The sequence below is a fragment of the Clinocottus analis genome, unplaced genomic scaffold (genome assembly GCF_023055335.1).
Source record: "Clinocottus analis isolate CAN_PGR_092001 unplaced genomic scaffold, fCliAna1.0.p SCAF_4, whole genome shotgun sequence".
Lineage (NCBI taxonomy): Eukaryota > Metazoa > Chordata > Actinopteri > Perciformes > Cottidae > Clinocottus > Clinocottus analis.
This window is the reverse complement of record NW_027176153.1, coordinates 14,773,461-14,845,138: the sequence shown is the minus strand read 5'-3', so window position 1 is coordinate 14,845,138 and position 71,678 is coordinate 14,773,461. Positions and strand designations below refer to the sequence as shown.

At 41.2% G+C, this 71,678-nt stretch overlaps 4 protein-coding genes across 7 annotated transcripts in view; all 4 read left to right on the top strand.

Annotated features, from left to right (window-relative positions):
• Positions 1-11,754, top strand: part of tmem201 (transmembrane protein 201) — a 13,095-nt gene extending 1,341 nt beyond the window's left edge. The window contains exons 3-11 of the mRNA XM_068598009.1: positions 1-159; positions 257-436; positions 1,491-1,855; positions 1,949-2,149; positions 5,859-6,079; positions 6,848-6,910; positions 7,011-7,301; positions 7,521-7,646; positions 8,713-11,754. The exon at positions 1-159 is cut by the window's left edge and continues 30 nt beyond it. Of these exons, the coding sequence (XP_068454110.1) occupies positions 1-159; positions 257-436; positions 1,491-1,855; positions 1,949-2,149; positions 5,859-6,079; positions 6,848-6,910; positions 7,011-7,301; positions 7,521-7,646; positions 8,713-8,810 (1,704 nt within the window). The 3' untranslated portion in view covers positions 8,811-11,754. The remainder of the gene's footprint in view (positions 160-256; positions 437-1,490; positions 1,856-1,948; positions 2,150-5,858; positions 6,080-6,847; positions 6,911-7,010; positions 7,302-7,520; positions 7,647-8,712) is intronic.
• A 3,201-nt stretch (positions 11,755-14,955) lies between these two features.
• Positions 14,956-31,549, top strand: pik3cd (phosphatidylinositol-4,5-bisphosphate 3-kinase, catalytic subunit delta). The gene is made up of 23 exons (XM_068597925.1): positions 14,956-15,225; positions 16,136-16,310; positions 17,063-17,291; positions 17,710-17,942; positions 18,149-18,325; positions 19,105-19,260; positions 19,747-19,836; positions 20,792-21,013; positions 22,550-22,646; positions 22,985-23,112; positions 23,201-23,254; positions 23,358-23,525; positions 24,284-24,405; positions 24,490-24,633; positions 24,715-24,814; positions 24,908-25,074; positions 25,510-25,616; positions 25,914-25,992; positions 26,083-26,250; positions 28,212-28,335; positions 28,642-28,787; positions 28,878-29,010; positions 29,102-31,549. Exons 2-23 carry the CDS (start codon positions 16,170-16,172, stop codon positions 29,237-29,239), a joined length of 3,123 nt encoding a protein of 1,040 aa, XP_068454026.1. The 5' UTR covers positions 14,956-15,225; positions 16,136-16,169; the 3' UTR covers positions 29,240-31,549.
• Positions 31,550-31,878: 329 nt separating this feature from the next.
• ctnnbip1 (catenin, beta interacting protein 1) lies at positions 31,879-51,590 on the top strand. Its single transcript, XM_068598444.1, has 4 exons — positions 31,879-32,006; positions 39,645-39,759; positions 41,291-41,381; positions 48,837-51,590. Exons 2-4 carry the CDS (start codon positions 39,664-39,666, stop codon positions 48,893-48,895), a joined length of 246 nt encoding a protein of 81 aa, XP_068454545.1. The 5' UTR covers positions 31,879-32,006; positions 39,645-39,663; the 3' UTR covers positions 48,896-51,590.
• A 17,098-nt stretch (positions 51,591-68,688) lies between these two features.
• clstn1 (calsyntenin 1) overlaps positions 68,689-71,678 on the top strand; it is a 57,220-nt gene continuing 54,230 nt past the window's right edge. For all 4 annotated transcript variants that reach the window (XM_068596871.1, XM_068596869.1, XM_068596870.1 and 1 more), the window contains exon 1: positions 68,689-68,962. In XM_068596871.1, coding sequence (XP_068452972.1) covers positions 68,878-68,962 — 85 coding nt within the window. In that variant the 5' untranslated portion in view covers positions 68,689-68,877. The remainder of the gene's footprint in view (positions 68,963-71,678) is intronic.

The following is a 71,678-nucleotide window of genomic DNA, read 5'->3' as shown; positions in this document are numbered from 1 at the left end:
CAGCACATGGAGCATCTTAACCACGGAGTATCTGGAAGCCCTCCCTCGACATCAAAGATACAGCAAGCGGTCAACAGTCAGATGCTCTTGTGCAGAAAGTGCAATAAGAACCAGACTGTCGTAGTAAAGCAGTTGGCCTCCTTTGTCCCACGGGATGATGTATGCACTTTGTTCTTTTCTATTTTTTGTCTTTGTTGTCACCGTAACTGACTGTAAACACTAGATTTATAAAAGAAAACTGTTTTCTTCTTTGTAGGAGAACTACGATGAGGAAATTGAGGCATACAAGCACCACCTGGATCAGACCTATAAGTTATGTAGACCCTGTCAGACTGTGGTAGAATACTACATAAAATATCAAAATCGCCAACTTCGAAACGTGCTCCTGAACCATCCGCTTCGACGCAGTGGTGAATCGGACAAGGGCTTTATAAAGGTCAGTGCACAAAACTGCAGACACCTAGCAAGTAAAGTGTGTATGAATTAAATTAATTTAGATGAAACGCAGTGAGGCTTGATCGACAACCATATGCCGTAGTGTACTGTGCAGTGTATTTTGTCAGATCATTAATTTAATGAATTCATCACTGTTGCTCAGTGGAACAAGTGAATGCAGAATCTTTACATTCTCACTTGGAAGATGATTAGAAGTAAAACAGCATGCCAACAGAGTATTCAATAAGAAAAGATGTCTTCACTTTGTTTAATTTTGTAGCGACAAATACCTAATACATTTCCAGCAAAAAGACCTAGTCAAGCGTTTACTTATTTTCCTTAAGCTTTGCATTTGCAAAGTTACCACTTAATCTTGAAATACAGACATTTTTCAATTGAAACCTTTTTATGATATTCAAAATATCAAGAGTTTAAATCAATTCTTGATTGTCATCGTTCATCTAAACAAATTATTTTGTTTCCGACTATTTTATTATATGGTCATTATAACGTTTCTCTTCTATTGTTCTTACTCAAGTTTAGTATTTATATTGTATATATTTTTATCTTTATCTTACTTCATGCTACCTCAAAGAGCATCTGCTTTGTTTGAAAGTTTCAAAGCTGAACTGATAAACCTGGAGGCGGCAGTTATAAACCTGCTTTGTAAATCCCCCAAAGAAGCTCTGAAGTCATGCTTGGTAAAGCTCCATATCATTAAGAAAGACTATTAAAGTCCATTTGGATGTTTGTTCATTTTGATATTGCAGATGTTTGTTGAAGAAAGTATACCACACATGAGTGCAAAGGGTTTTGGTTTTCCTCCAAATCACTAGTAGTAATTACACTCCTAATAACTGTTTTTGACACATTTTGACAATTGAAGCTCCCAGGGCTGGATCTGAGTTTTGGTGTACAAGTTTAATTTATTTGTCTTTCACACCCCCGGTGGAGTCTTTGTTCAAAGTGAAAACATGTCTGTTCTCATTATATTCTGTCAACATTAGTCTTCGCACAGCTTATTGATTAAAAAAAACATCTCCTTTGTCCCACAGAGCTCTTATTCTACGTCGTCTCCCACTGGGGTCATACTGTTACGGACCCTGGCTTTCCTGATATGTACTTTCCTAGTTGCTACATCTTTGTATGACTTTCCATACCAGCTTACATCACCTGGTGGGCCACAGACATTAAGTGGTGGGGTCATTCCTCCAAAGCCGAAACCTAACAATGAGTCCAGCCCCAACAACGAAACCAGTGGAGACGTACCTGTGTGGCAGGGTCTGCTGGAGCTGCTCCCAGACAAGGTCATAGAAAATGGGAAGTTGCTTTGGCAGTATGGAAAGGACAACCCGTTGGCTGTAGTCGCTGTTGGCCTGCTGAATTGTCTTACTGCTATCTTCATAGCTGGACCTGTTAGGTAAAGTAGCCACTGCCTCTTTATTTGCCTTTTGGGAAAGTCTTCCCAGGCCAATTAAATTCAAACAAAACATGTGTGTGGCTCTATTTTCAGGTTAAGGAGAATTGATGCTGTCGCCTCCGTCCTGTGGCTCCTCATCCTGTGCCTCCACCTGGCTGAGAGCTACATGACTGACATCTCGGACTGGATGGACACGGCCAAGCTTGGTACCGTCTCCCTATGTTGCCTAGTCAGCTTTGCCGCTGCTGTGGCAACCCGCAAAACGCTGGGTCCAAGAAGAGCCAGATATCGAAGGTCAGAATCTGAGCAGTAACGTGCAAGTTGTTTGAAATATGGGATTACGTAAAGCCTCATCTTTCCATGAGAGCTTTGTGTTAATTATATCCAGTTTAAAACACAATCTATCTGTTTGTGGTCCGTAACAGAACATGGAACAAACGATTTTACTCCTTGTTAATTTTTTATAATTGAACCCTCCTTTTTACTGCTGTGTGCGAGTGACTGTGAGGTCATGATGCAAATGGTAAATTTGGTTGTGTGTGAAACATGATGGAAACAAAACACTAAAACAGCTTGCTAAACACATCAAAGCCTCACATTCAAACACATATGCACATAATCTACAGTTGTGTAACATTGATTAAGTAAATGGTATTAAAACAAATGATACATATTAATTTATTAAATAAAAACTGCTAACAATTCCTAATCTTTCTGGCTTAATTCCATAACATATTCATATTTTGGGACTTTTTCAAAGGAATTAAGAATTATTCAGAAATCAAAACTAATATAATCATTTTACAGAATGTGTTTTGTGGAAATAGTGCCATATTTTCTCTCAAATCAAAAACTTTAATCTATGACTGATTACAGTGTTATATAGAATTATATATTCTATAACAAATGTGTGATTTCAATCTTAGTACCATACTAGTATTTTACTAAACAACGTAATTTATAATATTCTGAGTATACTCATTGATGTATTAACACTGGTTTAGCTGTGGGTTGAATATAATGTACTTAGTACAGCTCATTGCATGAAGTATTAATTTATGGAGACACTGCAGGCTATACTTAAGTTTTCATATACAATTTGTGAACAAAGAATTAACTATGATATTTCCATAGACTGTTCCGGCGTGAAACGTTTGAAGCCACCGTTTTTTTTGGTAACTGATGTCTGTGAGGAATCTCTTGGGAACACAACATGTGATGAAACGAGGTTCCAGCTCTCAGGGCAGAGCTGGAAGGTTTCTCCATGGTTTCTACATCTTTATAGTGAACCTTGATAGTTGTAACAGTAGGTTAATGTGCATACTGACATTTAAACATCTAACACGTTGCAACCTGGGAAAAGCAGTCCGTTGTTCATTAATGTTTTTCACCCAAAATCTGTCATTGGCTTGAAGGCCCTGCTCTGTGTCACACTCCTCCCGTCCCATTTATTGTCAACTTGGGCTGTGAATTCCATTTTTATTACATTTAAAAACATTTGAACTTTGATATACTTTTTTAAACTTAATATTCTTTTATTTAATGATGTTTTTTTTTACGCTCTGCTGTGCAAACAGCTGATGTTTGAGAACAGTGCCGTGTCAGGTTGTTGGCTCATTTTGGCATTTGCTTGAGGTGATCATGTCTAAGAGTTTCTGGTGACACTGTTGTGTGAGTCAGGGACTCAACTCTGCAACTGAATATGTCCATATTCAGAAGTAAATAGTTTGGTCAAAAACTGAAACCATCAAGCAAGTGAATCAAAGTTATGAGACGATGTAGTTTATGTGAAGTAACTTTATAAGATTTTAATAGTCTAGTTTAATAGTCTGCTTTTTCATGTTTGCCGGAAATATTGAATATCTTCAGTACTTACCTCTCGATCACTTCCAGTAATACTAAGCTTTCCTTTGCCAACATTCTGACATGTTGATGGATTAACACTGACGGACGTACTAGTTGCATGCGCTAACATTTCACCTCTTACCAATTTATTTCTGTCAACCCTGTTTAGTTGTATTTTATTGGTATGCATTGACAAAAGAGGGATATTTATTTGACAGCAATGTGAAAAGGCTTTAAAACTAATAGCTGTAAGATTTGTTTATAGGTTGTGTAGTGGAAAGAGTACTTTTAACGGCGTTTAAATTGCATGTTCTCTCCTGTATTTGGAGTTATGTTCTCAAACTAGTGCCTTTTGGTGTAGATGTCTCAAAGCTTTAAATTGTTTTTTAAAAATTGCAACAAAGGTGATACCAAATGTCAGACACTAAACATTTTCTCATAACCTACATTGGAATTTGCAAAAGCTGTGATTTACTTTCTTTGTGTTCTGACATATACTGCAATCGTATAGTGCTCTAGCATAGTGTTTTTTAGTTTTTAAATGTGTTGACTATTGATTTATAATACTATAGCATCGTGTGAGTGTAAGAAAAGCATAGTATTTCAGTAATTTTACCTTTTTGTTTTACATGTAAGGTAGATTGTATTATCGTTTTCTAGAAAGTTTGAGTTTGCTATAAACAGTTTATGATATATGCATAATATCCAGTGTGTGTGTGTGTATATATATATATATATATATATATATATATATATATATATATATATATATATATATATATATATATATATATATATACATATATATATATATGCGCGCATGTTTTTTTTTATTTTTTTTATTTATTTTTTTTAGAAAATGGTATCTACCTGATAAGTTGTATGGCTGTTAACCCTTCCATGTGTCTAAGTCTAGCATACACTACGTAACTACGTTAATAATAACTGGAAATGCAACTGTAGCATTATGCCATTGCCAAAAATATATTTTGTTTTATTTTAACAGTGATGGCTGTCGAACAACCTTTTTTACGAATGGAGTTGTGAATGTACATTTTTTTACTGCACTGTTTCACTATGCATATGTGGCTAAGGGGTTTGTGTCATACCTGAATGTAGTTTATGTACATTGGATGTTTAGTTGGGTGTGTGTTTTGCAGAAACACTGAAATAACTTATAATTAATAAATGAAAGGTTTTAATGCGAACTCTTGATACTTATTAACAAGTAAAGCAAAGATTATAGCCTAAATAAGCTAATGATCCAGATTTCAATTGGATTACTATGTTTTAATTTATTGTGTATTAGCCTCAGAAATGGCGCTCCGTCCGTTCTGAAAGATTTCCTGCAACATACAAACTACCCAACGAAACGTACTACGTTTTGGGTGCTCTCATGCTGAAACTGGGTGTCTTTCTTTTAATGTAAGGCTCCAATTTGAAGACTTTGTAGGAATGCTTGCTTTACATGGAATGAAATAAACAGCTGTTGAAAGGATATGCCTCTGTTTCTGTACATTTCTCCCCAGTTTTTTTTAAAGAAAAAGCCTTATTACACAGCATTGGAGTCGAGGGAAAATATCATCTTATTGTTGGACAAGACCGCTGTGGATTATTTTTTTTTTTTAGAAAGACAAACTTTATCAACAGGCTCATTTGTTGAATACAAACTACTTTGACACATAACATGTATGGGCCACTGTCTGTCTGTTGTGGAAACATGAGAGAGTTGAGCTGTTCTGCAGAGAGCTTTTGTTCTTTAGGAGCTTTCAGCTGCTGCATGTTGTCCGACAGCTGCATCAGCATTTCAGTGACAGCCGGCATTAATAAAGAGCCGGCATTAAATGGGTATCGAGCTGTGCTTCAATGTTTGGGCAATGATTTTATTTCCAACATGCACTGTTAGGTCATTTAAGTGTCAAAAATAATATTGTGACATTGGTGTGGAATGGATAAATCATATTTAAAGGCTACTTTCTTGATAAAAACAATTGTAAATTGTCATTTTAAGCTCTATTTTTGAAGCACTTGATGGAGTCATCTGCGGAAACAGTCCAGTTTTGGTATGCTTTTTTATCTTTAGCGTTAAAACCTTTTGACAGTTCTGTTCAAATGTTGGTTTCAGTTAGTAGACAGTTCTGTTGCTCTTGTGTTGCAGATACCTAGCGGACAGCGCTGCTGTCCCGTCCTTCAGCAGCCAGCCTCCTTTGCCCACTCAGGACTTGACAGACTCCTTTGTCCTGACCCCGCCCCCTAACCTCTTCAAGCTCATCCACTCCCAGCAGAGTCCTCACGAGCGCAAGGCGTCCCCCTCCTCTCTGCCTGGGCGCCTCAGCAGAGCCCTCCGCCTCGGCACCAACCCGTCCCTCACCAGGACAGGTAAAATTAACATGATCTAATTTAGCAATTGCTCACCTGATGCTGGCAGAGCTTTATTTGGCTTTTGGTATAATCTTGTGTGATTTAGATTTTGTCAAGTAGCAGGTCATTGTTAACAGGGGGAAGGTGTGAATGTTTAGCTCACGTCTGCTGACATTTAATCTTGAGTTGCTCAAGCGATGTGCTGTTTTGCATACAGGCGAGATTTATAATTGATAAGAGTCAGCGTACGTTAAATTTCTGCTATGGCATACAATTCGGTCATGTCACTCTTTCCAAACATGGGGAAGACTCAATGTTTTTCTAGAAAAGTGAGAAGGGGTGTTTTTCGTCTGAGGTGGACTATATGGTGTATGCTGTGGGAAATTCTTTTATATACATTTTATTTTTTTTAAACATTGCCCTCTGGAGGACAAACTCCGTAATGGAGAAATTAATGGGCCCCCGACTGCATTTCATTTGCTCACTGGCCAACATGCAGAGTTATCTGGAATAAGCTAATATTGACATTTTTCATTTTTAACTCATCAATCAGTAATGACAATTTTCAACTATGCATTTGTAATGTTTTGTAGATTTATTTATTTATTTTTACAGATAGACCAGCACCCCATCTCACTAACCTTTAAACTTGTTATGGCCTAATTTGATAGCATTAAGTTACCAAATTTTAGCTTGATCAGACACAAAATATTAGCTTTTATTTGGAGTTATGTTTCTGCATGTTGAAGGAAAGTCATGGTTCATTACTTATTCCTCTATTTTCAGGTTCTGGTTACCTGTTTAGCGGAAGCAAACCAGCGTCACAATACAAAGACTCCCCGCCCTCAGGTATTAAACCACTCTGTGATTTTGTAATTCCTACATAACTCATTATTTTAATACAATTTCAGAACACTTGGTTGACATTCTTTGCTGCACGTTGGCACAGATTACTTTTCACTGATGTCTGGGAGCCGCCCGTCATCCCCTGGCCCCTCTCCAACTCCTTCAGTCGCCGGGTCAGTGACATCCAGTTCCGGTTCTGCCAGACAGCGGCGCCCCCTCATCAGCCCTGCTCGCCTCAACATCAGTGGTCGGAAACTCCGGCTTTTCTCGACGGAGCCAGAACCCACACTCATGTCCCCATCAGTGTCTTCGTCACATTTCAACGTGAAGTCGGCTTCTTCCATTTACAGTGGCTGCTTTGCACCTGACGTTTCGCCTTTCCAAAGCCAAAATGGTGAGGACAGGTTAAACGGATAAAAGTAAAATGTTCCTTGTATGGTTGTTTTAGCAACATGCATATCTGTCTACCTCAAGGTCATTCATGATATTTCCACTGGGTGGCATTCTGAAATCTTACATATGGTAATTTTTACAGAGAGAAAAGACTTCATGTTCTTCAATAACTTAAATGCTAAGATCATTTTATCCATGGCTTTATGATTTGGCTTTGCAGATTTGAGTTATTTTTTGAGGGACGGCAGTGTGATTGAAGAGGAAGAGAGGCGAGGCAGCTCCTCGGATTCTTCTGCATGCCTCGTTGGCACTACGACACAGGGCCCTGAGAACCCTCCTCCTAACGGTAAGCAGCCTGTCTGATTGAAACATGGCAGGGAGATGGATGCTGTCAGAATTCACATTTCATTTTGCTGTTGTGTTACGCCTCACCGGGTGAAATGACACTATCAAGACATTAGGCTCGGTCTGGATCGGTCATGATCCTTGTTGACAGCTAACAAAGTAAATCAAGTCAGTGAAAAGCAGGATATTGCTGATTGTAGCTGGAATCAAAAGAAAGACTCTTCACCTGCAGGCCACATGGCAACTTCGGGACTCTTGCGTTGACACCCCATACAGTACCATAGTAATGAAGCCCCTAAATTAATTGAGAAAAGTGTGACGTCAAGCTCTGTAACTCTCTGCTTGGTCGTTGAATTCCAGCAGACCGGTTGGGACAAACTCTTGGCAAACGACGCACCTGACACGACCCGTCATAGTTGAGTTAACTCGCCTCTGCTGCAGCCCCGGCCATTTTAGGAGAAGGTTGACGCGTGGGACCAAGTTTTTAGTATCGATGTCTTTTCTTTCCTTCATAGTGCTTCGGAAAGGAGGTTGTCCTTTCAGGGAAGTAGACTGTTTCTTATCCAGAGGTGTGCAGTATTTGCATCCATTATGTGTTATGTTCTGCACTGCATTCCACTGTACTGTCCTCTATGCATGATCTATGTATGTAAACACCTTTTCTTCCACTAAGAATCTCTAGAGGGAGAAGTTTGTCAACAGTTTTATGTACTAGGAAAGGGTGCCCCCCACCCAATTACTCCCCTTGAGGCAGACAATCAACTTCTTGACCAGTGACACAAGCACATTAGCCAAGTACCGGAAATGGCCACCAGGAGGTGCTAAAACAGCGGTCTAAACGAATAACTGTAATAGATCAACTGGTTTCAGATTACATTGTCATGCTCTTATACACATGCCCCTACATTTAAACTACAGCTGAGACTTGTATCAGTCTAAAGGAAAATTAATTTACAGTAAAACGGTAAAGCATTTGTCCATGAAATGAAAACATTCTTTCCACAATAATGGTGTGCAATAATGACTATTCTCATAAAAGGAATTTGTTTCCACTGTGACTTCTCCAGGTTTATTGAAACGTCTCATCTGGCCGGGCCTTTTGTTGGTCAGCTTAACATCCAACCTGTTCTTCGCCAGCCTCTACATGTACCACAACTGGAGATGAACTATGGATGGGTCTGCTGCTCTTCTCATGCGATCTGCACAGAGTGAGTTGGCCTCTTGCCTTTGACCACCATGACGCGCCTGTGGACCTGGAGGTCATTAAGCAATGTCAGAAAACATCTAATTTCTGCCCGCAACTTGTTGTTTGCTGGTGGAAAATGGAGAAAAAAGCTGGAGAGAAATGCAGATGTCAAATTCTCATCAGCGTACCTCCCGTTTGCTTGTAGTTACAAGAAAACTGGCGAAATCAAATCTTGCGCCTTTTTAATTTAATGTGATTAAAGACTGTGTTTTGGGGGAGGAGGGAAGGAGGGAGGGATCTGGTCTTGTTTTGTCTTTTGGTTTGTCACTGCTCCTCCCACATGAACGTAGACACATGTGGAATTGATTTTAAAAGGCTTATTCTTGCACTAATACAAAAAAATGTGCAATAAGTGTGTGCTGTTCAGTTGATGCTGCTTGGACGCAGAGGTTCATGTCTTACCTACTGATGCTGATTGTGATGAGTGTATTACTTTTCCAAACTGAAAAACATTTTTGGTTCTCTACAATAACCAAAACTCAACATTGAAAAGCATGTTGTGATTGTGGCAGATTGTTTTGCATTTTGGAATTTGAAATTTGTATACAACATTTTACTTTGTAACGTTATCATTTCACAGTACTGATGTTTGCCTTTGTCAAAGAGTGTGTGAAACTATCCAATGTTTTTTTAAATACAGTTTACAGTCAATTATTTTATGGTCTTTTATATCTCATTCCAAGGTGACACATGTCACCATCACTCACTACATACATGGTTCTTTTTCACCAAAGCATTTATTTTGCAGTTTTCCCTGATTGTTCTTTTGTTCCCGGGTTGTAAGGGGCACAAGAAAATTTGTGTGTGTGTTTGTGTGTGTGTATATAATATGTTCACATTTACACAATGTTTGCATAAAAATGGCACAGAGGTTTAGATTATAGTTTTACTCCTGAGCTGTGAACTAATTTATAGAGACATTTTCAAATGACTTTGTTATCCACCATCTGAATTCAATGTCCACTTTTTGGGTTGTGTTGCGTTTTGATGATTTGAAATTGTTTTTTTTAGATTTGATGAGCAGAGGTGTGTGTGTGTGTGTGTGTGTGTGTGTGTGTGTGTGTGTGTGTGTGTGTGTGTGTGTGTGTGTGTGTGTGTGTGTGTGTGTGTGTGTGTGTGTGTGTGTGTGTGTGTGTGTGTGTGTGTGTGTGTGTGTTAAACAGGAGTTAGAAAAAGTTGTACATTTCAGACATGTAAGATGTTTCTAAACGCATTAGTTGGCTTGTGTTACTACTTGTGTAAAGGTGTCTGGCTTTCCGGTGTTTATTTTTACTTAAGTTAAGTATTGTTGAAGGACCATGCACTTGATTTTAGACAGGAATCATTTTGACCACTTTGCAGAATCATTAGGTTATGTGTTTTTCTCAGACAATGTCTAATTAATTAATTTAAAGTTCTTACCTTGAGCTAAAGTAATAATTTATGTATACTCAATTTACATTAACACAATATACAGTGGCAACAATCCCACCCCCCTGGGAGTTTGGCCAACTCACCCACAAAAATGTATATTAATAATGGTAACAAATGGAACTGAAATAAATTTAAAGAAATACTCTAAAGTCATGGTTAAATTAATCTATGGAATATAAATTCTCTTGTAAGTTACAGGCACCCAGTTATAATTCTTGTAGTACAGAATGAGATGTCTTAAAGAAAAAAAACTCAGATCTCTAAAAAAACAACGTGGCTCTGGCTCTGTGGCCTTGTCAGGCATGTTGGAGAGGTTTTCAAAGTCCTGAGCCCTAAATGAATGAACACGGGTTGCTGGGTCTTGGTTGCAACATTGACAAGTTAGGAAAGCCCACTCCTGGACAGATGAATGCAGCGATATATTTTATGTTGGATCAAACTGTGTCTGACATTTATGGAGATTTTGTGGATCATTAAATTACTTGGAATCCAGATTTCATTTGAGACCGGGGACAAATGCATCGTCCACCTAACTTCTGGATTTGCTCAGTCGGGCCTTTTATGAGAACAGTCATCCAACCAGTTAAGAGTTGAGGAGAAGGACATGTCATTTTTTGTTTTAACAAAGTCGAAAAAGAGTTAAAAGAGGTATGGCAGTTTTTCTTTGTGTATTTGCATTTTGATCCTTTTTTTTTAAGACACTTTCTATATGAAATTGTGTTTTCATTCTTATATTGTAGGCCTTTGGTGCTATGATGTGATAGTTATGATTACTGTGAGGTCATTTTGTAGTGTGACCTGTTTGGTCTGCATGGGTCTCCCGACATATTTAAGAAATGCTTTCCTATTGTTTTGTAAAGTAACTTGATGAATGCCTATGTTCCTAAACAATGTCAGTAAATATCTCTGAATGCAAGTAAAGCAGACATTGTGCTGAGGTTAAAAAAATAAATGAATGAATGAATACTGTTGAATGCCAAATCATCTGACTATTTGGGAGAAAACATGGGAATATTGTTTTTGAACATGTCTGTCACATTGCTCAAGCTTTTTCTGGACAACAATTAGACTAATGTATATTATGTTTCTGAGAAAACAAAATGTGCTCCTGAAAGACCTCTAAATGTCTGGGAGTTGTCTAAGTTAAGGAAACAGACTAGTGCATTTGCACATGTATGACCAGGCGCTTCAGTTAAAATGTATTTATTTTAAAGTGCAATCAAAGTATATTGTGATTTTTTTCCCTGGACTTCACATCACTTTTATGTAAAATCAAAAGTTGTCCATTTCAGACTCTGTAACAAGAAGTATATATGTCGGTTCTCTCACTGATGTGTGTTATTCCACTGTGTTCAGAAAAGCAAATGTTTGTCTGTTGCCGCTGTTTAGTCTGTGTGAATGTAAGGAGCAGTATCAGCTTGTTTCAGCTGGATCCATACATTTTTTAATAAAGTGCTTACTATTCATCCAGGTACATAAGTCTATTCTTACCAGATGTGTGAAAACAAGATGTGATGCTCTGCAAGCTTTGTTAAATGTCCTCACCTTTCCATTCAGTGCGGCGATGGACGTCCTTGTAGAACATTTCAGTCGGATGGCTGGTTTTCTAATCTAAAGGTTTGCATCATCCAGTTTACATTCAAGCCTTTAGGAAAGTCGGACATCTAAACATTTCCATAGCAATAGTGTACTGAATTTGACACAGATGATGAGAGGGCAACTATCTGTGCATTGCTGTCCAAACGGTTAAGGACAAATTACACAAGTATTAACATTTTGTCAGAGTGGCGCCCTCTAAAGCCCTCCTCCACGTCGCTGACTAAGTTTCCAAACGGTTCAGTTTGTTTTGTAACTTTGCGCTGGGAAATTCTAGCTTGACTGCTCTTAACCACGCTGTCCTTCTGAAGGGGAGGCGAAAACCTCAGACTCAGCATTAGCTGAACGATTTGCATATTTATGATTGGTGGTATTGGGCTGTATGAATATAGTTGACTTTATAGCCCCGCCAGCACCTCAGTGAGGATGTGCTCGGCCACAGTGGTGCTTTGAGCTTAATTAGCACATGCTTATGTTTGTACAATGGTGGTTGTAACCATCTTAGTTTAGCTTGTTAGCACTAAACAACAAAGACAGCTGAAGCGAGTGGGTATGTCATCAGTTTTCAAATATATGGTCCTTTTGTTTGGACTAATTGAAATATTGAGATCAACAAAGGTCATTAGGTTTCACTCTCTGGAACAAATGTGTACAACATTTTACTTAAGCTAAAGATATGTCTAAACAATGGAACAACAGACTGGTATTAGACAGACTGGTAGCATGGCTAAAAAGCTCTGAACTCACAATTTACATTATTCTTTTGTCCATTCTCCCATTTTCAGAGAAAGTCCTGGTCGTTATTTAAGTCGTGTCTTTCGTACATTTTACAGCATGGATTTAGGGAATGTCAATCAGCACTTATCCCCTGTCTCGAATCATCTGGCAGGTCCAGTTTCCTCCAATGGAGGATCATGTTTAAGTCCTTTTCCAATCATGGTCAGAAGAAATAAAATGTTAATGTGTTTTTTTTTTTTTTTAAGCCTTGAATGTTTTTCTGTGAGGTCACTTGCTCACTGGAATCCCCCCACAGCAGTGCGGTGAGCTCAAAGACTAAATAGGTCGTGCATCTAAATATCATATGACCAACCTATTAATGTATTCACTTATTGTCAGGGTAAATATCATCTTAAACATCTGGTGTTTTCCTGCACTGACAAGTGTGATAGTTATATTGCTGTGTGTTACAAAAACAGCTTGCTTGCAGTTAACCTGTGTTTATTGCAGTTATTCTTCACCTATACGCACAAGTCATCTGAAGTCTGGCCCATATAAAAGCAATATTCTGCTTCCAGAGTATTTATCAACGCAGGTAGTTGACAGACATAAATGGCAAAACGTCTTTACTGACAGTTTTATTGTTGACAAATGTTCATTGACTGAAGAGTTGGAAGCAGCTGGTTCATGCTTTCAGTCTGCAGCTCCAGACAAAAGTTTCTCTTCTGTACACTCACTTCCTGTTTTCACCCAAAGCTACTCGACCACCAAGAGTCTAGTGTTTACATGAAGGATTAACACCTGCAAACCAAATAGACAAATATTATGCATGTTCTTTTATTTACTGGGATGTGTTTCTCTGGCGTAGAGTTCTTGTCACGGAACGATGTACTTTGTGCATCCAATAGCTGCGAGTAAATATTTGTAATGTCATGCTGTTGACTTTGGTACCTTACTCATTTCTTCGGTAGTAATACTGTGGTTTGTGTTCCACTTCCATGGGAGTGGTGGCATTGCTCACTATTTACTGCAAAACTAAAATTGTCCCCCGTCTTATAGTTACCTCGTAAAAACATGAAAAAGGAATGCAGGTTTTAATGAAGAGTTTGTTTGATTACAGACATCCACTTCTGGAAAACTCCAGATAAATGAAGGCTGCACAAATCAACCTCCTGTTATTGATATACAAAGTCATGTTCCAAAGGGCTGGACTTTGGTGTCCTTAAATTGGAATTAATGGGACAACAGAAAATGACTGCTCTAACAAACAATTTTAATATGGATTATGAAGCTTTTTATTGGTTAATCTATTCATCATTTTTGTTTATAGGCCAATTCTAATTTCCCAGTGTCCAAAGTGGTCAAAGTATTCTTTTATCCCAGCCCAAATACAGCGAAGAAAGTACTTAACTTAAGTACACCGTCTTCAAATTCCAGGTACTTGTATAAAGTGACAACAAATGGAAATACTCAAGTAAAGTACTTGTGTTCAATTTTATTTTCATTACTCTTCTGCATATATATATTTTCAACTATTTTACATACAGAACATATGATGATCTTATAGAATATAAATCATTACGTTTGGTGTGTTTGTGAATAGATTCAAAAACTGAACTCCCACCTCGACAATACAGCATTGCATTACATAAAAGTATCAGTCATAATAATGTACATGTAATTATGAAATAATACAATAACATCACCGGCCATCTTTTTTCTGAATTGAGTTAGTTAAAGGTTACTTTGGTAACCTTTTTCAAAACAGAACTTTTATTTGTCATCACATAAAAAAATGATGTTTTACTCACAACGATTTCAATCTGTGGTTCTCAACCTTTTTACACTTTAATATAGAATATATGCAATTCAGTTTAAGAACTTACACTTTTTCAATTGATGTTAACTTTAAATATGTTATACCCCCTTGGGCCTGGGGTGCCTTAAAGTACCCTCAGGGGTACTGTACCCCTGTTTGAGAACCACTGGCATAGAATGATGTGTTTTACTCCCAATATAAACAATTCCGAAAGCCAAAGATATTCAGACAACTATCCTATAAAGAGCAACTGTTGCGGTGTTGTTCGCTTGCTGTGTGGAACTGTGTGAGGAAAAGATGAATCAATGTCAAACAAATTTAAAGAAATATTAAGCCAGAGTGCGACGTCACGTTAATAAAGCAGCTCATCGGCGTGTTTGACGAGCTGGACCTGGCACAACACACCGTGGCGGAGGGCGGGAGTTAAAGAAAGACACTTTCACTTCTCGCGAACTCAAGTTTTTTGCGGACGGTCCCTTGGCCCGCCGGAGCGCTGGGGAGCTGGAGAGGCAGAGCGCAGCCGCTGCGCGCGGGTCAGTGCAACACCATCTCTGCATGAATGACGGCGCACTTGACCGACGCAGGGAAACAGTTCACCGCTTGGCGCGAGCCGGGCGCGAGCGCCTCGTCCCTTCGCAGCTGGATTTACGGCACCTCACCTCGCGTGAACTTTCACGGATACATCCGCAGCTCGCGGCCGCACGAGCGCGACATGTCACGGTGATGTTACAGCCTCCATCTTCGCTGGAAGTAAGCCATGAAGAGATAAGTGGCTTGCAGCGCTGACAGGCAAGTGTTTGCGTTTACAGGTTGGCACGGCACGGCTCGGATATGCTGTCAAGTTTTACTCTATGAGCAAAATATCACGTTTTTTTTTTGTTTTTTTTTGTCGGTTAGTGGATTTTGTTGTCTGTGCACCTGTTGTTTTCTTTCCTGTCGTTGATTTTAAACATGTTTCTTAAATATGAATATAAATTGTTAAATTATCCACAGATATATACTGTGGCTTTACACATTCAAAAGTATGTTATGTAAAGGCGTAAATTAGCCTACATCTGTCGTTAAGATACAGCCAATTCAGCTCATGCAGGGCAAGTTTCCTGTTACCACAATCAATAGAGTAGAATTACTTTATGGGAAAACTATTGGAAATTACACTCAAAATACAATGTTTTCTGTCTGCACAGTCAGCTGAATGGATTTACAGGAAGCAGGACATATAATCCAAATAATCGGTTGTTTTTTTTTTAAGCGTATGATTCAGTGGGTTGAATTTTCTTTGCAGTGAGTCTTCGCCTTATTTTACATTTTACGGACAGAACATTCTGTCTGTTAAGGTGCTGATGTATGAATTAAGTACTAACGTTATTAGACTGCAAATCATAAATGATAGCACTCCCAAAGCACGCAAAGAAATCTTAATACCGTGGCCACAGTCTACCATATCATGGATATCTTATATTGAAACTCATACATTGAACATTGAGGAGGTGGAGGAAGCAAGCTGTGTATCATTCTTTCATGTCGTACACACTCTGCATGTGCTTGCTGGTCCCCATAAACAACCTTGCATAGATAGATCATTCAGGCTTTTAGGAACCGACCACAAACACACTGCACAGTAACGTTAATAGTAGACATATTAACCCTGGCTTGTGTTCCCTCTGCGTGGACGGCTGGCTTGTGTTCCGGTGAGCAGCAGAGGAGCTGACGGTAAATGAGAGGCCGTCACCATGCCCCCAGGGAAGTATGGGATGCAGGAGGAATGGGAGAAGGAGGGGGACCAGGAGATACTGATGGACTTCCTGCTGCCGACTGGGATCTTCCTCAAATTCGCTGTATCTCCAAACGACACCATCAAAAGCATTAAAAACGTAAGTCCCCTCACATCCCCCTGTAGTTAATTATCAGTAGCTGCTTCTAGATCATAAAAACCTTCATAGATTTTTTTTTTTTTTTGACACACATAATGTGTAATGTACTCATTCTCTGCGTTTTATCTGACAGCATACATTTGATTGACTGGAGTACAGCGCTGCACTTCTGGTGACCACAGTTACAAAACGCTGTTACAATATTTATTCAATATGCTTGGAAGCAAATTAGTTGACTTTAGAAATTAAGCTAATTAAAACATGACACAATCCAAACAACCCTCGCTTGTGGCTTTGATGCATCTTGAAGTTTTGAGGCAACTATGAGAGAAGGAGCTGCAGCTTTCCTCCTTGGTATACACGGCCAGCTCTCTGCTCGAGCAGATCTGCTGTTAAATGTGAATGTGCCAGTTTCTATGCCAACAGCTCTGCCTCTTCAGGCTGTTTGATTTAGCGGTGTTAAGTAATGACACACTTGGAAGCATTTAAAATCATTAAGAGATTAAATGTGTCTCCGATTTTTATTTTCTCCAAAAAACTCTTGGATATCATCATCACAGTTATCTTAAAAATGAGAAAAATCAGAGTGTTTTTCCCCCACAGCAATTCTGAAAATGGTAATGACGGCTGGTCGATTGATTTTTTGATAACTGTTTCAATCAAAATAGTTTTACATAATAGTTTGACAGGCTTGGAGAACGCTGTGTACACGTCGGGACATCAGTCTCATGCACTGGTGTCTTTTGTTTCAGATGGTTTGGAAGAATGCCAGCAGCGAGGCCCTGTTCGGCGCGCTGGGTGAGCCCGACGCGTACGTCTTCACCTGCATCCACCAGACGGCAGAGAGGGAGGAACTGGAAGAGGAATCAAGGCGCATAAGCGACGTGCGGCCCTTCATGTGCGTTTTGAGGCTGGTGGCGAGGGAGGGCGACCGAGTGGAGAAATTCACCAACACCCAGATCAGCCTGTTAATTGGCAAAGGTGAGCAGCACCCTGCTGAGCGGCTGCTTTAAGGAACTTTTGTGGTGTTGTTGTACGGTTGCTAAGTATTAGATCAGAGGCAGTCCTCGGTCATCATCAAGAAAGAAGAGGGGACTTTTGTCTCGCTGGCTATGAGCTGATGTAGCTAACTTCAGAATGGAGCACAATAGGCGAACTAGTAACTAATGCTAATTTTATTTTCCAGTTCTACTAACATTTTTGACTTCATAATAGATTGTATTTTGCCGTATTCACTGAGCTTCAGTGCAGGTAGCCAGTAAAGCTGCAGGTTGATGCTTCTTTGACTTTTCAATGAATAAAAACATGGCCGGCCCTCAGGAAGATTAAAGCAAAGTGTTCCTCTCACTCTGAAAGACTTGTATTTGTATTGGTTTACGCTTTCATCACGCTTTTTCAGGTCTGCTTGAGTTCGAGGCCCAGAAGAACCACGAGGTGAATGAGTTTCGGACAAAGATGCGCATGTTTTGTGAAGAGAAGGCGCAGGAGAGGCAGATGTTGCCATGGCAGCAGTGGATGGAGTACAGCTTCCCGTGTGATCTGGAGCCATGCTGCTTTCCGCCGGCGTGTGGGAGTGTGAAGTCAAAAAACAACAAGAAGATTTTCATCAATGTCAAGTTTGAAGCTAGTGATGTGAGTTCATCTGCTGTCGTAGTTTCTGTGAGTCATATTTGTAAAGGTTGAAACAAATCAAGGGAGGATTTTAGGTCAATGTGAGCACTTTTGGAAATCCCACACCACAAACACCACCCTCAAAACATCTCTCAGGAACAACATCCACTGACATGAAAGCAACATTTTTGCAGGTACCTTTATTGGCATTAATGTGTCTCTCACAGGAAAGCTTCATGCTGCAGCAGGACCCTCAAGACCTCCCAGTGGCTCTGATGAGGAGCGCTCTGAAGAAGAAGGCCACAGTCTTCCGCTCACTGCGACAGGAGCCTGAAGACTACACCCTGCAGGTCAACGGGAGGTGGGACTTCCTCTATGGGAAGCATCCCATGTGCCAGTTTAAAGTGAGTGGCAACAACGGCGTCTGTCAGCTGTCCAGCTGCCTTTTTCTCATTTGACTATGTTTATATTTCATACTTTTCCCAGTTCTCATGGTACATATTTTCTTCCATAATAGTTTTGTAATTTGCCTCATTCTTTTCACCCTCACAAACCTTCTGGACCTGTTGCAGAGAAGCATCCATGCAACATAATGATTTTACAGTAATTAGTACGATGAACAAAAAGCTAAATGCTACTCTTACCAGACCCAAAAAAATCTTCCTCCACTTTTACACACAATTGCTTTCTTTTTGCCATAAAGCTGTGACTCGCTAAGCAATTAATCAACTTTAGAATACTCAGCATGTTGAAAATGTTCTTTCTTCCCCCTGGTTATTATTTTTTTTATAATAACCAAACTGTTGGGTGGTTTAAAATCTCTATTTGTCTTCATTACTATTCATTTTCCATGTTGTTTGTCTACATTCTGCCTGTGCGGGTGGTCCATAAAAGCTAAAATGATTGTCAGATCAAGAGTCGGGTGAGTCAAGGTTTTGGTGGCAGGAGACTCCACTGTTGACTCCCTGCAGCAGTGACTCATATCTGTCTCGCAGCCCTGCAGAAAGGAACTGCATCCATCCACACATAATGAGATTTTGGTTGCATTAACCTACAGCAAATGAACAGCCTCCAGGAGTTAACCAGTGCTATCAGACCACCGGGAAATATCTGTGGGTTAGCTGATGGCTGTACAGAAATAAAACACTCTGTCCCTGTTGTCTATCTCTGTCCTCTTTTACAGTACATATTCTCGTGTTTGAGAAATGGACAGAACCCGTACCTAACCATGGTGCACCACTCCACCATCAAGAAATATCAGGAGGAGCAGGGCAGTATGTGCAGCCAGGTCTATAAGAGTCGCTCCTTGTCCAGACCGCCTCCACTGCCCCTGAAGAAGGTGAGAGTTCAGCGGACAACTGTTGTCTCTCATCAACAGAGCCGCAAGTCTTCCTTTCTCTCTGCTCATCACAGTTGTTCCTCAACCCGACTGCAGACTTTGGAGCGCTTGAAACATGCAGTGCACTTGAAACAACACAATATTGATCATTTATGCCTCACACCTTTGCTTGCATTTACTGTAGTTTAACAGCGAGCACATATTGTCTACTTTAAAAGTGCACGGGCAAAATTAATCGAGGAAATCTAGAAATATTAGAACGTTAACATTTTTACTTAATCAAGGTACCTTGAGGACTGTTTTTTGTTTGTTCCCCTTTTTTTAACTTTTTGTTTAAGTGTACACTCTCATGTATCTATCTTTTAACATGCAGACCAACAGTTTTATGACTTTAGACTTTGGTAAATGGTGTAAGTTAACATTTTTAATGGAAAGAAATGGAGGCGGGCAAATAAATAGAATGCTCTCCCTTCTGACTCCTCACAGCAGAATACCTCCTCTTTGTGGTCCATCAGTGAGCCTTTCTACATTCACCTGCTGCAGGGCAGCCGAGTCAATGCAGGCGAAGGAATGAAGGTTGGTGTGGTTTTGCGTGGGTTTGATGCTCAATGAAGTGTGGCATTCACTTGTTTACCAATATCTCAATTTCAGTTGTAGGAACAGCAGGGTTGACATGAAAATGACAGGGGGTCACATGGTCCAGACCACACGTTTCCCATAACTCATCAAGGCGGTTGGTTAAAACTTCAAAACAGGAAGTGGGGAGGGCCTATCTGCTTTTGACATCTCATACTGAGGCCTAGATTCTAAGAAACCTGACAGTCTGCATACTGTCTTTCCCTTCCTCGCTTTCAGCTCTTTTTTTGAAGGTGGTGCATGCATGTAGTTACTATTGCAGATAGATGTTTGTTCAAATGTTTGTTCAAATGTTTGTTCAAGGATGTTTCTCTGTAAATGACTGGCAAAAAACTTATAAAAATATCCACTAAAACGCCAGATTCACTTTTTCTGTCAATTTTCTTTTTCCTTTCCTCAACCAATTTAAAGTACGGTAGTCTGTAAATGTGTGTCTCTGTTTGTGATTCAGTTTCATAACTAACTATGTTACTTAGATGGGTTATTAAGTGTAAGTGCACTTCCGGCGGCTGCCTTAGTGCGCATCATGACTCATGCCAAATTTGTGACATAATTATCAGTCATGTCTGCAGCTGGCAGGCAGAGGTTTGAAAACACCCTTGGGGAGAATAGCCACTCATATCTTTTGTGAATATAGATTCAGACTATCTTGATTTGGCAAAAGGCAGGAGCTTAACAGCCGCACAGTATTGAATTTAGCCTCCGGGGGTTGTTGATCATTTCTGGACAGACTCTGCATTGAAAGGTGTCGCAACCTGCTTGCGTTATGAATGTGTCGACCCTTTGACTCAGAGCCTGAGTGAAGCAGGAAATTCTGAATCATCTCTTAAAGTCACAAACAATCTACGTCACAAACTCTTCAAATCACTTCAGTGGATGTGTGTTACTCCCCCAGCTCGTGGTGCAGGCCGGTCTATTCCATGGGAGCGAACTCCTCTGTAAGGTGGTGACAACCTCAGAGGTGACCGTGTGCTCTGAGCCGTTGTGGGATCAAAAGCTGGAGTTCGACATACACGTGGCGGACCTGCCGCGCATGAGCCGCCTGTGCTTCGCGCTCTATGCAGTCCTTGAGAAAACCAAGAAACCCCGTGGCACTAAAAAGAAGAATAAGAAAGCGGTGAGTTTGTCAGAAACTCAAGTCGTTTTCGGGTGAGAGTTTGTTAGCAAGCACAAACAGATCTGTTTCCTCTCTGTTGTGTAGTGTGTGTAGTGTGTGTGTGCTGTGTGGGTGTCTTTAGCTGCTGCATCTGGTTGTGCAAGTGTGTTCAGTGGCAATGCTGCGGTTAACATTTCATCCGCTTCAACGCTTTTATCTGCAAGTCACTCCAAGGAAGGAAGGGACATTTTCAAGGAATTTTAAATGCATGGTCACAGTCACCATTCGTAGTTACAACTCTTTCACTCATTGAGCATTTTACCTTTAATGCGCTCCTCATCTGTAGGGCCTGTCGTGGGGACAGGTGAGAGTAGATACCTGAAAACTGTGGAACTATTTCAATCGTATATGAATCGTCATTTCTTTAGCAAAAATGACAAACTTATCTTGATTTTTTTATGGTGGGCTCTGGGGAAATGATCACAACATTTCAGAGAAAATAATTGGCAGCGTAATCATGAATAAGAGTTTACTGTTAGTTGCAGTCCAAATTACAGTCATACATTTAAAAAGGAATACGCTCCATCATGCTACTGTTAGTAACATTAATGATATGCTAATAGAGGCACACTGAGTTTATGGTTTCACCATCCTCATGCCATTTACTTGTTTTATTTGAATTCTGTTCTATGCACAAAACTACACAACAGTAGTACTACAACGAGAGGACGACTGCAACACACCAACTTATTGTCCACTACCGAGCACAGTGAACAACACGTCCTCTTTATTCAGCCTCTCTTGTTTTGGAGGTTCTCAGGTGTGTTTATGGGCATTAAGGCCACTTCTGCTTTCTGAGCTACTTCTCCCTTCTTTTGCCTGGAAGAGAAGTTCTGCAGACAGACAGAAGTTGAGCTATTTTAGCCGCTCTTGTACGTGTGTATCGTCTCTTTTTTTAGCTGGCTGCTTTCAGTGTAAATGTGTTTGTTTTTCACACATCGAATGGCCAAGTTGTTTTTTTTGCCTGGCTGTTATTTCCCTTTTTGCTGCTTTATATCCCAACTTTGTAAAACGTACCCCTCGCTTCGCTTTATTATTTAACAGGATAAATTATGTAAAAAGTTGGCACAAACACCCTTTAACATGTTTTATATCCATAAAATATTTAGTTTTTTTTTCATGCTATTTGATTTGTATTCAAATAAACTAAACGTCTAAAATAAAGCAGATGTTATACAACAGAGGTTTAATAATAAAAACGCTTTTTAGATTTATTGATGAAAATCTTCTAAAGAATCTTAATTATATCTGTTGGATGTTGCAAAAGATTTTTTTTTTATTTTTTGGCAAATATGAAAGACAAATAACGGCAACCTAATATATGTATTTTGATTTTAGAAAAAAATCTAATGATCCAATGGTCAAATCTTAATGTAACTTTGATTGAACATTCAAGTACTCCCTGTGTGGCTCTTCTGCTGCCTCCGCATGGTTTTACTGCCTGCAGATGGTCTTCAAGATGTCAACAGATCTGATCTTCCCTGTCCCTCTCTTCAGGACTGTCCGATCGCCTGGGTGAACACCATGGTGTTCGACTACAAGGACCAGCTGAAGACTGGGGAGTTCCTGTTGTCCACATGGCCATCTGTTCCTGGTACATTCAGGCCTTTTCTATTCTTACATTTCCTCCTCTTCAAAAACACCTCACATGTTAACGTCCTCCGTCTTCCACAGTGAAGATGACAGGTGGCGCCATCAAAACCCCAGATATTTACACATTATGCGCTGTAGTTGTCAGACCATGTCAATTATGGAGCCATTTTTATTACTAAATTGATTATATATTTCTCTGCGGTTTGGAAGAGCGGTGTGTATAACACGCACTGTCGCTTTTAGAGGTGTAGGAGTTATTAGAATATGAAAATATTCTTACGAAGTAGATTAAAGCATCTACCACGTGGCACATTTCATGTTCAATTTGTTTCATCACAGACAAAAGCGACCTCTTGAACCCAATGGGAACCGTTGAGAAGAATCCAAATGTGGACAGTGCCGCAGGGCTTCTCATTCGCTTCCCTAATATCCGGCCTCATCCTCTCTACTACCCGCCACTGGACAAGGTACCTACTCCCAAAAGGCTATGTTTGAGTACCTGGTGAAATGTTCATTTGTATCACAGTCAGTGAAAATGTCCTCATCTGTTCTCAGGTAAGTGGCGACATAGAGAAGAATGGTGATGCAACTATTGCCACAAAAGAGGAGGTAAGACTCAATATTTTACATCTTCCAATTCTCACACCGTTAAAGTTCAAATATGAGAACAGTTGCTGTTACTTTCTGACCACATATGTTTTGCTCTCTGCAGCACATGAAACTAAAAGAAATCATGGACAACAAAAACCACACTGAGTTTTTCGAGGACGAGAAAGAGCTCCTGTGGAAGCTCCGCACAGACGTCCGAGACCATTATTATGAAAGTCTGTCCAAGCTGCTCCTCATCACCAAGTGGAATCGGCACGAGGACGTAGCTCAGGTATAAATGAAGAGTTTTGGACGATAATTTGGAAATTTGTTTGATTTCTTTTCTTCATTTTTAAGAACGTTTTGAATTACACTAGAGTGCTTAAAATGTCCAAAATAAATATTAATCCTCACTATAAATGAAAATATTATCTAAATTGTCCCTGATAAATGACTTGACCTCCTTGTTTATCAGTAATTTCACAAATTTTACTTATAATTGTATGTGTTGATTCTAACAGTGGCCATTTTTTTTTACTGAATAACCGCTATAAATATGTGTGTTATGGTGAACTATTCAATAAATAGGACTATAGCTAATTATATTATTTCATTGGAGCAATTAGTTTGACAGTTTTGTAGCTGATTGGTTGATTGATTTAGTGTGTAAAATGTTATAACAAGACTGTGTGTGTACAGCCATGCTCGTGCTTTTAGCTGAATACTAACTTCAGCATGGCTACCATGTTCCCAATGACAATCCTAACATGTTACAGATAATGTACAATGTGTATTATGTTCACCTTCTAAATGTAGTCTGTCAATATGCTGTGTGAGATTAGTACTGAACACAAGTGGAGCTGAGGCTGATGGGACTGTCGTCACGTTTGCACATATTTTCATCAAGATAAAGTCAGGGAATCATTGCAGTCGGTCGTAGTCATTTTATCCAATTATCAGCCCAAAATGCAGAGATATTTGTCATCAAACACACGAGAGTTTCATTTTTTTTTTCATCATGGTATAAATTGGTAATCTGATTCTCCTCAGATGGTCAGTTTACTGAAGAACTGGCGGGACCTCCCAGGTATTCACGCCTTAGAGCTCTTAGACTACAGTTTTCCCGACCCAGCGGTCCGTGCTTTCACTATCAGATGCCTCAGGAAGCTCAGGTACACACGTGTTCAGGTTTTTACTTGCATCTGTGGAACATTGCACATTACCAGCATAATATAGACCATTTTCTCTGCACACAGTGACAATGAACTGCTCCAGTACTTAATCCAGCTGGTCCAGGTCCTGAAGTACGAGTCCTACCTAGACTGTGACCTCACCACTTTTCTGCTTGAACGGGCTTTGTCCAACTGGAGAATAGGACACTTTCTGTTTTGGCATCTCAGGTGAGATGCAGGCCAAAACACATTAGCACATGTGCATCTGCAGCCTGTTTTTCTTGACAGGAGAATTTGTGTTTATTGCAGGTCAGAGATTCACGTGGCATCTGTGAGTTTGCGTTTTGGCCTGATTCTGGAGGCCTACTGCAGGGGAAACATCCACCACATCAGGCTTTTAACCAAACAAGTAATCTTGTCTCACTGATACACACTGACATGAAGATCTAAAAGGATGTGTTTTAGTTTTGTGCTAAATCTCGATCCTCCCTCTCCCACACAGAATGAGGCTCTGGGCAAAATGAAGTCCCTGAGTGATTTTGTCAAGTCAGGCTCTCAGAAGATGACAGCAGACGACCTGAAGATGTGTATCAGACAGGAGTCTTACCTGGAGGCCCTGTCTGACCTGCTGTCACCACTCAACCCCAGCATCGTTCTTGCTGAGATCTGGTTAGTGCCACACACACACACATTTCATTTTTTGACTCCCCTATTGGATTCTCAGGGGCAGTTTTGGTCACTCTCTTGGTTTACTGAATTACACAATAACAATTTTCCGTAGAATATTGACAAATTAACCCTTAGTCCTTACATCACCAATAGACCTATAGAGTTAGACTATTTGCTACCTTTCTACTTTTTTCTCATCACTAAAAGTCTTACAGATGATGATGGTGCTTTTTCTTTTACCTTGTAGCTTTGTTTTTGTCTTGGACAGAATTTTCCCATTTCTGACATAAGCATTTAACAACTCAATAAGTAAAATGGCAAAAGGGTAAAAACATAAAAATGGCAACGTATTTAGTAAAACAGGCATTTTCCTCAGTCCTCAGTCTATGAACCTTGATGATTATGTGTTTGTACTGACTGTGTTTGCGATTGCAGTGCAGACAAGTGCAGATTTATGGACTCTAAGATGAAGCCGCTCTGGCTGATGTACAACCCCAGGGCCCAAGAAGACATGGTGGGCATCATCTTCAAGAAGGGAGATGGTGAGATACAAGAAAATATGAAGACACATTCAGTACTCATCATGCAGTAACCGATAGTGCCAACAGGCTGTAGGTCACTTTAGTTGAGCACAAAGGGAATACATTGAAGAAATAAAATGCAGGGAGGGTCTTATTTTAAAATGCACTGGAAGAAAAACATCCCCACTAGGTTGTAAAAAAAGATGTCCTTTAAATATTCAAGAGGACATTTGAAAGTCAAACAATACCAAGGTAAAACCTCCTATGAAACTTAAATGTGATACATCTTTGTGACCTTTTTTCATTTATCACCTCAAGATCTTCGGCAAGACATGTTGACCCTCCAGATGATCCAGCTCATGGAGAATTTATGGAAGAAAGAGGGCCTCGATCTCAGGTACAGTGGGAGCAGCTGTTTGCAGCAACTGTTGATGCTTTTTAACAACGAGTGCCGCTAGACCAACCTCATCCTGTCTTGCACTCACAGGATGATCCCGTATGGCTGCTTGTCCACTGGGAACAAGATGGGGCTCATTGAGGTCGTGAAGAACTCCGACACCATCGCCAACATCCAACGTAACAGCAGTAACAGTGCCGCCACCGCTGCCTTCAACAAGGATGCCCTGCTCAACTGGCTCAAATCTAAGAACCCTGAGTGAGTAGGATGAACGAATTTGACATAATGGGTACCCGCCCACCTTCCATGATCCAGATACTCCAGGAGTCATGACCCCATTTAAAACCCCATAAAAACAACACCAAACGTTGTTTAGAGCCACAGAGTTTAAACCCTCCATTCAGTCTCAAATTGTTTGTCACGATCAGCCAAACCGCCCAAACTGCTGCCAGGCCAGCTCTGTCATAAACGGTGTCCCAAAATACATATACTTATGCTAGTTCTAATCATGTTTTGGCTTTATGTAGCGTAAACAACACAAACACATGTTCTACCTTATTCCTGTTTGTGCATTTTGCGTTGACGTCCGTCGAGGCACAATTTGTATTACTTCTTGTTCATTGAAAATGGTAACAGCAAGCTAAGCAGACCTGCTTTCCAGTTTCCGTTGCGCATGTCTCACAAGCAGGGTGAGACGCACCGCCGGAGTCCACAGGGAATAGTCTCCAGCTACAGCTTCTCCTTCTGCTTCTACAAGTTAAAGTGTTCTTCTTCTACGAGATAAAGTAGCGCAACCAACTTGATTAGGTGCATACAGCGTCACCTGAAGTACCGGAGTGTGTGAGCACTGTGCAGGGATCACACAGCGCAGGGATTACACAGAGGCCAGCCCGCTGGCTGTCACTGTTTAACCGGTGCAGAGAGATAAGAGAGAAATAAGAGAGAGACATAAAGAGAGACAGAGTTGAGATCTGATTGGATAAAGAGTGTTAAAGCAGCATTGTAGGCCAGTGGCAGCTCGCTGGCCTCAACAGCCAAGAAATACCCTAAAAGTGCACCAACAATATCACCGAAAACATTTTTTATAGGAAAGGGAATCGAAACACAGTGAAGTGTGAAATGTGTCACATCCGCTGGCTCTGTTTTGTACAGACATTTTTAGTTTTGTCAGTAACACCCATCCCTTTTTTATTTTATTTATAACAGTATATTTAGAAGTACATTTTAGCAACCTTTTAGTACATTTATAACACACAAGCTGGTGTAACAGATGCAAGGTCATTTTAATTGTTAATTAATGTATTTGTCACTAACTATAACTAATATACTGTATGTCTTCATAGAAGAGGTTATATTTAACTGAGAAATACTGTACATTAGTTAACATTTTCAAAGTTCTATTATCAGCTTAAAACAACATTATAGAGTATTTTAAGCCATTTATTACATTGCTATTAAAATTACTATTGGGGGGGGGGGTGTAATTCTATGCTAATTGAAAAAAACATTATATGGGAGTAATTTAAAAATCTAATCAAAATCTCACTGTACTTTTACAGTTTTGGGGGGGATCTCTGTAATTTAATGCAGAAATAGGTCAACATTTTAATTTAAAATTGCACTAAATATAAACAAAAAAAAACTGAAACAATCTTTGCATAAAGGTGTTTTTTTTTCCTTAAGTTTTCTGGATGTCTCGGCGTGTGGTTTGAAGAGTTCACTTCAAAGTATTTATTGCGTCCAGCCTTTTAAAGTCGTGACAGACCACAGAACACAAAGTGCAGCGGCGACTATGCGTTCAGATTTTGTATTTAGTGACAGACAGTCTGAAGGTCTTGTCTATTCTAAAAGTTCCTCGAAAAGAGACAACCATTTAATGTAATGAATAAGCCTTTGTACGTCACGTTGACAAGACAGGCTCAGCTGACTGCACGACAGACCAGGAAGGTAATTAGCTTGAAATGCTGCAGCGCCCGCGAGGGAGCGGAGAAAATTAGTAAAAGCTTAACACAATGAACCTCAGTGCATGTCTAGACTGTGCAAGGACATGTCAATCATTAATTGGCTACAGGAACCACTGCTGTCAATATTTCATATAGCAGTGAAGACATCTGCGTGTGTATAGTAGTTATGGAGGTTATATGAATTTAAATGTACCGTAAGAACAAAACCCACTCATGCTTTGCTTTCTTATTTTTCTGATGTTTTTTTGTCACCAGGGACAAACTGGATCCAGCAATAGAAGAGTTCACACTGTCCTGCGCTGGCTACTGTGTAGCTACGTACGTGCTGGGCATCGGAGATCGTCACAACGACAACATCATGATCAGGGAAACTGGACAGGTGGAGTTCACCACTGTGATATTTTTTATCACATTACAACACTGAAATCTACCACAAGGATGCGATTGGACATAAAGTGGGAATTAAGTGTGATATATACTTCATAATATAATATTTAGCAGAACAAATTCTTCTTTCAAGACTGGGTGACTTTTAATATAACTTTTTAATTTAACTGAGTGTCCGATTTGGTTGCTTTGGAGTGAAATCCTTCAGGTCAATCATCACCAGTTAGTGAGTCTTTAACAGATGTGACTTTTGTCAGTGATTCAGAACCCGGAAGTCACTTTCACCTTTGCTCCTCAGCTCTTCCACATCGACTTTGGGCATTTCTTGGGCAACTTCAAGCGAAAACTGGGGATCAACAGGGAGCGTGTGCCTTTTATCTTGACTTATGACTTTGTCCATGTGATCCAACAAGGCAAGACCAACAACAGTGAGAAGTTTGAAAGGTACAATATTTTGTGTCGGCCTGTTTACCAATTTGGGATTGTGTTTGCATATTGTATAACCTGAGACAGATTGCCGCATCATGTGTCCAGGTTCAGGGAGTACTGCGAGCGGGCCTATAAGATCCTGTGTCGTAACGGGACGCTGTTCGTCAACCTCTTCGCTATGATGAAGGCTGCAGGACTGCCAGAGCTCACGTCCTGCAAAGACATCCAGTATCTCAAGGTGTGCAACAAAGAGGATACTGCTGCGGATCATGATGATGATGGGTATAATATTGACAATAATTAGTTTTTTTTTCTTTTATTCCCAAAAGGACTCTTTAGCTTTGGGCAAAACAGAGGAAGAGGCACTGAAGAATTTTAAGGTGAAGTTCAACGAAGCTCTGCGGGAAAGTTGGAAGACGAAAGTCAACTGGATGATGCACTCTCTGGCCAAAGATAATAGACCGTGAAGAACACTGCACCAAGGACAGCTGAAGACAGACCAAAAAATATGGATTTTAATGTACATAGATATGTTTACATTGGACTGCCCTGTCTGTGGTCAATAACGACTAAGTGGAGGCATCCAAAGACGATACAACCATGGGGCACAATGGTTGTACTCATATTTGTCCCATCAGAAGAGACAATGGCCTTTGACTCAAGGACATATCAACAACAATAATAAACAAGCTTTATAGATGTGTTAGAGTCGCTGCCTAAAAAAAACACCTGCACGTGCAAATGTGTCATGAATCACTGAAACAGAATTAGAGACTGAAAGTTCATCCCCCGACTGCATCGCTTAGCAGGGGGAAAACTGCAAAGCAACTTTTTCAGATGACACCGTTCAGTCACGGAGTTCAATAACAGGACGGCAGTTTAATCTCAAGACTTTTGTGACGGTTGTGTCATTTCCTCTCATTTCAACTGCCTCTCTGCAATTTTGTCTTGTTTTTTTTTAATTTTTATTGTATTTTATTTAATTCGGTAGCTCTGAAGTACTTATACAAAGTAATGAAGGATTTTGTGTTTTACTGTGTAATGATTTTGATGTATAATATTTCCTTGAAATGCAGTATATTGCCGCTGGTGTGCCACTAAATAATAGGAGCTTTATTTTGATAAAGTGTGTGACCCAGCAGTCCCTTAATCAACAGCTCGTACACATTAAAAGTTTGACATTTTGACAAATGGGCTTTCTAGCATAGAGTTAGAAAAGATGCCTACACCACTCTAGTTCATTAATGGGGAAGCTGGAGCAAGTAGCCTTTAGCTTATAGCTTAAAGACTTGAAACAGATGGTCTTTATGCTGAACTAAGGTGACTGTCTAGTCCCAGCTTCATATTTACCAAGACAGTTGTGAGAGTAGTATTGCTTTTCTCATCCAACTCTCAGCAGGAAAGTCTATGGGCAAATGTCCCGAAATGTTAAATTATACACGTAATATTATTACAATTGCCCTCTGTATCTGGGAAAAACAAGAAAAAAAGATCTCAGGTGCTAGGCCAAGATATCATTTCTCAGAAGCATAATATTAAAAACATGAGGCATTTCAACACACATAGAAATCTTGTTTGTGGTCGCGTTACTCAGAATGTTCCCTTTTAAAAATGTAAATCTTGGCAATGTGATCTCTCTCAGATGATGCAGTGTGTGTGTGCTTGTGTTATTTTCTGATATTTAAGTTCTGCACTGGGATTGCCATTGCATTTTTGAACTGATGTGCCAGGTGCCTTGAAAGAGATGTCATGCTTGTACTGTTTAACACGTCCATATTGGTGTGCTCTCTGATCTCATGTTATGGTGCTTTCATGATACTTTACATGCTGTATATCTCGCTGTCAGTCATGCAAAGAAGATGATGTGCTACTCATCACCTTTTTTATTTTACATAACAGTTCAAATGATCTACAATGATTACATAGAAGAGCAAGAGTAGCTATAGATTACACAGCAAGGTATTTTAATTCCCTTCAGGCTCTGAAGGGAATTAAAACACTGTGGAATGGGTTTAAAATATAGGTCATCAATGTCCCTCAGAATGGGCTTAACTAAACACTGCTGCTTTAAGCCAGACGTCTTTTGAGTGTATGAGCTAGTTTTGCAAATTGTAAAATGTTCTGCTGTTGCCTTTTGAATTGGTTGTAATTCATGAATCCCATCAAATGGTACAATTATAATTATTATTACAATTATTATAACATTCAGGTATTGTTTACACATGTGCAGCTAAAGCTGATAAATCATCTTTTCATGATATGTCGAATGTCCTTTATCCACATCCTGTTTGTAAATTTCCTTCACTTGCTTTTGGAAGGGAAACATACACACAATAAACCGTGTGCAACAGCAGAGCTCACTGGCTTTCTAGGATCTAAGCCATATGTAAGCTTAATTTAATGCAGCTAAAAAAAAAGGTGGATTGTGGATGAAGCCAAGAGCCACCATATTCACCCAATCATGTGTTTCCTGAGTAACCCCAGTGTTTTAGAGCAATGGCCTTTTGTACGAGTCTGTGGGAGTTTACACTTCACAAAATTAAAGTGAACACAGAGTGGGTTTGGCCAATATTACATGGACTGTAAGATACTGTCATCGATCATGCAGTTTTCTTTCCCTTTATTGAACACAGAAGCACGTCGTCATTATATATTCCTTGCAGGGCAGATTGCCTAGAATTGTTATTTTTTTAATTGGAGATGAATATTTGACAAGAAAGGGAATAGTACCATTTCCCCCATACAGCAGAGTGTACCAATCAAATGAGTCAGTTCAATAAAGAAAGTAATAGCAATGTGTTTGCTGTGGTGGAGTACTGTACTTTAAGGTACATTATTTGGGTATTTCATTTTAATCTACTTTATATTACTACTTGCACTGTGTTTTAGAAGCAAAGTTGTACTTTTTATTTCACATTTATTTGATTAGTAGTTAGTTAGTAGGAGTAGATTCAGATCATTTTATAACATGTACTTTTACCTGTGTAACACTTTAAACGGTGTATAATCTGTAATAAGTAATAGATGGAGCGGATGGAGCGTGCTGCCTGCGCCGGTGGCGCCCTCTGTGGTTGGCAGCGGTGCTGAACCCACAGCAGGACTCTCGCTGCGTTGAGTCCGTAGTTCTCCGAAGCTCTGCCGACTGGAGGGATGTGACCCCGGAACAGGACGCCCTCCTACAACAACACACCATTCAAACAGAGCATAGAAGAAAGAAAAGCTGGACCAGGAGGGGTAAGCGTACATGGGGCTGTTTTATAGACGAGGCGGACACTGTCCGTGGGGTTTTCGAAGCGGTCCGTGTGTTTGATTCCGGCGTCTCCACTCCTGGCACAGCGCAGCGGTACCTGGATGGTGTTTGCACCCATAGGAACTTCATTCAGGCTTTTGTCTCGGGCGTGCTAGCGAGCTAGCTCGGCTGGTTAGCATCGGCTGCTTTTGCCCAAATGTAAGGTTTGGTGGAGACTAAATTAAATTAGTGTCAGGGCAAAATCAACGTGACTTATAAGGGAATTTAGTGTACCGTCCATATATTTCACCACGACGGTTATTGATTAGGATTCATGTCGAAAAGACGTTGAAGGCTCGCTGCTCGCTAGCACGAGCGCTGCTACAGTTGGAACCGTCTGCGTCCCGCAACACGAGCAGGATCCGCTCGGTCGAGATGTGTGTCCATCTCTGAGGGGACCAGCGGGTCAGGCGGTCTTTTGGGCGTCCGGACATGTTGGTTTGCGGGGTTTATTTTTCAGTCGGAGGTTTAAAATAAATAAATAAGAAGACTTTGAAGAAAACTAACCAACAAAAAAACTCGGTAAATCTTAGCTAACGTTTCGCAGACAAACGTCACGGTGTTAGTTTGGTCTACTTGTTACGTTACTACATTATCCTAGTAACATTGTACGCTTCTTAAATGACAACACCATAACAGAGACTTTGTGTACTTGATGCTTCATGTAGTGTTCAATACAGATTGCAGACCCACTCGCCAAACACCTCCCAGACCGCTAAGGTAATAATTAAGGAGGAACATACACTGCTGTCCAGACCCAAAAGCTGCTGTACAATGTGGTCACTCTCTTAAAATTTGGTTTTCATGTTCAAGTTTTGTTTCCACATAACTCCTTCATTGGGTTTCTATTTTTGGATCACCCATGGATGCATTGTGCCACGCTGCCTTTCACAGTGTCTGCTTTCCCCGCATGTCAGATAGCTGACAACCCAGTGAGTGGTGAAGCTGGCACCCTGCCGGCAGCGGGGCATTGATGAGTGCTGCAGTCAGTGGGTTTCAGGGTTTGGCCACAAGTGCGCGTCCTGAATCCTCCTGGCATCTTGCGGAGTTGGTCACGGACCACAGTATGTCAAGGCTGCCTTAGTTTGCACATTCCCCCTCACTGGGTGGATTTTGGAGAGCGATTAGGACCCCTGGCCCTGCCTCCATCGCCTCCTCACAGTCAGAGCAGGTGCTCTTCAGCGGCTGCTTGAGTCCCGAGGGTACCTCATCAGCTGCCTGTGAGCAGAGTTTGGAAGGGAGTGCTGGTTCATCTCACAACCTCTTGGTCTGTGTTTGGCAGACACACTTGTCAGTCTGTCAGCATTTACTCAGCCCACAATGTGGCCTGAAAGGATGATACCAGAGCTGCTTGGATCCATTCGTGGCTCATGCACCCATTCCAAATACTCCAGATGACCACCGAGTCTTTCAAACCGTTTTAAAGAATCAAACTTGAGTGCATGGCTATCTTTTCTGTTCACTGTTCTTTGTCTTTTGTGCATGGTATCATGCACATTTGCAACGCGTTGTATTGTTCCATTACATAAATCCTATAACTTTAAGAATTAAATTCACTGCCTTGTCGTTGCCGCTTTTGAAATCTTGCAGCCGCACCCCCAAGGGACCAGCTTATGGCAGCAGCTTCTGTTTCAATTCCTTTGAGGGACCCTGAGGAGTGAGCGAAGATGTTATGAGATCATAGAGCAGATTTAATTATGGTATATAGCATCCAAGATCGGGGGAAAACTGTGTTGTATCAAAATTGGTATAGTGGAAACATTTGCAAGATCAGGTTGCCTGGATCAAATGTTATTGGTTAAATGTCGTACATGTTCTTAAATGAACGGTAGATTTACAAGTATACTAACTATTATTTGTATTGTTGTCGAAGCTTAATAATGGGCACAATGTTGGTTCACTGTGTGGGGAAAAGTTTACAGAGTGACTTAAGGTACAAATTTGTCAAATGTCATGTCCTGCCTACTGTAATAGGGCCTCGTATCGACATAATGTGGCACAGAAATAGTCAAAGGACAGTTAAGCACATCCAGAAACCCGGCTATGAACTAAGCCTGTACAGTTAAGCAGGATTGTTTGAGTTCATGCCTCACGTGGTGGCAACAAGACATGACCTACTTATCAATCATGTTTTCACAATCCAGTTCATCACCATTGTCCCCAAATACTGTAGCCATTGTTGTGAGCACTGTACATGTGAGGAGATGGCTTCACACAAAGACAGCATGCAGATATCCAACAAGTCCAAGCCAGAGCGCTTCTGGTCCGCTATGTCCTCACGTCTGGCTCAGGCTGTTTCCAGACCCCAAGCTGACAATCTGCCGGGTGTCCAGCCGGTCAAATGGTTTCATTATGTCCCCTGCAGGTTTGGATGGGTAGAGACTGGGTGAGAGGACTTACATCACTATCGAGATTGGATTTTTCTTGTGCTGGAACATTTTGTCGTTTGACAGAAATAAATTATCAACACTTTTGATAGTCTATCGCTCTTCAGCAATCATTTATCAAGCAAAATAGACATTTAGTGGTTACAAATCTACAATGTGAGTATGTACTGACTGTATCTGTTTCACATCTGCCTGTATCTGTTTTACATCAATGTACATTTATTTCGGACTGTTTGTTTGAAAACTAAATAATTGATTGATGGCCTAAATATGTGACGGATACATTTATAATCAAAATAACAATTACTTGAACCCACATTTTTTCTGTGAAAAGATTTCTTAAAGTCACAAGATAAAATAGCTAATTTGTTTATTTTGCTGAACTACAGAGGTGTGTGTGTGTGCGCGTGTGTGTGTGTGTGTGTGTGTGCGTGCTTGTACCTGTAGTGACACAGCTGCAGAACCAGACCAGGTTGTTGGCAGCCACCGCAGACTTCTAGCTTACTGAAGTTTCTCACACATTTGTTTGGGATGTTGGCGCAGCTCATGATTGACTTCTTAGTTATTTTTCCTTCTCGGTGTTGGCTGGAGGCTATTGACCTCTCAGAGTCTTGCAGAGTTCAGGCTTTTAGCGGCATTTGTGTAAAGCTAAACTTGGTTTGTCCGTCAACTTAGAGGTTTGGTTCTTGTTTTGTTTTTTCACGTGGGTGGAATTGATTTCTTAAGCAATCAGACATTGTGCATTATGTGCATCACTGATTCAAGAGCCAAGAACAAACTTGCCAAGTGGCCTGGGCCATGTGTGACTGGGCTGGTGCACTTTGGCAGCCTCTGTCCTTCATGACCCTCAGAAAATGTGAGGGCATATCACATTGCATACTAGGATCTCATGCAGCAGATCCCCACACCACTGTGTTGAAGTGGTCTACTCCATGGTTTTGCTTCTCAGAGACACTGATGCACAATTGTACATTATAAATCTGGAATGCAGAGGTCAAGCAATGGAGAGGCATCTCCGTATTTTTTAGGAGGCATTACTTGGTATGTAATTGGCAGTCATGTGCAGTAGCTGTATGAACCATTTGCTGTACTTGTAGTTAACACTGAATTTAATTTAAGTCACAATTAGATTTGAACCGTAGTTCGTTTTAAACAAGATGCATTCTGATGGTCACATTTTATTCATCAGTTCCCCAAAAAGAATCCTGTCCATTTTTTTTCTGATTTTGCATACATTTATCTTAACATCTTCAAAGTATCTTATCGAATATGTGTACTAATATTGTAATTAATTCCAACCTACAACAGCAAAACCAGATATTTAGTCTCCTGCTGTGTGCTCAGAGGGAATCAGATGGTAACTTGTGATATCATAGTTTCTTAGTGGTATTGGAATACCGGTCATTCGCACTTATCTGATTGCAAGGCGACCATCTAACGTACATACATATGCATTTGAATCTACACTTATATATTATCAAAGTATATGTGTTGGTACACATTTTTAAGTTTTTCAAACAGTGCAATGCCACTTGGATGCCATTAATTAAATGTTAAAACACCACAAACACATCCTGAACTGTTAGAAACAGTTAACATTAGGACAAAGATTAAGATATGCCTCACAACAATGTAATAATGTCCATACTACCACATGTTCAGATTGAACCCCGGGTTGTTTTTTCTGTTAGATTTCTCAGTACAGTATCGGCTCAGCTACCAAAGCGGTGCTTTGGTAGCTGAGCTGCTCGAGGGGCTCACTGTCTCCACCCATCATGACAACACTGACAAGAGCCCAATACGGGCAGAGAGGGGGGGATTAGGCCTAGATCGCCATTAAAGAAAGCCTTTGATTACGCCTGGAATATTAGACGTATACGTCTGAGGCTGGCTGAGCATCCCTCGAGGGATTAGTGTTGAGCCAGCCCACCTCGAGAACCTAACATCAGGCTCACACAAAGGACTCTGACAAAATCCCTATTGTGGTCCTTGAAATGATTTCAGACATGTTACACAGAAGACTGTGTACATCAGAATAATGCTATGACCCAAGTAGGCTAAACAGGAAGGTTTATGTAGATATTTGTACTGTGGGTTTCCACTTTGTCACTGCATCCTGGTCAAATTTGTTTGTATGATATTTTTTCTTCCTTTTATTTCATGTATTTTGAAGCAGTCTTGTTAGAAATAATTCAGTGGATCTGTCTGATCACACAGATTTCAAACAAAAAGCAGGCGAGGTCCAGCTGTTTGACAAATTCTGATATTGTCTTCTACAAACAGAATAATGTAATCAGAAGACATCTTGAAAAAACATTGCAGAAAAATGATGGCAGTCCCTTACAATCTTATTGGTCACTCTGTATTTTGTGGCAAGCAATGTGAACCTCACCGTAGACTCTGGAAAATCTTTATAATGTAATTCTTCACTATTGTTTATTTATTCAAAAATCAAGCGAATAGTAATAAAAAAAGAATAATGAACATAATGAATTTGAATAACAGAAATAGTCAAAAATCCATTTTCAAGATACAGGCCACTTCTAATACTTTATATTGTCTTGTGCAGATGTAAGTCATTTTTGGCTTTAAAATCATGTTGAACTGGACTTTCTCTTGACCCAGTGTGTTTTTAAAATGCTGTCATCCAACAGTGATACCCAGGAAGACATTAGAGGTCATGTCTGTGGCAGGGTACCATCTGGCGCATTGTTGGAATTATGAACATGGTTGGAAAGCTAGTTTGTTCAGCGGGATTGCACGGATGAAACTACCCGTTGCGTAATTATGCACAATGTTAATCACTGTTGTATACATGTTGTCGTCCAGTTCACTGGGTATGTAATGGTTACAATTCTGCAGCTACTCTGCTGCCCAAAATAGTCATCTACAAATTAGTGTTTTTGCCCCTTTCAGTCTGAGAAAGAATAGGTTGAATCCACAAAAGAATCACTCCTTTCACTTTCCTTTGCACACTACTTTTGTGCTTCTTATAGCAGATATATTGCTGTGAAAGTGGGTTAAGATAAAATGTGTTTTTCAGGCTGGTGAAGATACAAATTGCAAGCCTCAAAACAGCCGCCTGGGCAGAGATGCTACTAAATATGGCCAGTTTTTATACTTCAAACGCAAACATCAGAGGATGAGAAATGCCTGTCATGAAAGCCGTAGTCCTATTTATACAGATGATGAATGTGGAATATATATCAGCCTTTTGTGCGGCAGCGGACGGGAAAATGGTTAAATTGTCATGTCTCAAAATAAGCCTGAATATGAATGGATGTTTGGTACATCATCGTTGTCTTTTAAACATCTCAAGACAAGATGACACCTTTTGGCATTTTGAAGAGAACAGTATTTCTCCATCCCTCTATCCAGTCGTATGCAGTGACCATTTTATTCCCAGAGAGCTTCTGATGCACGTCGACTGGTGCTCCTGAGGTTGTATGATGCTTCATTCTGCATGTCGTCTCGCTGGTAGGTCTCTCTCTGCCTTGAGTTTTAGCTCTTCCATTTATCTGGCGAAAGGAGCTTTGAAACTTGATCAAACGTGTCACTGCTGCTGATATGAAAACACTGCCACCCTCTTCACCCATACCATCAATATCCTCCCTGAAGGTGTCCTGAACAACTGACACCAGCAAGCTCTTTTCATGTTGCTTTGAGACTTCAACGGCTCTCCAATTAAACTATGCCTGTCGCTCAGGGGGAAGTGAATAACTAATGTTCTCCTCTTGCCCTCATTCAGTGTCCTGTGGCTGAAAACAGACATGAAGACAAAGTCAAGTGTTATTTGCTCACACTAAACAGCCACTAAAGGTTGCTAAAATTATAAGGAGTGGAGCCAGAAGCTCGGTGCTCCAGCGGCTCTGATCTGGATGAATCCACACGCTCACAGTGGCACCCGAACGCCAGCCAATGACCAAAGGTGCCCCATTCATCCTTCTCCCCCCTCCGGGCTCTGGGAAGTGGGGACGACGAGCCAGCTCCTCAATTAAATATAACCCCACATCAAACAGCCTGTCAACATGCATTAGTGGTCCTTTGTATAGATAAGAGGCCAAAATAAATTGCCAGAACTATCATAGTCAGTGCGGCTCCCTCTGGCTTTTTATGAAAGATTCTTAGGGGAGAACAAATCCTGACTTGCATACTGATATTCTCTACATGCCATCTTGTTGGGTTTTATCATTTTAAAATATATTGTTCTTCTCTGTAGGACATTTCTTTTTTTTTAGCTTTATCAATTAGTAAATTTCGGCTGAATGTCAAGCCGCATTGTATGCCTCATCTTGTAGGTTGTTGTAATGGAGATCTAATGCGACAACAGCTGACCTTGATGTGTGTGCACCATCACAGCGGAACCTATCCCTTTTCTGTCATCCGCATTAGCTTTGGCAGCTCCTTTTATCGCCTTCTTCTCCCTCCCCCTTTTTCTCTTCCCCCTTGCATATATTTTGCATCTCTGCAGACTGACAGAGAAAATAGGTCATTAGTTAGACGGAGAATATGAGATGGAAGGAGCAGGCAGGGGCGAGATCTGTGAGAAAACTGCCATGCAATATTAATGACAGCCATTCCCGCTGTGAAGTGCCAAACCGGCACTGTGACTGCACGGAGACGAGGCCTCATACTTATAATATCACCACTGTTTTGTGATAAGCACTTTATTTATATGAAATAACTGTCTTGCCCGAAAAGTGATCCCTCTAGTTCCAGCCCAGTGCCGTTTGTCCGACGTCACAGTGACGACTGCCATTTGTTCAAGTTCGACATTTTAGCCGTCGCCATCTTGACCGGAGAGGGTGGAGCTAAGTACTGAACTGCTGAACAAGCCGTTTTTAGGCGACTAAAATGTGACGGTTAACTTTCATGAACTGAAAACTCACTTTTAATGAAGACTTATAAGACAATGTTTACTGAGGTAATACATCAAGTGAGAAGTCTGGTCATTTCCTCATAGAGTTCTATATAATCAGAGATCTTGCAACCAGAGGAGTCGTCCCCTGTTGGGCAACACAAAAATCATGCCAGTGTAAGGCACTTTTGCATTGGCTTCACCTTTCATGACCATCTGATAATTTATGGCCTGTCAGATAGTCCAGCCAAAACAACCACAGTAAAAAAGTGTATAGATGAGGGTTTGCGTAGCTTTGATTTTGATCTTGTTTAACATGGATTTGTTTTTGTGTCCAGAGCCACAGGAGCAGGGGGGATGAACCGCGAGGAGGCCCCGGGGAAGTCTCCTGAAGACATGTACGTCCAACAGAAAGTGCGGGTCCTGCTCATGCTAAAGAAAATGGGATCAAATGTGAGTGCTGTATCTCGACGAACACAAACTCTGGCCATGTTACATTTAATATTTGGGTATTCACATTTTACGGACTTGTATAGCAGCAAAAATGTTTAAGCAATGATTTTTGTCTAGCTCATGCACGCCATCATTATGTCACAATTTTTTTGTTATTAGTCAGATGGAAGTAGAAGAACCTTTCAGACCTACTTTGAAAGGAAACGCACAAAGATCGTCTCTTTGAGCAAACTATTTAATGTGAAAGAAACAGATTCACAATATGTGAAGACCTCCATTCAAGTTGTCTCTGCTTTAGGGCACATTGGTGTGACACATGTCTATTCTGCTGCAGAGTACAGTAGGCAGACTGAGGTCTTTAATTTTTTATGTAAATTTACTGTATTCTTAATTTTATTGACAGCCATCTCAACCAAAGTCCCCTGTTGTTAACTGTATTGCAGCACGGAAAGCAAACAAACAGCAAGTAGCAGCTCCAGGTCTGTGTTATCTGTTCAGTGACAGTAATTCAGCTATTGAATGACATTGTGGAGGAATTGAAGAGGGATTAACTAATTTAGAGCGTCTGAAGATCAAAGAAGCAGTCAAATCAAAGGCTTACAAAAACAAGTATGTTATGAAAACCTGTCATCCTTCAAACCTTTCTTTTGAAAAGATACACAGATTGAAAAATAAATAGGGTCTTTAAACCTGTGCGGAAAAGACACCAAAAAGTCCGAGACAACTCCCCGCTTGTCTTTTTGAGCGGCAGAAAGACCAGGCCCGCAATCTGGTTCCAGTACGCAGACAACAGATCATTTCATTTGGGGATTTGGGCAACTCATAAGTAATGTTTGATTGTTACGGCAGAATAAATCTGTTTGTGAGCCCAGAAGCGAGGCATTGTTGCCGTCCGTCCCTGCCTGATCAGCTGTTCTTGTTTTTTTACCTTCATGCGTTTGTTTATTGCTCAGTCTGTGCACACATAAGCTCAAGAGGGTGCACTTCTTTGGCTTCTGTTGCACAAGTGTTATGTGATTATACTTAAAAAGCTCTTCATTACAATGACTTAATGGTGAGACGACTGTAATAACCAAGTCACTATTGTCTGTCTAGGTCAAATATTAACCCATTTCTTACAGAAGTATTAACATAGGTTTGTTGCTATACAGTAGGTTTTTTCTTCAAGTAGGTTTTGATTTCCCAGGCAAAAAACTAATTTTCCCAAAGCTAAAACCACAAAGTTGAAACACTTGTTACCAGGAGACAACATTATGAGATGCTCTGCTGACTTTGAAAGACTGACTTTGTGATTGTTTGCACTGCAGCAGTGCAACACCGCTTTCCCTTTCTAAATGAGGGAAAAATACATTAATTATTTTGAATAACAAATTCTAACTCAAAACCTTTTGGTTCCAGAATCACCATGTTCCTACCGCTGGGAGAATCATTTTTGATTGATATTATCAGAAGAGCAAATGTGTGTTCTCCCTCAAGATTAAAAACTTGGTTTGTTCTTGTCTAAAAACTTGTTTTTTCTACTCCTCTTCAGCTCACACCCAGTGAAGAGGCTTTTCTCCGAAATTACGCAGGTGTGGTCCACAGTCAGATGAGCCAGCTACCACAGCACAACATAGACCAGGGTAAGGCTGTGGCAGGCACACTAACACACAGACATGCACATGTAACATGCTATTGAGGGTTCATATGTATCTACGTACATCAGCTCACGCGTCACAGAAGTGGTACTTTGCCCCGACAGAAAACACAGGGAAATCCTTCCACACACGGCGCTTCTCTTGAGTCCTTAACCCCGGCCGGCTTAATGGGTTCCCTGGCTGTGCACGTACGCTGACTCAGTGGCCCACCAGCACTGTTAGATTACTCACACGGCAAACAGCGAGGCTGACTGGAACCGAATGACTCACCCTCTGCGTGAGAGCATCGCTGCCTCCACCACAGCCTCTCACGAATGGCCGATACATAATTCAGTTATTGATGTGTTTTTATATGATAAAGCAAATCCCTGTTCATTGTGGCTGACTTGTAAGATTGACCATGGCCATGCTTTCTTGGGTCAGCAGGGGGCGCTGTTGAGCTTTCTTAAGCTCCACAGTGGTTAGATTTTTCAAACCACAAGAGGGTGCTAGATGAAATATAATGGTGTGACACAGCAGTTACTTGGAAAAGCTGCAGCAAATTGTTTAAAAAAAAAGAATTATATTTTCTAGAAGTCAACATATCGACTGCTTTCCAGGCTCGGTCCCAACACATCTGTCGGATATCGGCCCTGCTGTCATCCCGTGGTGAACGTGCTGGGGCCCGGGCCTTACGTTGTCCCTTCTGATGTTAGTCCCTCGGGGGAGCTTTAAGTCAGGAACATTGCTTAAGCACACTTCACCTACAATGAAGAGTTATGTCTCCTTGCCCATGTCCTTTCTCTGCAAGGAAACAATCAGCATTGTTTGAATATAATATAAATAATAAATAAAGATAAATATGTATGGAGAGGAATTTGATTTTAAAGGCCAGTAACAGGCACAGTGACTGTTTGTCCTTCTCTGGTGTTTCCTCTATTATATTTGTTTAAACCAACAGGGTACTACAATTATGCAGTTAAATTCAGGCTCATTCTGGAATATGTGCTGCATCTTTATAATTCCAATGCGTATAATTGCATCATGAGCATGCAGCGTGGATTGCATTATTGCAGTGCGTTTCTTCATCAAGGAGCATAATATTAAGCATTGCATCAGATGGGGAGGGTGGTATCAGGTCTTAAAAAATGTGCAACACCAAAAGGTGAGATCAGCACAGATTTTTAAGTTATACATTTTTGAAGGATGTTTTCTGTCTGTTCAAATGACTTCACACTAGCTGTCAGTTTGTGCTACATACCATCTGCCTCTGTCTTCATGCCCTTTAATAGATACAGGACTCCACGTCTCTGCTATCAATACTGCTAAGAGGAGCTTCATTAATTATGCATGAATAGGACTGGGGAAAGGTGCTCTCAGTATGCATTCTACATCACAAAAATAGACACATTGAGTATAATTTGGCAACATGCCACCTCAGCGTGCCAATAAATAATTTGTGGTGTGCATCTTATCCAAAGTACTGTGATTAGGTGTGTAGATAGCTGAGAGTTAATCACTTCCAAATATTCAGTGCTGAAGGACAGTAGTTTGTAGGTATCAGCACATTCAGGATCCTTTGAGGTAGTGTGAAGCGGAACGTCCACTATTTGATCTCATTTAGACTTGGTAATAAGGGGGAAATCATTAAATTGTGTCGCAACTTGCACCGTCATTGTACCTCTTAAAATGTAATTTTAAAGAAGCACAGCTTTCAAATAAAAAATACCAGTATAAATAAGTCCAAAGGGAGGATTTATTTGATCCCTGTTCAAAATATAGGTGATTGTGTGAATTATATTCACACACTTTGGGGGAACATTGAATTTCAATGTGTTAATTATGCTGGGCATGAGTGTGGAGCTAAAGAAGGTTGTACTCGCCGGGGTTCACTCTTCATTCTAATGGCAGCAGACCTCGCTCTCACTTTTCTGTATGCAGTAGTCGTGCCGTCTCTCCCAGTTGACCATCACACAGTGCAGCAGATACAGCAGACACTGTCTGACTACCCAGCAGATTTCCAGGCAAAGGTTGTGTGTCTTTGTCTGATCTTGCATCATTGATGTTTCTGCTTGCAGCAGTTCCACCTTCAGACGGCCTTTGGGTCTGGGAGAGCAGCTTCAATTCATTTGATTTTCTCGTAACAGGTTAGCTTGGGCAATATCTTCCTACTTGGGGTAGACGATTTCAAAGAATAATCCACTTTGTTCTGAGTTCAAATGTATTTTGAAAAATGTCTAGTTCGAACTCGAGACCATTCAACGAAGCTGTTTTCAAAAGCTAATCGCTTCTCCTAATAAAAGCACATCGTTTACGATGATTGCTTCTCAACTTGCTGTTTGGAAAAAATTGATTTTAGAGTGCATGACTCAGCCCTTTCAGCTTGTCAAATAATACAGTTTAGTCTGCTACTTTTAAAGGTTCATATAGGCTTTTTTTTCTTTCAATATGAGTTGTTTGATTGGTATTATTGGAGCCATCTGACCAATAAATATCAGAGACCAAAGGGATTTTTCAGTCACAATATCAGAGGACAGCCTGGACATGCTGATGAAGGACGCTCCCATACCCGCGTCCTCGAGGGGTCTCAGCATCCAGCCGTTGTGTCACGTGTCAGACACCGCCCCATCGATCGAGTGGCGGCATGCCTAGAGGGCGCTGAGGGCACTATCCCGTTGTTGAGACGTGCTCAGATTTTGATCGCTCCACGTCGAGGCCGGGCTGTATTCAGGAAATGTTAGATAGAACGTGAAGGTCTGCAAGCAGACAAAAGCTAATGTGACAGATGGATAACATCATTGCTGTTGTCAGCTTTGGCATATTCTAATAAGAAAACACATTTGTAGGTGTTGCTGTCTCATCTGTCCATCACATGTCATCGGACATCATTTCCTTAAACTTTGCACAGCTGTCGAATGTCATTCTGAGTCCTCCTTTTTAAGAAATAAGGTGGGGTAGAGGAGGGGCGCTCATATTTCTTTTATGTCTAATGGTCACGTAATTTGCATTTTTACTTGTTTTAATTGGCTGATTACCATACATGCAAATACATAATTTTGTTTTGCAATTTTAAACAGGCCAAAATTGGAAGTGATTTTGTGATTGAACGTGAAGCGTGAACTGATTAAGTCAGGTCTGTTTTGTTGGGGCTCTGTTTTAGTGTAAATTGCTCCTTTTTGGAGTAATACTGAATACTATATAGAGTTTTTAGAGCACAATATGGGGAGAACAGAGGTTTTGTCTTTCCAGCGGGCCGCTGTCTGTGACGCGTCACTTTGAACAATAGACTTTGTCAGAGCTGCACGCATAGCCAGCAATTTCAGGACTTGTTATCTCGTCTAACTTGACAAGGAAAGTTTACTCCTCCCTAGAAGGACGTCTGAGGGCCTCAACAAAAGAGGATGGATGAGGATGGGGTTGCCATAGCAACTTCAGTTGTCCCAGGAAAGCAACAATTTTCCTGTGGGGTGTTTTTGGTGTTGCTGCAACGTGCTGCATCGGTAGATTGGAGCAGGTGTCATTGGGGGGTCTGGAGGCAAGCTGGAGTGCTAATTACACAACCGTAGTGTGATATTCCGATCTCTTGTTTCAGTCGTTACTGCAGCCGTGCCCTGTCAACGCACAATCTTGTTTCTTTTTTGTTACAATCCGGTACTGTGCAATCTTTAAACCCACCTTTTAAAGCAAATGCCACGTTACAGTAGGAACCCGCCTTTGTTTGGCGACTTGGGCCGGGCATGAGCGGTATCAATTCTTACTTTATGTTGTTTGTCACTGCAGCATGAGTCAGAGCCAACGACACAGATTTAAGAAGTGACTCGTCTCCCTAATCACTAAAACACTGAGACCTCCCATCAAGTACGCTCTCGTCACTTTGACCTCAACTTAATTTCAAAGCTTGTTAAATCTCTGAAATATCACTGTGTGAAGGGAAGAACATGTTAGTAGGTTTACCCTTCTTGTTAAAATAACTGAATTGAATTCATGACATTGTCATCTTTTTGGGACACTTCTATAAATTGTAATTTATTAAAATAAACATTCTTCACGATACTAGAATTTTATAAGAGGCAAAAAGTAATGACAAAACATTCTTCTAATTATTGAACGTACTTCAATAATTAGCAAGTAGTGTGCAGTTATGTGACGCAGATCATCCCAAAAATGTGTGTGAAAGTAGCCCCACTGTGTTTGTTGATGTCAGCACGTTGAGCTGGACCGCACACACACACACACAGACACACACACTCCCCTGTTGTGTGTCGTGCTTTTTAACCCGCCTTGGCCTGAAGTTGTCTTCGCGTGTCCGCGTCCTCTCAGCTGACCTTCTACAGACCGTGACCTCAAGTGATGTTGCTGCTCAGACTAATAAGTCGGTGTTTCCTCAGCGCAACACTGGAGTCATCATCTTGTGGCGGCTTCTGTTCAGACAGAAGGGACTTGAGTGACGCAGGAAGCTGCTTTTTTTTTTATTACTTCAAACAAACTCCCTTTGGGTTAATTCCACCGCTTTCTTTTCCACGGAGGAACTTTGTGTGTTTTTAGGTAAATTCATGCTACCTTTTCTCAGCCACATATTGATTTATAAAAGAGAGAAGAAAGACTTTGTTTGCTTGTTAATTAGTTCTGGGGAATAAGTGGTGCTCTGGCTGCTTTTGAACAAGGCTTAGTATGCAACTCATGATTATTCATGCATGAGTCTCTTATTTGTTTAGTTGATTTCATTGTGCGTCTATTGACTGTCAGGAAATAATCAAAGCTCTATTAATATTGAGTTTCATCAATATTTGCTCATTTTCTAATTCATTTGAAAACAAAATGACTATATATCAAAATAGTTCTGCTTTAACTTCTATGTTATTTGCTTGAAAAGTCCATTTGAGGGGTATTTTCTTCCTCTCAGTATTTATTGAGGACAAATCGGATGATACGCCTGTTGTTGCTGTTATTTATGTAATCCGCCGCCTGGAGCCGCTCTGTTCTCCCCCACCAGGCGGGATGAGAAGGGGATCAGTGCACAGCGGAGGGAGGGGCCGGAGAATGGACCGACACGGAGCCGCATCCTCACCAACGAGCTGTCTGCTCACAGGCAGCATCCTCTGACGCGGTCCGATTTTTATCTGTCGCTAGGCAACAGCTTTGAGGGACCTAACGTCTCCATCTCGTGTGTGTGTGTGTGTGTGTGTGTGTGGGCGAGGTCCGCACATGACTCCCTGTCAAAGTAAAACAGATATAGCCCGCTCCGCTCTGTGGGTTTATTTTAAGAGCATTTCTGCTGGACTTTGGGCTCAAGTTGCTCAGTGTCTGACGTGTCCTTCCTGTGACCCGCCTGTTCCACAAAGGGGAACTTATTCACACCGCCACAAAATGATTTAGACTTTACTGTGATAAATGAGTGTTATTGCAAGTCCTTGCGACAAAAACTGTCATCTTCAACAGAAGTGCAGCGGCTCTGCCATTGTGTGGCGTTGCGTAATTGTCTCTTGTTCAAGCATCGTTATCCCTTCGTGCCGTCTGAACGCAGATGAGATTCATGTTATGAACTGAAGTCGAGCAGCACGTCTGTGTCAATATCTTTTTTGGCGCTTTCATATCTCCAGTGTATTCTCCTGCTTCTTTTTTGCCAAAACATTTGGATGCCCGATGAGCTTTCAAGAGGAATTTGAGAGTTCATATAAACAGCCCCCCCGCACCCAAAAGAAAGATGGAAATCATCTTCCCCGAGCGAAACACACACTTGTGTGTTTGGAGGGTCTGTGCTGTCTGATGAAAAGGGTCCGCCCTTTGTGCCAAATGCATGTGGAGGCTCACAGCCCCTGGCCTACTTTCATAGCTCCACAATAATTAAATCCAACAAGCAGTTAAGGGGCTGTTGTGTTGCACGTTTGTTTTTTATAGCAGGCCTGCACGAGGTGCTGTTTGAAAACTGTCTGCAAAGGTGTGGAACCCGGTGTTAATAATATTTATGAGCTCGTAGCCCGTCAAGTGGTTTTATTGCGACGCATCATCGCGCTTACTGTCGGCACCAAGTTGTCATTTGCCCTTCTCGTCTTTAAGCAGCGCGTTTTTAATTATGGGTTTGAGGAGACTTGAGATGTTGCAGTATGTGCTTTGTGGTCTCAATCAATTTTCTTCCATTTGCCAAGAAGCAAATGCATCTCACCAGGCTGCCGAGCGTGACGGTGTGAAAGGGACTTAATGCTTTCCTACTTCATCTGGCAGCAGCGGTTTTTACCGCTCTCTTTTTCACAGAGTTTACACATTGCATCGCTCAAATTGAAATCGTGCCACGTCCCGGCCAATGTGAAAAAGCAGTTGGATATATGAGAAGGTGAAAGAGCCTTGTTTGATATTTTTATCTTACGCAAGCATAATTGGAAAATGGATAATCACTTTTCAGAGACAAACCGTCTCAGCATGTGTAGACAGGCCCAAATGACTTCATGAATCACAGTTGGCCACAGACTGAGTAATTCCTATTTAAACAAAAGCCAGCTGATAGTCTTATTGTGTAGCTGGGAACCCGTTAGGAGTCCTAACTAATCTAACTCCACCCATAGGAGGCTAATTATCGGTTTGTCTTCATAACATGGGGAAAATAAAAAAAGGCACAAAAGGAGAAAGAAGAAACCCAACCCTGTGTGCTGTTGATCATTTTACTCTCTTTTCTGTGTGCTCATTGATTCTTTTCTCCAGAGCGTAGCAAGGTTAATATCATCAGCTGGTATCTAGTATTGTTTACTCAGCCTGAGCTGCAGCTGGCATTGAAGCCTTAAGATGTAGGTGTTATCATGGCAGAGCAGGACGTTGCTGTCAGCAGGTCACTCGATGTGTCACAGCATCTCCTGTCGGGGCGCCATGATGGCGGGGAGTGGCTTTCCACAACAAGTGACCTTGGCAATAGATGAAATGACCTGCTTGCATCCAAAAGAACTGGATGCTGTTGTTATTCTATTTCGGGTTTATAGTCACAACTGATTCTGTCAGGATCCAATGACCTTTCAAACTCTCTCTCACACTCTAAAAAACGTCTTTGAATGATGCAATCACAAGTTAATAGTTCAGAAAGTGTTGAAGACCGACTGGGATTGAACCAACATTCAGATGGAAAGCCTGCGTCATATGAATGTTTCTAACAAAATAAATAATAAGCTGGTCCACACCAAAGGTTATGCCCTCGTTTCAAACCGTACACCATTGTGTTTTCTGTGAAAACAAATGTGAGCAGAAAATCTCAATCTGATTCCAGTAGAAACTTACTTTAAGCCCTTTATGGATAATCTAATAATTAAATGTCAATCTAACGGCCTATTTCAGGTCACGCCTAATATCGATGTAAAGCATAGAGATCGGACATTTCCTGTTAGACAAGGAAGTAAATATATTACTAACCAATACACTCCCCAATACAACTTCCACTTGTGTAAAGGACTAACCTGACAATCTGCTGTTGGTTCTCAGGTGCGGAGGACGTGGTGATGGCGTTCTCGCGGTCAGAGGCGGAGGACCGGCGACAGTGACCCTGGGCCCCCTTTCCACCCCACTGCACCCCCATCCCGCACGTGATCCACAGCAACTCCACAAACACGACACTGATGAGCTCAGGAGAGGAGGGGCACCCGGGGGGGCCAGCAGAGGAGGGGAAGAGACACCAGGAGGTGCCGGCCCCGCCCCCCCCACACCAGCCTCCTCCATCGCTGACCCCTCCTCATACAAGCTGGCGCACCGTCACCCGAGAGGCCCTCGAGTGCTTCGCTGTGGGTTGAGAAGCAGCAACAAGGCAGTCAGTGAAAACGCTCACAGATTGTGTGGATGAATATCAAATGTTGGTTGTTTGTTTGTTTTTTTGGTTTTGTTTTGTATTATTTTGTCTGTGTTGAGACTTTAGGCAGTGTTACATGTTCTATCTGCTGCGGTCATCGGAGAGAAGTGACCAGTCAGCAGCTGATTGAAGCAAAGAGATATATAGTTTTGGTCAAGCAGCGAGCGTGATGGTTGATCGTGTTAGGGGAGAGATTTTGAATTATTTCTGCTTACCCTGATGGGGCTGAAACAGTTTTTGATTTAGCTGTCGTGTTATAAAGGCTTTTGTATTCTGTCACACGAGGGGCCTCATTTATAAACATTCCGTGTGTATAAATAGAGCCGTGAAAGACGGCTCGTCATCTCCCACCAAGATGTTGGGATGCTTCTGAAGAGCGTCGACACGTCTACTTCAACCTGCATGCCAAGGCCAAGCAGTCAAATATAATCTGATGTAATCATAACTCTTCGCAGACAATTATCCTCACTTTGTATGCATTTCTGGGCTGATTACTTATCACCTGCTTGCGGCAGAAAGTCGTAGCACCCAGACGCGCTTATTGTGTCCTAGTGGCCAAAAAGTCTAACTGACTAAAGACCAAATTATTTTTTTTAAATATTTGCAGCCTGATCTTATGTTCACGTGCAAATACTAGAATGATTTTGTGATTGTGCATTAACACTCACAACAAGCCTGTCAATCATAACTCGTGTTTAATTAAAGGGGTTAAAACAGAGTGCGGATCACGAGGCTAGTGACAAACTGCTTTATGGGAACGGTGTGTTCGAGTGCACGCCGGTTTCTTCTCCACGAATCTTCACACAGTTTTATAAATGAGGCCCCAACTGTTCTTCTGCTGCTTTATTTTGAACCATACGCTGTTGAGAGTGCAGCGAGGCTTTTCTCTTGAGGAAGGTGCACAAAAAAAAAAAAGAAAGACACTAGCAGACATAATCACATGAAACACATGTGTACACATTCTTCCCAAACAAACACTGGTTTGGGGTTATTGTGACATGTAAAACCTTTTTTATTGTACAGATAGTTGGAAAAATTGATTGTGCCAATTGTATTTTTTTCTTTTCTTTTTTATCTGTAAGATAACATTAACATAATGATTTAAGAAAATTGATAAGAGACGAGACGCTGTAGTTGTAATTTATTGTTTACTGAATCGACTTCCTCGAACACATCATTAAAGATGGAGAACCAGTAGATAGTGTAATGTCAGCAGGCTCTTTGTTCACACTAAAACACACAAACTCTAAATCTGTAACTGCCTGTGACTAAACACGGGAAGCCAAACATCGAGGCTGTGTGCTATTTCTGTACTGTATCTCTTGCACTATTATCAATGGGATATTTGAAAAAACATGCATTTTGATATTTAGGGCAGAGATTTTATGTTTGGTCCAATGGATAAACGAAAACTTTGTAACCATGTTTTTATTCCTTCGGTGATTTAAAAAAAAAAAAAAAGTATCTTCAATGTGTTAATTGACTCAACTGGAAAAGCTCAAATGAATATTTGTTAACAACCAACAGGTTTTTCTAGTGACATCATCGATATTTAATGTATTTTAAGTACAGTTTGTCAACTTGTATAACTTAAAACAATTGTAACGTAATGTTTTGAAGCCAAGCATGTCTGCCTCGTGGTTTATAATGTTCATTCAAGTGGCGCCGAGGGTCTGAATCCTCAGCACATTGACCATTGTTTGTGCGTTCTTGACGTTTGTGGAAGCTTCTAGCTCTTTTAAAATGTTTCAGAAAAAAAAATATCATTTCTTTGTATGGGTAAAGTGTTATCCATTTTTTGTTGTTGGCAATAACTTCTGTTTGAATGTCCTCGGTAATCATTGCGATGTAATCAGCCAACAGATCTATCACGCTGTCCGCCGACGGCAAAGACATTTGTCTTTTTATGTTTACTCTTGTTTTACAACGTTCTTTATTTGTCTATGCATTGTTTTTTCTCTCTCTCTAAAAGGTGTCTTACTGTACATTTGACCTGTCGAGGTTGTTCTGCAGCCTTCATTCTGTGTGTGTGTGTGTGTGTGTGTGTGTGTGTGTGTGTGTGTGTGTGTGTGTGTGTGTGTGTGTGTGTGTGTGTGTGTGTGTGTGTGTGTGTGTGTGTGTGTGTGTGTGTGTGTGTGTGAGATCATCATTAAACTTGCAAATGTTTTTGATTTTCAGCATGCTGTTGAGTTTAACTTGGATCAATGTATCTTTTTACTGTGATGACCTGACGTTGCCTAATTGTTCTTTTTCGCGTTGCTTTTGTATTTTATTTTCCTCTCAGTCGACATTGATTAGTTGGTTTTGTTTTGTATGGCTGCTGACCATGTCTTGACTTAATGCTTCCAAATCCTATACCAACTGAACCATTAAAGATATTTTAAACAGTGAAAGGTTACTTCTCCTTTTCTCCACAATTAAGTTGAACTTTGTCAAACATGCAGGAAATGAGAAGCTAAAGGAATGGCTGCTTGTCTTCAGATAATGCTGTGAGAAAGTATTCATTATAGTCCTGATGGCGGGAAATCATGTGTTCCTTGTTCCTGTTCGTCTGTATGTGCAGAAGAGAATGATCCTTTTGTTCAGTGTGATAAGTGAATAATGCAGTTTGTATGAAAAGACATCTGCATATTTGATAATATCTGAAATCTTAAAAGATGGGAAACTGCAGAAGACAAAACAACCTCGACTTAAGGTCCTTCCACTTGTGCTGGGGCCTTCTTTTCTTTTCTCAGTCATTAAACTTTCATTAAAGATTGAATTTTCCCTTATTCTCCTATCCAAGGTCCACTTACTTGTTCTGAGGTTAGTCGAATAGAATTTCTGTTTTCAGATTCATGCAAAGTATGTACCTTTTACAGTTCAATGTCTAACTTTATTTACTGAGATGAAGACAGTGTGATCTGGTGAAAAGCTCCAGAACAAGTGAGGAAGAAGTCCCTGAGGATTGGAATTTGCTTAAAAAAGAGCTTTTATAGTTTCTTCGTCACGTAATTATCATTTACATGTTAGTTCTCATGCACATTAGTTCCCTCAGAGACGGACATCCTTTTCCTTTCAGCGACACAAATGACAGTAACAGCAGTTCTCTGTACGTCGAAGGCTCCACTGTAAATCCACTCGTCACATGAAAACACAGTTTTTCTTGTTCACTCACAATAACCCACAGCTTCCTACATTTTCCAGTCAGGTGTTGGGGCAGATGTTTAAATTGCTGACTGGTCATCAAGTTGGGACACTGCTCCATGTTGCTCCTGCGCTAATGATGAACATCTGCTCCCCGTTTCACATGCCTTTTGTCACAGATGCGTGAAAAACCCTGCAATTTCGGGGGAGCGAGCTCTGGGAATAACACGCCAGCTGTCTGCACATTTTTTTGTCAATGTTCATGCACCACTTTACGCTGGAGCTGTCATTTACTGACGTGAAAACTTTCTCACTACAAGTTGCTGCTTGGTATTCAAACGCTAACCCTCCGTGTCGGATCCTGGTATGATTACATGAAGCCTCCCCTTGCGTCCACATAAGCTCCCTCTCTCACGGTACACGTGAGCTCTGACGTCGTGTTCATCCGATGGCAGACAGATCAGACCCAGAGCTCTGCAGACAGCACGAGCCAGCTGATAACTGCCCCCGCCACGATCACGTCACGTTATGCAACTGTGTGTCTGTGTGTGTGGGTGTGTGTGTCTGTATGCGTGTGTCTGCGTGCATTTTTAGAACAGGGAGGAGACGCATGATCACTTTTTAGCGAGTCAGGTTTTCCATGTTCTCGTGTGAATGAAATTTAAAGTGTCTCTCCATTTTTTTCCGTTAGCATCAAACACTGTCGAGTGCAGAGGGCGCAGTGAAAAGCTTCTTTCCAGAGATGAGTGTCTATGGGCCGCTTCGATACTTTTAAACCATCAAATCATATCATCAAACGTTAGCAAATGAATCACATTTACCTGATATCTACATGTTGCACATGTGGATGAATTGCAGAGGAGTGAATATTCAGATTGTTCTGAATAGGAGACTATTGGGATGTATCAAATATATTCCTGTAACACCTTAAAATAAAAGAAGACATAAGTTACTGCGTTGTATGTACTTCTACTCTTTAAAATACAGTATTTGTGAGAAAGTTTGGAATAAATTGTACATGAAATATCAACAGAAAGAAAAGAAAATTATAAAAGCCTGAAGTTTATCCTATTGAAGAGCTATTTTTCTTGTCTTACAAGCTCAAATTTAAATGTTTTTTTTATGTGAACAGCCAACTCTGTTCTGCATCATCCATATTTCCAAAATATTGTGACGTTTTACACTCCTATATTAAGCTTTTTCCTTCTGTTTGTGAAAGTGTACACAGGAACCAGGTAGCTGTCTCTGCTTAAAATGTAAGGAAGGGCATTATCCTATCCTCATCATAAATAGTGGCGTTTTAAGACCTGATCAGACCTTTTGGGCCTCATAACAAAAATCCACTGATCGCAAAATTTGCCAATTCAGAAGAGAATAGCTCTATAAAATAAGTTCAAATATAATTGGACCGCTCTGAGCTGAGTACTTCTAGTTTAAAATCAAAATAATTGGAAGAAAGGCTTCCATTTGAGGAAGAAAGTTCAAACTCTCCTGACCCGGCGTTAAAATAACTCCACCCCATAAATTTGAGAGGAAGGATCAGCTCCACCTTTCATCTTCAAAGCAACAACAAAAAAACGAGCGTGCGTGCGGAAACTCCAGGAGCGAGGGAGGTGGCTCTCTCCCTCTTATGACTCAACATTATTAAGCAAAAGCCAGGAGCAGTCCAGAGGAGAGGAGGGAGAGGCAGAAAGGGCACATGCTGAGGAGTAAATCAGCCTTAATGCAGCACCTCACGACCACTCACAGCCGCACAAAGCTCTACACAATCACACGGTCCACCCGAAACCTGGAGCTTCTCAGTTTCTCCAGCTTGCAGCATAAAGCTGTCTTCTGTCTGTAATCCCACTGACACAACCACACAACATGTCTCTTGCTTGTGCTCAGCGTGATAGCTACATCCCAAAAATGTTTATAGTTGTAAAGACAATACAGGAAGATGCAGGAGTCTATTGACAGATAGACTGAAACACGTCCCAGTTGTGTGGGTCAGGAGGGGGAAGGGAATTACAAAGATCACATTTTCATCCTCTTTGATGTACTACTGCCCTAGATTTAGCATAGTTTGACTTAGCATCATGGCACCATAGCTCATTAGCAATGTACCACCCCCTAATTAAAAACAAAGCTCGGCAGCCTCAGTTACACCATGATGGTGTGTCTCAAAGGCAAATATAACCCTAAGGCCCTGGAGGGAATCCTCCACAAGTTCTTTGTTTTGTCTCGATGTCACCTTCCTGTTTTTTTTTGTTTTTTTTTGGCCACATCCTTCCATCAAATTGAAATATTCAAGATGTAATTATAAACACATTTCTTTAAAAAGCAGATGTTTGGTGTCCTTGGAGACGTTGAGACCTCCTCTAGAATTTGAATTAAATGTGTGTGTGTGTGTGTGTGTGTGTGTGTGTGTGTGTGTGTGTGTGTGTGTGTGTGTGTGTGTGTGTGTGTGTGTGTGTGCGTGCGTGCGTGCGTGTGTGTGTGTGTGTGTGTGAATAATGTTTGGCGGCACAGGGGGAGTTTGTCACGGTTCACCCTGGCAGCTCACAGGAGTTCATGAGGTCAACAAAAAGAAAAAAACCTTCTTCATGTATTTTTAGGAGGGTTGGATGCAGGTGAACACTCAGCAACTGTGACAATAGACAGAGGAATTCTCCCACTAATATTTCTCTCTGCCTCAAACACACTTTGCATACTTTAGCAATCCAGTGTGATTTGAAACTACCATTGATACATATCGCTGAAAGCATTTTATTTAGTTATTTACTTTTATTTGCCACTAAAGTTTTGGTCTTGATTGACATGAAACGATCTTACGAGAAGCACTTTTTCAGACCGATTCGGACCTGGTCGCCCCGAATCTAAACCACATGTTGGTTTGGCTGCTGAGGCGTCGTGAGTTAGCTCCTGTGGACTACCTGTGTTACGTCTCATTTCGTGATTAAAAAAACACATCTCATTTGAAATCCATCAACTACTGGCCATGAGAGACTTGTTGCAGCAAAGATTTTTGCAGCTTCCAGTCTGTTTCCTTCTTGAACGTTTTGGCCCGCTGCACCCCTGAAGGCGTACTCACTGCAGCCATCTGCTCAAGCTCTTTCTAGCTGTGATATTGCTCTGACGGATGCTCATTTCCACAATATACTCTCAGGATCAACATACCTGTCCTCCTCCAGGATTCACTTGAATGCGTTCACTGAGGGAGATATATTTCCTGTACATGATACAGTGTGTAGGCAAAATGTATGGAGATGTCATCACTGGTTTTTGCATAATGTGACACATAAGAAGTAAAACAAATGTCCTATTCCTTCAACTAGAGTAAACCTAAAACTTACAGAGATGTTTGAAAAGGTAGTATCATGTATATTAATACAAAAAAAATGTCATCACTGGTTTTTGCATAATGTGACACATAAGAAGTAAAACAAATGTCCTATTCCTTCAACTAGAGTAAACCTAAAACTTACAGAGATGTTTGAAAAGGTAGTATCATGTATATTAATACAAAAAAAATGAACGTTTTCCATGCTAAAACCCCCATGTGTACAAATACTGATGGCATAATCTGAAAGGAGCTGAAAAAGCAAAGCACACAAAATGTTTTAACGATCTATGAATATATGCGCATGGTTTAGCCCAGGCCTAAAAATAACAAGACATGCCTTCAACTGGCTGTCATAACAAACAGATTCTGGCTGTGCCATCAGGCCTGAAGTATGCATCACGTTGACTGAAATAAGCATGAGTGACTGCTGTTGCTGCAGGAGCAGCGGATACTTAAACAGTGTTCAGGGAAGATCCATCTACAACAATAACACAAGTGCTGCAGCCAACTGTAATTGTGTCTGAAACATTAAAGCTCCATAGGAATCCACAAATGCAGTATTTTTGTCTCCTGTGACATTTTGGTGGAGTGTTTTTCAGCGAGAAAGTTGAGATTAAAGCCATCTGATACATTTCTCCAAACTTCTTTTCTCATTTTAATTCACTCAAAGCAGGTGGATTGGGACAAATTTCCTCCCAGAGGAGGTTTGGGAGGAAAAAGAAAGCTGCACAGCCAGCAGCTACCTTGGCATTGATTCATTAAACAGACTCCAAGCTCTTAATTTCAGAGCTGTATTTATGTCTCGGTTTTCTATTCAGCAGATGAGATGGGTTTGTAAACCATAACATAAACTTTTCAACACGGTTTTAGAGCCAGATTAATCTTAGTATATTTGCATGACTATATTTTCTAACATGTTTGGATGTTCTGTTGATTTAAGAACCTCACACACTACGAGCCACCAAACAGACCATTAAAAAGCAGGACGGAGCTCGCGGCTGAGTGTTTGTGGACTTTGACCCCAGATAAATAATTGGAGCAGTGAAGCCGGTGCAGCATCCCGCTGAATGCTGGGAATGCGTAGAATGACTCAGCGTTCTCGGGAGGAGTTGGCAGAGCGGACATCCATCACACCACTACAACGGCCCGGTGGTAGCCTATAGGAACATTCCTGCTGCTCTGACTATTGGCTCACTGAGCAGGCAGAGCTGACTGCTGAGGAAATATTGCTAACCTTGTTCAGCCCGGGAGTCAAACCCATCTGAAGGTCAGGAAGAGTTATTAGTGGAATTAGCACAGATTCAAACCATGATGATGCCTGAAATGGCACAAGCTCTGCACAACAACGGTGACAAATCTCATGTATACCTTAAGACGCCACATGACACTGAGATGTTTCTCATAGGACCACAAGCACACTCTTGTTTCCAAATGGCGAATTAACCAGGAAGAGATCCATTAATGAAGAGAAGGAAACAACAGTCTCTCTCTCACTAGCGTGAACTGAGAAACAAACTGAAAAACAAAAGGGGAAAGAGGGTGTTGTTATATCACCATCTCTGAAGCTGTCTGTAGCTATCGCTACTGCATCCTCCTCATGCAGGGGACGGACAAAATACCAGGAAAACGTTGACAAATGAATGCAATCCAATCACGACAATACCACAAACTACTTTACAGTTTGTCGACCTCTCGGTCGAGGCATCGGTAGCATTTCCCAGGTGATGTGTGGCCTTGCCGTAGGTGTGTTTTACATGATATCGCCCATTTTGAAAAAGCCGCCCACAGTTTCTTGTTGAAAGGCGTGTGACGTGTGGTTGCTGACGCAGGGACACAGAGACCTGCGCCCCCGCCCACTGTGACGCCCTGTTTGACCTCCACGTTAGAACTCGCAAATGCATATGTCGATACTCGTCCCTGAAAGCTTTATTGGCATGAAAGAATGAGACCCAGCACTGCCAAAGCATTTCAGTACATCAATAGGCTGATGGTGGTGCACAATAATAAACCGACTGGATCTTATGCAACGGTGTAATTGATGACGGACACAGCAGCCGCTCTAACCAGCATCTGATGATGCAGACAGTAGTGACTGACGGCTATGTTACCAGCGGATTATCTGAAGGATTGGCATATCCATAAACAAGCACACGTACACACACACACACACACACACACACACACACACACACACACACACATGAAGAGTGTGCTTTTATTGACATACTGTGTACTTGCGCTCATGTTCCCACCTCACACAAACACTTCCATCATACTTCCGCGACACAGCGGCGGTGGCTCTCAAGGTGTCACCGAGCACGCTTTCATCAGTCTGCAGGTGCCGTTGCCGTGGCAACAACGGACGAAATTCTCGCAGTGAATCACGAGTTCACTGTCAGTTCACTCTCTCCCCCCAATCAGGTCCTGACCTCCTCGCGGGCTGGGGGACGGGGGGGGGGGACCTTGAGAATAGTGTATGAGCGAAGCCAGTGAAATGAGATTCTGCCCCATGCAGGCAACAAGCAGCTTTTCTTCACCGACTGGCTCTCAGCTTTCTGCGTGACACCCGTATCCTCGGGCACTACACTTAAAATTAGAGAGCACCTGTCTCTGGATTATTTTATCCTGAGACAGATTCTTGGAATACCCTGGACAGAATTATCCTGAGGGCGATGCAGAAAAGAGGAATGGAGCTGGGAGCCATTTTGGGGGGGGTGTTGGATGTAAATGTCTATTTTGAACTGTGTTGGCATCGTGGCTGTGGCCTGCAGACATACATGCTTGTTAGTTATGCTTATGCCAAAGTGAGGCCATTGTAGTCAACCTCTTCTCTCAACGCATCATTTTTAGGGTTACGGTTAGAATGCAGGTAGGGCTGCAATCAGGGATTAGAGATGTTGTGTGGTTATGTATCTCCTTTTGTGGTATGTCTGCCTGTTGCCACTCAAATGGTGGAAACCTTTTGACCTCCAATATTGATGTTTTTCATTCACAGTTGCAAGCTCCCCTGAGAGTTGAAAACCAATTTCAGATTTTTGAGCTTATATAAACAGTTCCATTTTCAGAATGAATATAAAAATGGAGCCAGAGAGCCAAAATCTAGTTTCTTTAATAACTTATTTTTCTTCGACCCTGAAGAGCTTTTTGAGAGAGACACTTGTCACTGAGAGTGCAACAATTTTTCTGCATGTGTGCTGCTAGGTTTCCCTACAGAGCCCCAATGAGAGCCACGACAGCCTATTTACAGTCACATCTCACAGGGCTGGGCTGGTGCTCTATGGAAAACATACCCAAACCTCTCGTTGGTGGAACAACATCGGGGGCTTTTCTTACACCCCCTGAGACAACCCTGTGCAGCTCTCATCAACCGGGCGGTTGCATTATCTCCAGAGTGAAACCTGCAGCCTTGACCAAATACGATTATTCATTCACACCTATAAATGAGGGGGTTTGTGCTCGAAGGGAGACGCGCTTAGAGTCTCCCTTTCATCTCAATCTAAGCTCCAACTGTACAAATATGGAAGCACGAGGAGCGTGCGGTGTTTATTGAGACTGTCATTAGTGCAGGGAGGGGTGCTGGATTATTGATGCCTCTGAGCTCCTCTGCTGGGCTCATTTCTGGTTGACTCTTCAGAGAAGAGGTGTGCTCACTCACCTCTAGTCTGTGTGACAGCCAGGTATGAATTACCTTCACTGTCCCCCCTGCTGACGCTGCAGCAGGCGGCCAGCAGCTATGCATTTTAATATAGAGACAAGTCTAAGCAGAGAAGGAATAAGCGAGTGGTAGAAAATTCTGTGTGTGTGTGTGTGTGTGTGTGTGTGTGTGTGTGTGTGTGTGTGTGTGTGTGTGTGTGTGTGTGTGTGTGTGTGTGTGTGTGTGTGTGTGTGTGTGTGTGTGTGTGGCTGTTGTGAGTGATTTTCTGTTGGGAGAAAAAGAACCAGAAAGATAAAAAGATGGGGAGTGGCAGTAAGATCGAGGGGAGAAGGAGAGAGATGAGAGGAGAGATGAAGCCTCGCAAATCAATAATTAAAAGGTCATGTGGAAACAGAGGGGAGAGAGAGAGAGAGAGAGAGAGAGAGAGAGAGAGAGAGAGAGAGAGAGAGAGAGAGAGAGAGAGAGAGAGAGAGAGAGAGAGAGAGAGAGAGAGAGAGAGAGAGAGAGAGATGGTCTTTTAACTAAATAATACCTTAATCCTCCATTAGCATGCAGCAGCTAAAATCTTCTGCTTCTTCATCACTTGAGGTCATATGGGATGCCGGCAGTGATGCACCATGGGATTTATTCATGAAATAGTTCTATTCTGCTATATGAGTTCACACATACTGAAATTGTTCTGAGTTGTGCCAGTTTTGTACCGTAATTATTGAATAATACATGCTCTAGATTGCTCCTATCACTTGACACATTAAGCGCACACTTCTTCAGCTAGAGTTAGACCATATTTAAAGGAGTCTTTAAAACAGGGTTTGTTTAATTGTACATGTTTTATCTATGTACACATGTTAGATATGACCATTTCTTCCAATACATTTTTGGACCTACTTAAGGCTGGTGATATTCTATATGTGTGTTATAATCAACAAGTCCCATAATTGTCTTCCTTTGTGAACTCACACACGAGGTGTTGAACATTGTGAGCTTCAATAGAAAGAAACCAGAAATAGCCTCAGACACCACAATGTCAAAGGCAAGAGAGACGACAACATTTATTGAATAAAACATGGTACTGGAGAAGAGTTGGATGATGTGTTTTGATTTTAAAAGATCCCTTAATTTAACTAGTTTTTTTTAATACTACAGGCTAACCAATTTACTAAAATAGCAGGGCCTTTGTTTTGTGGCATGTGTTATAACAAACACAACACAAACATGAGTTCACAAGCAAGTTTTTGTGGCAGCAGCAAAATGTGTACTTATCAGTAGGATGAAGTTACTGTTGGGTTTCGCAGTTTCAAGGTGTTTTTTGACAGTGAGAATAAAATAAAACACCAAACTCATGTTTTATGGCAACTCATTTTAATTTCACGAGAACATTAAAACTAATAGAAATATTAATCTTATAACGTTTTTTCTTGACCTTCAAAACAGCGGTTTTACGCAGTCTTCATCAGCAGAAATGTAACACTTTACTTTAAGCCAATATGGATGAGAAGTCCTAAAAAAAACCATCTGAACGTGTATCTCCTCATGTGGTTTGTTTTTTGTGCAGAGTGGATGCATTATTAAATTATCAAATAAATGAAATTAGTCAATTAAATAGCCCATCTACACCCGGTGTAATCAGTAAGTGCATCTCTTACTGTCTAACTTGGACAAGACTCAGACTTTTGTAAGGAAAAGGCACAGCTCAACAAAATCTATAAAGAATTACCACAATTAATCTAATGGATGCATTAGGAGCAGCTTTCCACCCTCCTGAGCATCACACAGTCTTGATGAGTTAATTCTGATAAGCTGAACCAGAGTCAAGCGTAAAGGAGCTAAAAGACCTCTGAACATGGCCACACATGACAAGCCTGAGGATCATGTGGTTTGTTATAGCAAAACTCAAAGTCATTTCCGGTTGCTCAACTTTTGTTGGGCGGCGGGGTGTCATGAACTGAGTTTGACATGGGGTATTTCAATTTGCTCCACGACTGCTGCGCTGACCTGTTAATAATCACTAATCTTAGTTAATGGCACGCTAACAACATAATTATGAGCAGCGAGGGAACAGGATAGAATCTCTGTAATGGGACCAGAGCCATAATGGAATCAAGCCGACTGCAAAGACCCTGAAACGTCTGTGTGGTTTACTCCTTTAATGTCTTAACACCAGACTATAGCTCATGGGGAGTGTTTGTGCTGAAACCACAAGGTAGCCGGTCTGAACCCTGGTTCCCCCATAGTTTGCATGTCGAAGTATCCTTGAGCAAGACACTGAACCCCTAGTTGCGTTTTAGGAAAGCAGTACATAAATACTTGAACGAAAATGAGGAAAGCGTGAATCAATATTTCAAGTGGAATCACACCCTCTTTTTTAAAAACTGGTTTGTACCGTATTAGATGTTGCTTGGTTATTATTTGTTATTATATAATTCATCAGATTTTTGTTGTCAGGATATGTTTAAGCTCAGCATGTTCCTAACGTTGCCGCACACTTGGTCAGAGACGATGGAGTACACACTGGCTCCGAGCCAATCTTAACCTCCTCCACTTTAATATCACCCACTCGCCAGCTTCCTTTAAGGGTAATGAGGGAAACTGCTCTCTTCCGCTGTCTGGACAACAGGTTTTCCCAAAGACAAAAACCGAGGTACATGGATTGTAATCACAGACTTGTCTCAACTTGGGGCTTGTTAAAATGTGTGGGCAATGCGTCTCGCTGCTTCTGCTAATATCTTCATCTGGTGTGTGGGTGTTCACATGCAAGCTTTTTTAGTGCATGTAAAGTGTCTGTTCCCAATCATTTTGGTCTGACTGCTGCTGTATCAGATCGACTAAAGTTCTCCTTTGTCGACGGCACCCATCATGTACCATGTGTTCATATGCATTTTAATCTTTTAAATTGGAGGGCATAGATAGACTCATGATTATACTGCAGAGGGCATCACACAACTGTGTTTTTCATACAACTGTCACTGTTTAGATCGGTTTGGTCAGGTCTACTTCATGGAGTTGCTAGACATTTCAACCATCGGTTACTTTTTACTATATTTTAGCTCGCACTAATATTTGTAATACTTGAAACTATTTCAACCATGTGCTTTTAGCTTTTTCACAATTTTTCCAATATATTTAGCTATTTAAAGTTTATCCATTCTAAGTGTCCTGTTTTTTTTAGCTAACCAACCACTTATACAAGACTTTAAGCTAACTATTTCAAGTATTTATCAGTTACTCTAAACCAGTTTTCTAATTCTTCTTAGTGAAGACGTCTCTGCTTGCCTGCTCTAGTTTCCACACACAGTCACAAGCTTTGCGCTCAGATGTTCCAGCTCAGTATGTGGCTATTGTTGTTTTTTTGTCAAATTAGTTGAGCTACTCTTTATCTTAGTATCGCCCTAGAGTACAAGTACCCCTTGTTAGAAATTATTGGTCTACAGTACTGTATGAATACACACTTGTCTTGCTACTACTTCATTTACATTTGAACACAACAACTTTACAATGTCCACCATGTCTATATTCATCAGCTGCCATCCTCTGGGATTTAATTTCCAGTGTTCAAAATGGAGTCTCTGTGGAGCCAAAGGACCCTGCCTATCACAGATGAATGATTGGACTCGCTGTGACAGCCATGTTAGTGCCCCCTCCCTAAACTCTCAGAGGCAATAAAGCCAAGGAGGTGAGAGTTTGACACCAGCGTGACCCACAGGGGGAACCCTCCCCGTGGCATGTCAGAGGTGACCTTCTGTGAGGGTCAGGAGGTCATTGTCTTAAAACACAAACTTCCAAATCATGGTATTCACCGTCCTCTGAGAAACCTGAAGCCCCTCTAGAGGAATCCGACACACATGAATGGCATATAGAGACCTTTTCATTGGTTCATTCAGCTTTTCAAAATTCTGTTTCAGATGTATATAATATATGCAAGTGCAATCAAACTGGTTGGATCTCTGGCATCAGTAATACAATCTAAACATGGCTCTCGTGAATATAGATAGAAAGAGAGATAGAGAGATAGATGGATAGATGGATAAAGAGAGAGAGAGAGAGAGAGAGAGAGAGAGAGAGAGAGAGAGAGAGAGAGAGAGAGAGAGAGATGACAGACATAGAAGATAGTAGAAGGTGCTGAATGAAAGCTTCAGGCTCCTTGTGCCCTATAGATGTCTGAAGTATTGTGTGAGGTTATCAAACCTCCATCTGTCAGATCACACTCACTCCTCCCATGTGTTTTGAGTGTCCTGGCCTTATATCAGTAGCAATGGGGCCTGAGAGACAGCTGAAACTGCTGGCTTCTGACAACCAAAAAGGCCACAGAATATCATATTCAAAAGCCAAACAATACCATAACATGTAATGATATCAATCCAATGTCTTGATAAGGAAGTGCATAAAGTTATGGAATATAGTTTACAGTCATCAGACTACATCAGAGAACATTCATCCCAACAGCTTCTTCGTTCACAAACCAAAATAGACCAGCAGGATTTTTGCAAAGCATCAATGGGGGAATGAAAGAACAAACAACGAAATAAATAGATTTTGATTGTCTCATGAGGTGAACTGCAGATACATGTAGCCTGTGCTGACAGAAACTACAACATGGCTTCTGATAAATGAGGGTAGGATAAGATTATATTTTAAATAGACAGACTACTGACAGGGCGTTTTCAGGACGTTCAAAGTGAAAGTGTGTGCACACTGAGTAAGAGCCGGTGTTTAATAAATGACTGCGCTCCGGCCTGGCTGTAAGATAAATGAGAGCAACTTGAGTGGACGGGAATCAATCACAGAGGGTAAGTTTTAAATGTCCCCTGTGGTTAATGTATGAATTAGAGAGCAGACGCAGCTTGAAGGTGCATGGCTTCAGTTTCCTGTGTGATTTGTTGCCAGCCTCCTACACATAAAGACCCACAGGCTTTAAAAAAAAAATTCTGAAGTTGATAACATCCGTAACTTCTAAAGTCAGATTTAATTTCCCCCAGCCAAGGATTTAAAAAAAACAAAGTCGAGCAGACATCCGTGCTGAAGCAAAAAAAAAGATTGAAGTCTCGCTGAATATGAAATTAATCTTTCAACAAAACTGAAAATTGAGGCTTATACATTCATGAGGTGACACACATTCAGGTTTTCAAGGGATGTATCTTTGATTATCAGATAAAGAAAGTGAGAGTGAATAAAAAATTAGGGCAAATTGTCTGCAGAGCTACAATCCTCTAAAATAACTTTCCTGAGCTCTTCCCTTGGGCCTATTAATACTGGGACACTTTCTCAGAAGTATGCTGCTCCTTTTGCAAAAAAAGACACCAATACATTATAGTTGGCTGTGTAAACATCCACATGAAATCACATGTAAGAAAGTCATTAGGAAAAGTGCATGGCCTCTCCAAACAACCGCCCTCTGAGCAATTATTTGCAGTAAAGATCTGCGCTTATTATCAGAAAAGTGGAACAGAGTGGAATTCCTGCTCTTCTTGTGAACTGGGAGGGAAAAGGAAACCTCTGCAGTAGTCAAAGACGCAAGCTGCAGTCTAGACACGAGACAGGAAGGAGAATATTGAGAAGCTGTGGCGTTTAATAGTCACTGCCACTTTGAACACCATGATAGCAAAGTCCTTTTCATGCTCCGTCTGCTGCCAATCATCCACCATGATTGCAGTGATGTCTCCGATATTGTGATTCCTACAGCCAGTGACTGAATATGTCCAAACCCCCCAGTGGATCCACCCTCTGACCACACTGGACGAATGTATAACTAAGGCAGAGGGATGGAGACTGACATGGAAGGGTTTTGAATAATGGGAGCAGCCATGAGGCAATCGTGACCTTCTGCCACTCTCATAATGTGGTGAATCCAATCCCAAATCCTTTCTCTGGGACTCGAGAAGTGAGCTCAGTGACAGAAACAGATGGCAAGTCATGTTCTCCTCAATGGTGAGTGCAGACGAAGAAAACAGTGCTGCATAACGGTGCTGTTATGGGTAAACCATATAACAACATAACTCGTATCTATTTAGTAAGATAAATAAATTAAAGCTGAACTAATCAATCCAAAGATAATGGAGAGATTATGAAGAGATTCATTCGTTGGAGCACTGTGTGGTATTAAGCAACATATAGATTGGTATCAGGCCTGTTTTAATTTATAATATTTAACAATCTGTGGATACAACAGAGAGAGACGCTTGGCTCCTCTTCTGCTGCATTTTAGATGGATCGTGACCAGTTTAATGTTGATTATTTGTTAGAGAGAGTCAAGAGTTTCTTGAATAGTCTGGTTTTATGTGACAGAAGCACTGAAGTCTGCAAGTTGTTAGTCTGATTTTTTTGTATCAATATTTCTTTAATAATTTACTTCCTATTCTTTTGTCATCTAGTCTTTTTTTGCTTGACATTTACCCCCAAAACAGACTCATAAAATCTGTTAAAAACTATGAGATTAATTTGTTTGTGCATGTATTTCAGTATGTATTGCTTAAAGGTGTATTTCACCTAAACAAACTATTACAAAAATAAACTATTTTCTCTCTAACCACACATTCAATTTCACGTTGGACTAGTTGGGAGAATGTATCTCAGGCAGATATCAACAACTAAAAGTAACTCTGTGGATGAATACTGCTGGGGTTAAGAGGAACAATATTATACTCTTTATAATTTAAACTCTTCAATATGCATCATTCAATGTGTAGTCGCAAAGTGTTGGGGACGATAGCTTTACAGAATGGTGAGAAAACAATTATTAACTTCTCTACAACCTCAGTACAATTTTTTGATTTGTAAGAAAGGTCAATTCTGCAAAGTAATTTCCTGCATCCACGACAAACCACCACCCGCCCATTGTGATCCCTGAAAAGCAGCAGTCACTCACAGCAGTAGGCGAGATGGTCTGGAGGAAGTGACACCTTTCTGATCATTCTAGATGTCTCTCACCTATTCACCAAGCCCTCCTATTGCCTGCCATTGTCCCCCAGAGGAATGATAATGGCCCCTCTATCGCTTCCCCAGAGATCTGGACATCTGTAAGGGAGTGAGGGGGGGGCGCTTCCACTTTCTCTTGGCCACTTTATGTGCTGCCAAAGTGGAAACAAACAGGCTTTGTGCTCAAGCTCGCTTGCTGCCCTGATGTCCATAGACTGTCTCTGTTTATAGACCCATCACCTAATTGTGGCCTCACACAACTATGTCCATTCTCTTCTGTTTCTCCATGATAATTGCAACTATTGAGATTGCACTGAGGTCTAGTAGCTGGTCTTTATTCTTGCAACATTTATCTTTGGTTCTCAGCTGTTTTTTTTTTGTTATTTTGACTTTTTTTATTTGGAGGAAAACAAATTAGAGATTATCCAACATTGTAAAGACACACACAATAAGGCTTGTGACCTTTTCACAAGAGCTGATTTGTACGAAAACACACAAAGTCCTACGTGTCTGGATTTGCATGAGTAGCAGACATATCAAGGTTGCTCAATATCATGCACAAAAAAAGATGTGAATGTGCTAATTCTCTGATTGCACCGCATCCTCCTCTCCTCAGGGGTGCTGTCCATATCGGAAGGTGTTGATTAGACAGCAGCCCCCATCCACAATTGCGATCTAATTCTCATATTACTATGAAATTCATGTTGTGTGGTGGTACTGCAAGGTGAGTATAGTGGTCAGGTTAACTCATACATCATCATTATGATGCATACGCATTTCCACACATTTTAGTTTGTCATTCTGGGAGTGTGATGTTGTTTATGATGTTGGCCTCAAGGCAGCATGCTGTTTGTGAGTCTGCGCTCTGCCAGCAATACACACCAATCACATCTGCCCAAGTCTTCGGATAACAGAGGGGACTGATACCTAAAACGTCTCATTTCAGGACTTGAACTATGTAAGATTACTGGCAGTAGAAATCCATAATGAAACGTGTCTTTGTCTGCAGGCAGACAGAAACCTTAAAGGGTCTTTGTTGGCCCCTAAGCTTCACCTGTAAGTGTTGCGTTTAACGTGGTCACGCACTTCACATTGTGATAACCACTGGGTGCCTCTTTCTTCACAGACCCCTTTGTAGCACCAGACGGCATTTAACCCCCACCTTCAGTCTTAGTTTAGCCGGCTGTGCTAAACTAGCTACATGCGCTCCCACAATAACAGTATTGACGTAACTGGCCATCGTTGGACACGTGCTGCTTTCAGGTTCTCCTCTTAAGCTTCGATTTTTGAGGACTTATGTTGTAGATCTTGCGCTGGATCGAAACCGGCCGAAAAAAAGTGGAAGGTTTGGGTTAGTCATTTTTATAGAGTCCAGGAGGGACATAACAATCAAATAGGGAGGGGAGGCAGAAGAAAACAAATACATATTTCAACACTTATTCAACATAATTTTATATTCCAGGCTCTTCATCTGTTTTTGGTTTAATGACAACAAATGATACACGTAGTCTTTGTCAGGGATGTAAAGATGAAGCCCTAGACTTATTTGCGTTTTCACTGTGTACCAATAGTACAAAGGGCTTTGATTTCAGAATGATTTAGCAAATGTCAATGCTTTTGTAATGCTTTAAAATCATACAATCTCATAACAGCAATCCTTTTACGATATTTTTGCCAGCTTAATTTGGTATGATAATACAGAGAATTGGAGAAAACAAAACTGACCTCCGATGCACTGTTTGATAAACCTGCTAGGCAACAAAATGACCTCCTGAATAACCCACCACTCCTGTGTGCCTTTGAGCAATAGGTACTGTAGTTTCGCTGAGCTAGAGTGGAACTTGATACATTTATTATGGTACATTATAAAAACAAAACGTATAGATGTCTTTAAACCTGTACGTTGACACAATCAGGTAACAAAGCAGCCTTTATTATGTTAATTGATGTTGTGCTTTGGTTGTGTACCCTTCAAATATTCTAAATAAGATTGGCAGTATACGATAGGCACAAACAAGTTGCCACAGTGGTTGGCACACAATGAACTGGGAGCTTTTATGGCCCCCTGAACTTGTTGTATTTTAGGACAGTTGACTGCTTTTGTTCACCTAAAAATTCAGCTTTACTCCCACGCAGAAACTCTAACTCTTTGTGTTGGTTTAAAATAACAATTCTCGACTTCTGACTCAAAATCAAAGACGAGATAAATTTAAAAAATCCAATATGAAAATCCAATATATCCAATTTGACAACTAGCTAAGGAAACACGCTGTGTGTATATGTGTATGTCCTGTAAGTAGTTGTAACATATTGTATGCACTCGGTGGTTAGATATCACACAAATAACTGTCATGGGGAGGACGCAAGAACGCATAATAAAAAAGACTGTACACAACTCAGTGCGTTGGGATCGTGCCATGCGAACGTCCCACAGTCCCTGAACGCAGCAAACTGCAAAACTGCAAGAGGAGCGGTGATTGAAGCGGATAGCAGCAGCACAGCACAGCGGCGGCGGCGTCGACGGCCATCTTAGAGCTACCGCGGTAACCGACACTCATCTTCTGGATTTTATTTTTCTTGTTGGAGACCCATTCCGCCCGAGTAACGAGGGAAGAAGAAGGTTTTTTTTTAGGTTTTTTTTTTTACTTAATTCGAAGTCGGGATGCGGTTCCGAGGGAATACACGATCTGCATCCGCTGCTGTCGGACTGGTCCTCGGACTATTATGTGCGGTGGAGGCAGCGAAAGGTAACTAAGGATGGAACGTGTGTTTCCCGTTGTGTCTTGTCTGCCTTTGCCGTTAGCGGTTATCGCGAGCTCGCACGTTGGTCCCAGACGTTGAGGGTTCAACCGCCCGCGAGACGGTCCGTGCGGGTCCTGGGGGACGTTCAGGGACCTGCTCAGGGATGGTCCGCTCCGGAGCCGCAGCGGAGGGATGGAGTGAGGCGCCCCGGCGGCAGCAAGTGCATCCCGCGATGTTGCGTCCTTTTAACAACCGCACACAAAAAAATCATGCGTGCGCTATTCTAACTCGCACTATTATGCGTGTGGGTGATGTTTTCAAGCGTTATCAACCAAGTTTAAGGCTACTTTGGAGATAATATCAAGGCCACGAAACGACCCCCTTCTGTCATCTGCCACCGTCTGGTTTAATCAACTCGCTTACAAACACATTTTAAAATTGTATCATTTCATTTAACGTCTCACCACTTTGTAAGAGTTTTTTTTTTACTTGCTCGTGTCTATCTCTATATTCAAAATAGATTAGAGTTTATCTGAATTCAGGCGAGTGACGATCTTTACCCTTTTTCTTTATGTATTGTTAATAAACCGCAAAGCTTCTCTCTTTTTTTTTACGCCTCATGCTCGGTCTGCCTACGTTGTGCACGAAGCTTGGGTTGGCTACGCATTGCAGATCCTCTTCACAAGCTCCTGTTTTGTCGTCGGATTTAATAATTGATGTGCTGTGATCACAGGCTTAAGTTAAAATAAGCCGTCGGTAGGCCCAGACTGTGTGGAGACCTGGACGTGCAACTGCGCTCTTCGTCTGCAATGTCACTGATGGACACCGTCACACATCGAGAGGAGAGGCACGCATTCATTTGCTGCAGGGCGGTCCACCTCCCTCCTTCCCAGTTCAGACATGAACTGCGTGAATGTATAGACTGTGTTTTCACGTTAAACCCAATCCACTGGATCCCCAGCCAGAGCTTCCTGTTTCAGGGTGTGTGGAGGCAGGTGCACGTTAGTCACTCTCCTTATCGGCGTGCCTGGGCAGCCACGATGGCTGCAGGCCACTGTGTGTTGTCATCTTTTTAACGTTACACCCGCTTTTATTGTCCACTAACAGGGATTTTAGGGCATGAAGATGCCCATAAAAGTCTGCATACAGGGTTTTAAATCCTAAATCTTTTATTGTTACCATGTCAAGAGTGCACAGCTCTGGGAGGCCGCCATTTGTAAGGCAGTAACTTCCTTTTTTTATCAAACAAAAGGAAAAGGCCTTCAGCAGTTAGTCCTGGTAGTGTGTGTGTGTGTGTGTGTGTGTGTGTGTGTGTGTGTGTGTGTGTGTGAATTTAGGTTTGTATGTCGTAGCCAAGTGTGTTTTTGTTAAGTGCACCTGCTTACTTCCCGTGTTCTTATCAGCACAGGAGACCTGTGAACTCACCATGTTGGTGAGGCCTTATCTTTTATTATTCAAAGGTCACTCGCTTAATTTGCACACCACTTATTGTCACCTGCAGTCCAGCTTTGCTTTTTCATGGCTTGTTTTTGTTCTTTTTTTGGATTATTAACACCCTCCTTCGAGCTGAGGAAGAAACATGGCCCTCTGGGGTTTATTCCTCAGTCGTTATTGTTCTTGAATACTTAAGTTTAGATGTCTAATTGATTTGATTCCATCACTAGAGAACAGACTGAGCTTGGGCACATTCAGGTGAATTTACCAGCGTGGGCGGGAGATGTTGATGACGTGGCCACAACAAAACTTGAAAGATCTGTTAAAAATTCTTACTGCGACTATATGATTCATCACTCCGCCAGCAAGGAAATGTCAGTGTGTGTGAAACTGGTGCAAACACATATCTTCTGTGGCAGGCTTGCTAAAGCCTCACAGCATTTTTTTGTTTGAACTTTTTAAGGTTGTCCACCGCTGTTAATGTTTCTTCTGCTGGAGTTTCTCGTCTTGTTCATTATGGATTGGGACACTTGTTTTCTAGGCCTCGCCCATGTAATGATTTATTTTTCTTTAATGAGCAGCTGCTGGGTGTCTTCATGCTCGAGAGTCAAACATTGGGTCTGCTGAAATGCACAAGCTTCCGCTGTGCACACAGCCAGACAAAGGAAAAGCTGACTGCTGGGAAGTTTCTGGGCCCATTCATCATCGAATTAAGTAATTCTAGTTGAACAAATTGGACACCCTGCTTTGTATGGTGCTGAGTTAACATATGCGTTCTTCTCACATTGCAGTAAAGAAGTACATATTATAGGTCAGGTGCAAGTGTTCTCCCTCGTCTTACATTTATTGGAGAAGCCTACTATTGATCGGTTGAAAATTACATCCCAGTTTCGGGTAAAGTATCGGGTCAATGTATTTATTTTTAAATTGGAACACCTCCAAGGTTCCTCTCTGATCACAGCCTCGTTAAATATTCTGTTTATTTTCTGCTGATACATAAATACATAAGTCATGCAGGAAAATGTTTTACACATTCTTGTGCTTTCATCTGAAAAAAATATCAGCTCATTTACACACTCGCACACACGCACGCACGCACGCACACACACACACACACACACACACACACACACACACACACACACACACACACACACACTCTCTGCTGAGAGCAGGGACTCATAAGACGCTTCCAGAAACCAAAACGTAAGATGACGGGGGAAATAAATATGCTCACATTTTCTATTATGTTGACCCCAAACTTTTTAGTTCCCAACAATCTGTGTG

Excerpts from the sequence above, each read along its gene's own strand:
- pik3cd (XM_068597925.1), top strand. The coding sequence starts at position 16,170 with ATGCCCCCAGGGAAGTATGGGATGCAGGAGGAATGGGAGAAGGAGGGG. Across the intron at positions 23,113-23,200 it reads ACTACCCGCCACTGGACAAG|GTAAGTGGCGACATAGAGAA; the intron begins GTACCTACTCCC and ends ATCTGTTCTCAG. Across the intron at positions 25,993-26,082 it reads AAAGAGGGCCTCGATCTCAG|GATGATCCCGTATGGCTGCT; the intron begins GTACAGTGGGAG and ends TTGCACTCACAG.
- ctnnbip1 (XM_068598444.1), top strand. The coding sequence starts at position 39,664 with ATGAACCGCGAGGAGGCCCCGGGGAAGTCTCCTGAAGACATGTACGTC. Across the intron at positions 39,760-41,290 it reads TAAAGAAAATGGGATCAAAT|CTCACACCCAGTGAAGAGGC; the intron begins GTGAGTGCTGTA and ends ACTCCTCTTCAG. Across the intron at positions 41,382-48,836 it reads ACAGCACAACATAGACCAGG|GTGCGGAGGACGTGGTGATG; the intron begins GTAAGGCTGTGG and ends GTTGGTTCTCAG.